Source organism: Meles meles, chromosome 5, assembly GCF_922984935.1.
Source record: "Meles meles chromosome 5, mMelMel3.1 paternal haplotype, whole genome shotgun sequence".
Taxonomy (NCBI): Eukaryota; Metazoa; Chordata; class Mammalia; order Carnivora; family Mustelidae; genus Meles; species Meles meles.
The window spans coordinates 14,508,801-14,580,889 of NC_060070.1; the positions used below are offsets into that span (position 1 = coordinate 14,508,801).

At 36.7% G+C, this 72,089-nt stretch overlaps 1 protein-coding gene across 1 annotated transcript; it reads right to left on the bottom strand.

The window, feature by feature from the left end:
- Positions 1–32,674: 32,674 nt before the first annotated feature.
- MYCT1 (MYC target 1) lies at positions 32,675–54,789 on the bottom strand. The gene is made up of 2 exons (XM_046004181.1): positions 54,647–54,789; positions 32,675–33,941 (listed from the first exon to the last, which is right to left on the bottom strand). Exons 1-2 carry the CDS (start codon positions 54,696–54,698, stop codon positions 33,430–33,432), a joined length of 564 nt encoding a protein of 187 aa, XP_045860137.1. The 5' UTR covers positions 54,699–54,789; the 3' UTR covers positions 32,675–33,429.
- Positions 54,790–72,089: the final 17,300 nt, after the last annotated feature.

Consider the following 72,089-nt stretch of genomic DNA (forward strand, 5'->3'; position numbering starts at 1 on the left):
TTTTGTTTGTCCTGGAACATTTTTATCTCTCCTTCTATTTTCAATGATAGCCTAGCTGGATATAGTATTCTTGGCTGCATGTTTTTTCTCGTTAAGTGCTCTGACTATATCATGCCAGTTTTTTCTGGCCTGCCAAGTCTCCATGGATAAGTCTGCTTCCAATCTAATGTTTTTACCATTGTATGTTACAGACTTCTTGTCCTGGGCTACTTTCAGGATTTTCTCTTTGTCATTAAGACTTGTAAGCTTTACTATTAGATAACAGGGTGTGGACCTATTTTTATCGATTTTGAGGGTGGTTCTCTGTGCCTCCTGGATTTTGATGTTTGTTCCCTTTGCCATATTAGGGAAATTCTCTACTAATAATTTGCTCCAATATACCTTCTGCCCCCCTCTTTCTTCTTCTGGAATCAATATTATCAATGATAACTATCATTGATAATATTCATATCATATTGATAATCATATTGATAATTATGATAATTGATAATGATTATCAATGATAATCAATATTATCAACAATATTATTCTGATATTATTTTGTCTTATGGTATCACTTATCTCTCAACTTCTCCCCTCTTGGTCCAGTAGTTTTTTTGTCTCTCTTTTGCTCAGCTTCTTTATTCTCCATCATTTGATCTTTATATCACAAATTCCCTCTTCTGCCTCATTTATCCTAGCACTAAGAACCTCCATTTTTTATTGTACCTCATTAATAGCTTTTTTGATGTCAGCTTGGTTAGATTTTAGTGTTTTATTTCTCCAGAAAGGGCTTTTATTTCTCCAGACAAGGTTTCTCTAATATCTTTCATGCCTTTTTCAAGCCCAGCTTGAGAATCATCATTCTGAACACTAGATCTGACATATTACCAACATCCACATTGATTAGGTTCCTAGCCTTCAAACTGCCTCTTGTTCTTTTTTTTGTGGTGAGTTTTTCCACTTTATCATTTTATCCAGATAAGAATATATGAATGAGAGAATAAAATACATACTAAAAGGGTGGCAAAGACCCCAGAGAAATGTATGCTAATCAAATCAGAAGAGACCCCAAATCGGGGGGAGAAGAAGGTGGGTAAAAAGAAGTTTCATATATATGTGTATATATATATGTATATATCTCAGACTGGTGAATAGAACAGCACCATCCACTTGATTTTGGGTGTATTTTGGTCTCTTAGAAGAAACTACCTCCCAAAATTTTAAAGAAAGAGAACTATATATATACAAAATAAGGGTAAACACGAAGGGATGGGTAAACATGAAGGGATGGAATATGACTGTAAAGATGAAAATTTTTAAAAAATTCTAAAATTCTAAAAAAGGAATTGATAAGATAAGTTGGTTGGAAAAATAAAAAAAGAAAAAGAAAGTTGGAATTTGCTCAGGTTGGAGACTAGAACAAAGCCCTGTGCTAGATTTAGGGTATATTTTGATCTATTAGAAGAAATTGTATCCCAAAATCTTTTAGAAGAAAAAATCCTATATGTATACAAAAATAAAGTTAGGTACAATGAAGGATAAAATATGACTATGATAATGAAGGTTTACAAAGTTTTTTTTAAAAAAAGTATTGTTAAGATAAACTAGTTTAAAAACGTTAAAAGAGGAAAAAAGGAAAAGTTTAAAAAAATAGAATAAGAAAAAAATAAAATTAAAAAATTTTAATTAACTTTGCAATTAATTAACTAAAGACTCATGGGGAGAAAGCCATGAATTCCATGCTTTGTTTTCCCCTCCTCTGGATTTCCTCTGTTCTCCTTGATCAGTGAGCTTGGTCTTGGCTGGATGTTCTTGCTGATCTTCTGGGGGAGGGGTCTGTTGCAGTGACTCCAAGTGTCTTTGCCTAGGCGGAATTGCACTGCCCTTGCCAGGGGCCAACCTAAGTAATCTGCTCGGGTTTGGGGTTTACTCTCAGGAGCTTTTGTTCCCTGAACGCTTTCCATTGAGCTCTGGAGGATACAAATGAAAATGGTGGCCTCCCCTATTTCTGGCCTGGAGGAGTGGAGAGCTCAGGGCCCCACTCCTCAGTGTACCCTCGGAGAAAAGTGCTTAATCACTCCCATCTCCCTGGTCTCTGACTGCACTCCAAGCTCACCCGGCCTGTGACTGAGCATTTGTCTCTGGCACATAGCCCCGTTTGGAGTCTCTAAACCCATAGATGCCTGCCACTTTGCTCTTCCAGCGGATGAAGGTGAGTCTCTCCACATCTGCCACTTGTGGGGTCCTTGCTCGAAAAGCAGTGGCCTGACAGTGCCATGGATCACAGTTTAAGTTAGCCCCAAGTTGAGAGCTCACTTCTCAGGTCCATCTCTGTAGCTGGCTTCCCTGCTCTGATACCTGCAAGCTCTGCTACACTCAGACACCCCAATCCTTCTGTGACCCCGCAGGAGCTGAGACCACACTTTCCCTGCAAGGGCTCCACCCCGGCTTAGCCTTTGGAGCAATGTCCCTCAGTGGAGCAAACTTTTATAAGTTAAAATTTTGTGCTCCATTGCTCCACAGCTTGCTGGGAGCCAGTCCCTCCCCACGAAGTCTATCTTCTCATGGCTTCAGATTCACTTCTCCACATGTCCAACCTTCCAGAAAGTGGTCAATTTTCTGTTTCTAGAATTGATGCTCTTCTCTTTGATCTCCTGTCGGATTTGTAGGTGTTCAGAATGGTTTGATAACTATCTAGCTGAACTCCTGCAACCTGATGTCATCTCAGTGTGCTACTCCTCTACCATCTTGACTGCCATCCCCAAAGCAGATATTTAAAAGGCAGTAGCTATGAGGGCCTAAAGTCCAGTGTAATAATCTCAGCTAGAGATACTGATTTGAGAATCACCAGCATCAATATTATAGTTGAAATCAGGTGAGTAGCTGAGCCTGCTCTGTTAGAGAGAGTTAGGGATGCCTGGGTGGCTCAGTAGGTTTAAGCATCTACCTTCAGCTCAGATCATGATCCCAGGGTTCTGGAATAGAGTCCTGCAGAGGATGCCTTGCTCAGTGGGGAGACTGCTTCTCCTTCTTCCTCTGCCTTAGTCTGCTTGTACACACTCTCTCTCTCTCTCTGACAAATAATAAATAAAATCTTTTAAAAAAAAAAAAAGGAGAATTAGAATTAGAAAACCCTAGAACAGACTTGAGCGGAATGCCAATATTTGAGGCATGGACAGAAGGAAAGTACTTAAATAGGACTTGGAAAACATAGTATAAAAGTAGAAGAACTGCATAATGGTCCTGAGGACACAGAGAGATAAATTAAGGGTGGGAAGAATGGCCAGTCGGATCCCCAAGACATGAGAAAGGTCATCACTGAAGAGTTCCTCTGGATTTGACGACATGAAGTATCTTCAGCAAGAGGGATTTCAGTGGGGCCGTAGAAGAAGAGTCAGATCACAGTAGCTTCTGAGGGAAATTGAAAAGAAAGTTTTTAAGGAGTTTGATTTTGTCATGAAGGAGAAACATGACAGTACTTCAAGAGAAATGAGAATAAAGAGGTATTGGGGGGATTTTTAGTTAGTTTGTTTTTTAAAGAGGAGAAAACCTGAGCATTTTTTAGTGTGTATTTTATTTTTTTTACTTTAAAGATTTATTTATTTATTTTAGATAGAGAGCACAGTCAGGGGGATGGTCAGAGAGGGAGGGAGATACATCCTTAAGCAGCTTCTCTGGTGAGAATGGGGCCTGCTGTGGGACTCGATCCCAGGACCCTGAGACCATGACCCGAGCCAAAATCAAGAGTGAGACACTTACCCGACTGAGCCACCCAGGTACTCCTTTGGCAACTATTTTAAACATATACTCCCAGACTCAGGTGGGAAGGAATGTCATTTTATTTCATAAAATTTCAGTTAATTCTAGGAGAAGATCTCATTCTGCTGCTAACATAGTCTAAATTTGCTGATGCAAGTTCACAAAACTTCTCAGATGAATAAAAACATTTTAGATCAATATTTAGTGACCTTCAGAGTTCAGACCTTTCCACTACTGGCTCTCCTCTTTCTTTCTGGGGCTGGTTTAAACTTCTGGGTTTACTGGGAAGGTGAGGAATTGTATGTCAGCTGTCCTCTGTCAACTGAGAGCAGCTAGCGCACCTCCCTTAGCAAGCTTGGAAGCTTCCTAGACTAAGTAGGAATCCTGGCCTAATCTGGTTAATGCAACAGAATCAAGCCCCAAAAGAAACATTTATCCATTATGACATTTATTGTGGCCACTGAGGGACAGAACGCCATGTGACTTCAGGAATAAAGTTCCTAGGGGTCCCTGAGTAGATCAGTCATTAAGCATTTGCCTTCAGCTCAGGTCATGATCCCAGGTTGTTGGGATCAAGTCCCATATCAGGCTCCTTGCTCAGCAGGGAGTCTGCTTCTCCCTCTCCTTCTGCCCCTCCCCTTGCCCATGATTGCTCTCTCGCTCTCTCTCTCTCGCTCTCTCTCTATCAAATAAATAAAAGAAATCTTAAAAAAAGAAAGAAAGAAAGAAAGGAATAGAGTTTCTAGGAATTAAATAAAAAAGCCAACTTCAAGAGAACCTGTGACAAATTTGCCATAAAGAATCACAATTAGCAATGAAAACAACTTCCTACGTGATGATAATTCTGCCAAAATATTATAAGGAATAAATTGTGTTTTTTATTACTTATTTCTACTCAACACAAGTTAGTGAAAAGTATCAACGAATAAACAGTCTAATTTTGGATAAGATATAAATGGCTCATCATCTTAAAAACTTTTTATCCTCTAGGGATGCCTGCATGGCTCAGTCAGTCAAATATCCCACTGATGATTTCAGCTCAGCTCATGATCCAGGGACATGAGGTGGAGCCCCTCGATGGGTTCCGTGCTCAGTGGGGAGTCTACAGGGGATCCTCTCCCTCCCTCTCCCTCTTCTTCTCCATCCTCTCCTAAATAATAGATACATAAATCTTTTTTTAAAAAAATTAATGCTCTAGACCACTGAGAAGTACTACTTAAAGAATTTTGATTTCTGGTATAGCTGCTCATTAATAAAAATGTTAAATTGTGGAAGATGGGGGAAGAATAGAAGAAAACTATACTACAAATATAGAAACTAAACAAACAAACAAACAAAAAACCCAAATCTAAATTAAAATGAAGCAAGAACAGGAAAAAAAAATCACAAAAACAGAAAATTGAGTGAAAATAATATTAAATAAGACTATGGAAGACGTCGAAATTTCTATGAAATTGGCACATATGCCAGATATGTCTTTGCCTTTCCTGACAAGTGAACCTCAGCCAGCTCTACTGTCCCAGGATTTACAGACTGCTCAATCTACCAAAATTGGATCTCACAGGGATCAAGGGGTCTCCTTACAGCAGGGGAGATGCAACAATGGCACATAACTATGGAACCCACTTGCATTACACATTACTCCTCCCAGATGTTACTTGCCAATAGATATAATACTTGAACTCAGAAATGAAAGATTGGGAGTAATAATAACCCTGTTTATTACTGTCATTCTCAGTGACCCACTTAAAGAATTTGTGGTTCCCATTTCCGCAAATCTGGGTCTATAAGTTTATAGGGTATTGAGTACCTAGAGGGAGCAAGCTTCCACCTGAGAGCACAGCAAGAGTCCTACTCACTTTTAAGGTATGCTGTCTTGTAGAGCTCTTTTCCATTCTGTATATTACATGGACAAATATAGCAGTCACATCCTGAGGACAGAATGGTAGCTGAAACTTGGTTATTTCACAGATGAGAGTCTATTTAACACAACCTCGTAGGTTTGCTATTAAATCCATCAGGTGTGCGAGTCAAGAGTGAGCGGAATCTAGAATGGGTAGTAGAATAGTCCTCCATTATACATGGTTTTGCTTTCCATGGTTTCAGTGACCTGCAATCAACAGTGGTCTAGAAGATTCTTTCTGTGATGTAGCATCAGAAGGTCAGTGGTAGCCTAACACTATGTCACAGTGCCTACATCATTCACTTCACTTCATGTCATCATGCAGGCATTGTATTATTTCATATCATCTCAGGAAGAGGGGTGAAAACAGTACAATGAGATATTTTGAGGAATAGAGACCGCATTCAGAGTTTTTATTATAATATGTCATTATAATTGTTTTATTTTATTATTATTTTTGTTGTTAATCACTTACTGTGACTAATTTGTAAATTAAACTTTATTATTACTATAAATGTATAAGAATAAACATACTATCAATAGGGTTTTACTACCCATGTTTCAGACATCAACTTGGGGTCTTGGAATATATTCCCCTTGGATAAGGAGAGGACTACTATAGTGGAGAATATGAATTTCAGTCTAAATTATGAGTTACAGACCAGGTGCAACAGCAGAGCTATATTTTATTTCCCTACCTTTTTCTAAGTTTCTTGAGAAGAAAGAATTATCAAGAATATGCACACACAGACCTGTGTGTGGGAGCATGTTCCTGGTAATTCTTTCTTCTCAATTCACTTTCTAAATTTTAATGTAGCTGCATTTAATATGTACTATTTTTAGAGAGTACGTGAAATTATAAAGAGGTATCCAAGAACAATTGAGAGGTACAAATACATTCCAAAGATAAGTCTTTTGAGTAATATTTCTATTCTTGCCTAAGATCGAAGGGAAAAAAACTGTTCTTGGGAAGTAGTAAGAAAAGATGCTCTTTCAATGATTTTGACAGATGGAAAGTTAGAAATTAGATCAATTGTAACTTCTTCAATTGTAGCTTCTTCTAAGAAACAGCAGGTTTCAAATGTATTAGGATTATTGTGTTCTTACAAAAATCCCCAAAGAGTCAATTCACCCATAAATTGTTACAAAAATCCCCTAAAAGTCAATTCATCCATAAATTGTGATTTAAAATGTGGTGAATCAAGTTAATTCTAGGATTTTTAAATCTTCCAAATTGGGGTTTATTTAAGCTGATGGTTTTCATTAGTATAAGAAGATATATTAGATGTCAAAATTTCTTAGTCATTTTAACCTAGACCAGAAACTCTACCAATGTTGGGATTTTTTTTCCTTGTCCTCTGAGACAGCTTGAAGTTAATGTACTAAACTAGGGAAAAAAATACTTAACTTGAGCTCCAGATTTGGGATACTTACTACACATTTTTCCATTTCTATCCTTGTAAATTTTCATGGCAAATAGAAAATGGCCAAGATCCTTCTAAAGCTTTCCTCTTGGCTTTATTAACCTAAGTGTCATCAGGTAATAGCTGGCTTCTGAAGTTACTAAATTAGTGCAGACATTGGAGAAGCCATATGCTTCATGAAGCCAAATTGAGGAAGAGATCTTACCTCTTCCTAATTAGTTTTAATTTTGAATATATTCTCTCATCCTTAGAAACTATTTGAAGGGAGCAGTGGGTTAAAGCCTCTGCCTTCTGCTCATGTCATGATCTCAGGGTCCTGGGATCAAACCCCACATTGGGCTCTCTGCTCAACAGGAAGCCTGCTTCCCTTCCTCTCTCTGTGCCTGCCTCTCTGCCTGCTTGTGATCTCTGTCAAATAAATAAATAAAAATCTTAAAAAAAAAACTTGAAGGACCTAGAAATGGCTCAAAAAATAGTAAGTGTATAACAGGATATAATTATAATAAATTAAGATAGTCACTAAATATGGAGCATCATAAACCAGAGTAGTCACAAATATAATCACAAAACCTACACCAATGGAGGTCACATTAAGTAGTCTAAAACTAATGTCTCAGAATTGTGAGATGATTGTCTGCTCACTTTGTCCTTCTGGGAAAGGTGGGGTGAAAGTGAAGGTGGACAGGTGGCTAATCTAAATGGAAAGATATAGAAAGGAGAAGATATTTTTTGAAGTGTCCTTACAACTTTAACCTTTAAAGACCTTTCAAATTTAACTTTGCATCCCTAAGACTATTCTTTTTATGAATATGCTTATAGTTAAAGGAAAAAATATATATAAATCAGATATGATGAAATATACTTTAATTTTTACACAAAACATTAGCTTTTCAAACACAAATGATATTTATCCTTTGGTTTCTACTTCCTGGTAAGATACCTCAGTTAAAAAACTATTTCCTCTGAGAGAAGACCATTTGTTTAAAATGACTAAACTTTAGATTCTTTCTGAGAAACATAATTTACTAAAATAAAATCAACTAACTATGCATTTACTACAAATTTGTACTTATTTATAAGATTTAAATCATTTTATAAAAGTTAGAACCATTTTTTTCCTTTTTGCTAACTTTTTAAGTTTAGTTTTCTATTTATGTATTATGTCTATTTTTTTTATATTTTAGGGTCTTTTTTCATATTGCCTAGATTCTATCTGATTAAACAATAAGAAAAGAGGCAAATTTCTAAGCACTTACCAGAAAATATAGGCTTTCTGGAATTTTCTTCCAGTTACTCAAATGGACATTATTATAGTTATTGTTTTGGTTTTTGGTTTTGTTTTTTTGATAAGGGAAATACTAATTAAAACATTTCAGATTGAATCATTAATTCTTCCATTTTATTCTTCTATCTCTAAGGGAGTCAAGAAGTCTAAAAGGAAAAGAACTTGAAAGATGTAAGATTTGAAAGGAAATAAAAATTATAAAGGAAGTCAAAACCTCATTCAAATACATACTCATTTAAAAGTTTTGTCTGTTTAAAAATATCAAATTTAGGGCCACCTGGGTGGCTTAGTGGTTTAAGCCTCTGCCTTCAGCTCAGGTCATTGTCTTAGGGTCATGGGATCAAGCCCAGCATCGCTCAGCAGGGAGCCTGCTTCCGCCTCTCTCTCTCTGCCTGCCTCTCTACCCACTTGTGATCTCTCTTTGTCAAATAAATAAATAAAATCTTTAAAAAATAGTAAATAAATAAATAAATAAATATATCAAATTTAAAATGGAAAGACACTAGAAAAATACTTGAAAATATGGTAAAAAGTTAATATTTACCTAACAAAACATTCATACAAAATGGAAATGAAATACAAATTTCCTTTTTAAAAGCAAGCAAACAATATGAATAGACAATTCATACATAGAAAAGCTAAAATGGTTAATAAATACAGTAAAAATATTCCACCATATCTTATGAAAGAGCAGAGAGACTTAAATTGAAATAATAGAAACTCATCTTTTGAAGAGTCTAAGTTTTGGTTTTGTGTTTTGTCTTATTCTTTATTCTCCATTCACTCTTTGCCAGCAATATGATATATCAATCTACACCAAAATTATTTTAAAAATTCATAACTTAAATCAATATTCTACCCTAGAAAAATATTCTGAGATGCATGAAATAATCTTAAAAGCAAAAATGATTATTGCAAAAAAAAAAAATTTAAAAAAATTTAAAAATTAAAAAATGATTATTGCACAAATGTATAGGTTTTTACATTTTTTTAATTTTTATTTATTTATTATTTTCTTCTTGTGTTCAGTTAGCCACTCTATGGTACATAATTAGTTTTTGATGTCATGTTCAATGATTCATTAGTTAAGTATAACACTCAGTGCTCATCATTTTTCATTTTTTAAAAATATTTTATTTATTCATTTGAGAGAGGGAGAGAGAGAAGGTTTTTTTGCACAGCTTTAGAAGATGAGAATGAAAATTGTGGTCTCCCAATCTCCAGCCCCAGAGCCAAAAGCTCAGGACCCCTCTCTTCAGTGTGTCCTCAGGGAAAAAGCAGTCAATCACTCCTATCTCCCTGGTTTCTGTCCCCACTCCAGGGCTCACCCAGACTGTAACCGACCATTTTTATCTCAGATACATGACCTCGTTTCAAGTCTCTAAACCCACCAGACCCATGCAGTACATATCCATGCTGTTCCTCCAGGGAAGGAAGAGGGAGTCTCAAGGAGGATGAGCCACTTGGTAGGCCCTTGCTTGGAAACCAATCACCCAACTGAGCCACAGTTCATGGTTTATGGCAAACCCAAGCTGAGAGACCACTCCTAGGCTCACTGATTGCAGTCAGCTTCCCAGCTCAGACGCCTGGAAGCTCCGCTATGCTCAGGCACCCCGTTCTTCCTGTGATGGCGGGGATCCTGAGACCACACCATCCCAGCTAGGATTCCACCCCAATTAGCCACCTGAGTGTCCTCAAGGAAGGGACATCCCTCACCTGAGCAGACTTCTAAAAGTTCCGATTTTGCCTTCCACCGCTGTATCACTTTCTGGTAGCCCGCTTATGGAAGCTCCCTCCCATTACGGAGGCTCCCTCCCCTTATGGTTTATCTTCCAATATATTGCCTTGGATTCATTTCTCCACACCTCTTAACTTCCAGGAAGTGGTCACTTTTCTATTTGTAGAGTTGCAGTTATTGTTTTCTTAGATCTCCTGTTGCGTTCACAGGTGTTCAGAATGATTTAATAGCTATAGCTGAATTCTTGGGACCAGACAAAACTGAGGTCTCCTACTCCTCTGCCATCTTGGACTAGCTCTTGGACAGAGAGAGACTCCTAAGTAGATTCTCTACTGTGCTCAGAGGATTTGTTTTGGTTTTTGGTTTTTTGGGTTTTTTTGTTTTTGTTTTTGATTTTGACAGAAAGCATAAGTAGGCAGAGCGGCAAACGGAGTGGCAGGATGAGGTAGAGGGAGAAATGGGCTCCCCACTGAGCAGGAAGTCCAATCCCAGGACCTCAGGATCATGACCTGAGCCAAAGGCAGACGCTTAACTGACTGAGCTACCGCAGCTCCCCAGGAGCTAGTGAAACTTCAAAGACGTCTAATGAAAACCTAGAAACTTGTCAAGGAACTTTCAAATGTTAATTGGAAAGGAAAAATCACGGTCTTATGGAAAGAATAAAAAAGATGTATAGTTCGATTACACATGACTCCAGTTTTCACATTTCCTTTTACCAGTTTATATTTTTTATTGTTAAAATTATAATAGATGTCAAATGCATTTTTATAAATTAGTATTTGCTTTCTTTTCTCAACACTTAGCCAGACATTTTCTGTAATTTTATGAAATGTTTATAATTATTTATAATATTTTTAATAATATTCCATTGTGTCAATGTGGCTGCCTTTATCCCCCTTAATATGAGGCCTCTGGGGTTCCTCCCCAATGTTTTCTTATATTTGATTATAAATAAAGATAGACTGGATATCTCCATGAATATAGTTTTTGGCTTTCCCTAAATAATTTTGTTGGGATAAATTCCTTGTCGTTTTATTGTTGTGTGAACTTGTGTAAACAGTCATGAAACTGGCTGGAGAAATTCAAGAGTAAGAAGAATAAACCATTTAAGTGGACTCTTTTAATTATGTACAAATGAAGCAATACTTCCTATGCTTAGCTAGTAGCTGACTGAAAGAAGACATCCAGCTGTTACGTTAGCTGTTTTAGGCTTCTCTCAATTGTGAGCCCTTAAACAAAATGTTCACAGTACAAATGGTCTTGACAGAGCAGTTAATTATCTCCAGGAGAAAATAATAGCAATATTTTTTAATGTTTACTTCCTCCTTAATGACTGAATAGTATTTTGAGTGAAATGGATGCATTGTTCCTCGATTAAATCCATTTACAGACAGTGGAAGGCAACATTCTGTGATTATCAAGTAATATGATCATATTATTCACATGGAGGGAGCCTAGTTCAGTGACTAAGGCATACATTCTGGAGTTATACTGCCTTGGTTTGAATGCAAGCTCCACCATTTTCATACATTGTAAATTTACATGCATACATATATACAGTTAATATATTTTTCTTAATCTATAATATATAGGTATGAAATCTTACTTCCCATGTAAATACATGCACACACAAATACACACACACACAAGAGGTATAATAAATTTTATGCTTTCCATCTACCTAAGGCCCTAAGAAACCTTTGGTCTGACTCCTATTGCCACAAGGAAAGCTTTTAACTCATTTATAGCTAACAACCATATTCAGCAGTATCTTATCCAGTTACAGAGGAGTACCCTTTGCAAGCAATTTATATTAGCATGTTGTTCCAGGAAATTGCTTTGCTTAAAGCCAGACAACTTTGGGTGATTTATCCAACTTCTCTTTTCTAATATTCAAGATAAGCTTTTGGCTACACCTGCTTTTAAAATGCTCGTGTTAAGCTTTTTAACATACTACGTGAAGTTACTTTTTAAATTTTATTTGAAACACACCCCAAATTATTTTCCGTAAAAATTTTTATCTTACTTAAAGAATATACCCTGGGCTCATCTCTCAACATATATGAAGTAGGTTTCTCACCAATTAGTTCTAAATCAGTACCTCAACTTTAATGAGAGGAAGTCAGGTCTCCCATGGTGAGCTGACCCAGGGCATACATTTTCTTTCTTTAGTGAACATACAGAATGTTTTCCTGCAGTGAAGTGGGTAGAGAGCCTAACCCCCAAACCCATTATCATATATATTTTCAGAAAGCTCATTAAGAAAAAGATATTCATAATGGTTGAGCAGTCTCTTCATTTCTATGAATCAGCGGTTCTCAATTTTTTCTGAAGCAAATATCCTTCTGATAGAAAAATACAAATCCCGTCCTCAGAAAAATGCATCCATGTTCATAAATGTCTGTTAATCTATACAATTTTCAACATCCCTAGAACTCCTCCTTCAAAGTTTTTCTGTCAAACCCCTTTGGGTTCTTGAAACTGGTTAACAAGGACTGTTCAAAATACATCAAAAATCTACTCCTAGGCCCCTGGAAATGCTGTTTACCTTGAAGATACTGTGGCATTTGCCCCAGTATGTTTTTTTCCATTAATTTTCTTTTGTCTGATGACAACTGCCTGAATTAAAACACATCCTCATTAAACCCCTTGCTTTAGCTATCCCAAGGCAATTACTTCAAGTTTTGTTTACTATATCATACAGGATCCTCTTCAGGTTAAACTTCAAATGACTGATTATTAGGAGTTAAAACCAGAAATTGCTTTGCTTCACCTGGATGACTGATTTGCCTTTATCTTAGGAGCACTCTGAATAATACACCCATTCATGTTCCTTTTTAAACAGTTATGGCTTGAAAGATGAGAGTCAGATCTGTGACCCCTAGCTCATCTGTGTGTGGACTGTAAGACTATGTTTTTGAGCACTAATGTAATTACTGGATTCACTTTATTTCTTCTTAGTTTTATCATCTATTTCTTATTTTCATTTTCTTATTTAGAAGTCCTTTAATGAGTATTAGATAACAATGCAAAGAGGGAGAACATAAAAGATAGGAAAAGGAAGGGAAAAAAGTTTTTTAACTGTATATTTCTGTATATTCAAGTTCTTCCAAAGCAAGCAATTAATTCACTCTGATTTATAGTTTAACATTTTATAAGACTTTAGAAAATTTAGAATAAAACAGAAGCAAGTAAAAATACTTTTGTTAATCCACGTGTTCCCCTGGTGGTTGCTAAAGCTGAATGTCCAAAACTTTATTTTCTTTTTTTAGCTCCAAAACATTTTCAACATCTTTGTTATTAAAACTGCCAAACGGGCCCTTGGGGTGGCTCAGTTGGTTAAACATTCAACACTTGGTTTCAGTTCAGGTCATGATCTCTTGGTTGTGGGATCGAGTCCAACATCAGGCTCTGTACTGGTCACAGAATCTACCTCAGATTCTCCTTGCCTCTTCCTGCTGCTCTCTTTCTCTTTCTCTCTCTCAAATAAATAAATAAACAAAATCTTTTTAAAAAGAAAAAACAAAAGCAAAAAAAACCCACAAAACCAAAAACTTGCAAACATGCAGACAGAGGTTGAGAAAGTCACATCATGACCATTCATATGCCTATCATCTAGATTTTAAAGTTGTTAATATTGTGCTGTATTTGCTTCTTTAACTTTTTTTCTGCTAAAGTATTTTAGAGTAAATAACAATTAACAATATCTCATCTCTATAGATTTTAGCATGTGTCTCTGAAAAGTAAGGACATATTTCTACATAATCACACAGCATTTTCACATCTGACAGAAGTAATAATCTCCCAATGTCACATAATACCTTGTCTAGATTCAAATTCCCCAGTTGTTGGGGCGCCTGGGTGGCTCAGTGGGTTAAAGCCTCTGCCTTCAGCTCAGGTCATGATCTCAGGGTCCTGGGATCAAGCCCCGCATCGGGCTCTCTGCTCGGCTGGGAGCCTGCTTCCTCCTCTCTCTCTGCCTGCCTCTCTGACTACTTGTGATCTCTCTCTCTCTGTCAAATAAATAAATAAAACATTCAAATTCCCCAGTTGTCCTCTTCCCAAAAACACCTTTTGTAACTGCCAAAACTTCTTGCCCTCAGAAGGTGTGACGGAAACATACTCAAAGCTCCTCTTTCATCTGTGTTTAGCCACTTCCTTTACCTCTAAACACCAACAAGCAAACGGCAAATAAAAAGGAAGTGATGGGATTGATCCCGCTGGGATTCCATTCAGTGCCAAAGATTAACTCTACTCTGTTTAGGTCATTAATAAAAATTACTCTCTAGGAAAATTTCAACTTTTGATCTTACTATAAATTAGGATACCACTTAATATAAAATATTCAAAAGTTCTATTAATTAAAATCAATAGACTAAATTAAAATTAAAAATCAATTGATTTTTAATATAGGCTCACTTTATCACAAAGCTTACTTATTTACAATTTTTATAACTTTGAGGGGAAAAGCTTTTCTTCCAGTTCTTTTCAGTCATGCTAGACATTGTCACTCTTTTAACATTTGATTATGCTCTTGGTCTCCCTTAAAAAACAAACAAAAAAACCAAATACCACACTGGATCTTATCCTAATAATTTACACTATTCCTTGAATATTCCACTATTGAAGGTAGTGTACTCCTTTTATGTGCTTTAGAAATATTGATATAAATTTCTTTTTAAAAAATTTTCTTTTGGGAGTGCTTGCTTCAGCAGCACATATGCTAAAAATTTTCTTTTGGGAGTATTACCTCATCATAGACATTGCCTAATTTTATAAAGCCTCTGTAGATCAGGGATCTGGCATATGTTGTTGTATTTTTAAAAACAAATTTCCAGTAAATGTAGTTTTCAGTTTACACTTATGAAGTCAAAATGTCAAGATGACTCAAAACAATACATTAAATTACAAGTGAACTTTACAGATTTGATTTGGTAAAGATAGCACAAGATTCAATGAGACCGTGTGTCTCTGATATGCCTGAGTGAGCAATCAGAGATCATTCAGGAAGATAACGTCAAAGGCCAGACCCACACCACTTATGTAAATACCTTAGGGTGAAATTAATCTAATAGGATGAAACATTTTCCTCCAAAGAAAAAAATGTCAAAGCATGTGGGAAATGTTACTGAAGTATCTCCTCTAATGAAAATTTTAGTGAGGAACAAATTGTGGTAATGAATGCACTTAGGGGTAAGGCAGAGGCAAGTCAGTAAGTACACACAGGTCCCATTGTTTATTTCTACTGGGTTTCTTCCTGGCCAGGTGAATAGAAATTTCTAAACACAAAGATTGAAATTACCTCAAGCAATATATTTTCTCTTAATATTTACCACACATGAGTATCTCCTCATTCCAAGACCTTTCCAGAAGGGATTGGATCAATAAATTCTAAACTGACGAGAAGGCATCAATTTAATAAAGGTGGAGATTTATTCTGGAGATTTCTGGAGGATGGAAAGCCTTGGAATGTGTGGTGCAGATTTTGAAATTGAGATATGATGTGGCAGTCTTTTGGCCATCAGTAGGCATCCCACATTTTGTTCCCCTTTACAAGAGATTCATGGTCGAAGGAAGGTATGCCATTAAAATCTATCAACTCCTTACAAAGGCTGGTCTTCATTCCCACCTGCTATTTCATTTCATAAGAAAAGCAGATCCTGGAGAAATAACTGCAGTACTCTGGTGAAGGACTGGTGGGATCTGTTTCTCATTGTTAAGACCTAAGCACTTGATGCCAGTAGACTTTTATAACAAGATGGTCTAAATACCAAGACGTTGATAAGCAGATGCCCTTCTGGAGTGCTAAGGGCCTCTGAAAATTTCCTCCTTTATAAAAACAGTGATAAAACAGGCAAAAAAATATAAATACATAAAACTTTTTCAGTCCTCTGGAAATTAAGCAAAAACTTGGGACAACTCAGGGAGCACTTATTCAAGATAAGCTGAATCTCGGTAAGAACCTGTGTGGGCTGTGTGGCATTTTAACTTGCTTCTTCCCAGCTTGTTCTTTCCAGCTCCATGGCAGTCTTGAGAATCAGCAGCCTTGCAACCACGGTTTCTGTGAAAACCAAGAGCCTAACTGTCACTAGAGAAGTCAAAACAGGTTTTGTCTAAGAAAAAATAGAGTGGGACAGCAGAGTGGTAAATCCACACACAGGCAGCCCGTGAGTTTGATTTGTGAAAGAAGGAAAACAAATGGGGGAGTCCTATAATCAAATTTTGGGGGAGGACACATTCCAGAGCAGAAGGAGGGGTCCCAAGTAGAGCATACTCTTGGTAGGGAGCTGAGCAGAGTTCAGAGCTCAGAGTTCAGGGGATGTAACTGATGTAACTACCCATTGCCATAGTTATAACACAGCAGGAACCAACCAGTTTCAAACCTTTCTGACTTTGAGGTGAATTAAAATCAGAAAACATTACATGTTGATAAAACTGATTTCATAAAAATTAAGAACTTGTGTTCTTCAAAATACACGCTAAGAAGTGAAAAGGCAAGCCAAAGTTGGGAGAAAGCGTTTTCCAATATATGCATCTGATGAATGACTGTTGTCTAATTACGTGAAGAACTCCTAAATACTTATAATGGGAAGACAACCCAGCTTTTTTTAAAGTGGCAAAATATTTGAGAAGATATGTCACAAAAAAAAAATAATGTGAGTGGCTAATAAGCACAATGAAAGTTGCTCAGAGTCTTTAGCCTCAGAAAAATGTAAATTAAAACTATAATGAGATGCACCGTACACCTACTAGAATCAACAAAATGTTAAAAATCATAGAAAATAACAAATACTGGTAAAGATATAGAATAAGGGATAGTCTCATCCGTCGGTAATGGAAATTTTTCTTTTTTACATTATAAAAAGAAAAAGATAGGCATAACATCTAGAACAAAGCAAACATAAGAGAGAGAGAAAAGAGACTTGGCATTGGAATCCATGATTGCCGTTCATTTCATTTGCTTTTAAAGCCTGGCTTTTTTCCTATTGGAGTTTCCTTGAGACAGTCCTATAATCAACTCCTACAATCATATTGGAGAGCTGGCTCAAATGGATTACTGTTGAGAACTAATAGAGGGAACGCTCTATCCAAATCTGCTATGTGCCCAGTTACCCTGTGGTAGGATCTCATGTGTCCCTTACTCCTCTACGTGGGGCCCCTTGACCTTTGCTGAGCACCTGAGACAGAGAACAGAACTGGCCGGTTTGAATACTCAGTATGCCAAGTGGATAAAACAGCCAGAGTGTGCAATCTTGAGTTTTGACTCTTCCGTTTCTTCCGGAAATTTGTGAAATTTCCGTCTATGGGGACCACTTCTATCATCTTGGAAGAGTCTCCTGCATTCTGAAGTAGACACACCTTGAATTTCAACTTTGTTCACTGCCTAATGTTTAGCCAAATACTTAGTGACAAGACATTCATATTACAGGAAGATCCCTTAATTTCTGAAACTTTTCATATATGCGCGTGTGTGTATGTGTGTGTTTGCTTTTTTGCTGTAAGACTATGTACACATCCCCCCCCCCCCCCCAAAAGCCTGGATTCTACAAAATCAAGCACTACAGATAATACTGCTTATAAATTAGGTAAGATTGGGGACAAATCACTGAAAATTCCAAATGATCTTGTAGGACTTTCTACCAATATCATTCCACCTACCAATCATGTATGAGGTAATCACATCAAAGTAGTAGAACAAATTTTATATATATTTCTCTGAGGTTACAAAGAGTTTGTCTTTAGACTTCGAGAGTCCCTGATGGAAAGCCTGCTTAGAAAAAAAACAAAACCCATTCTGTCAGTTGTCTTTTGGTTTTGTTAACTGTTTCCTTTGCTGTGCAAAAGCTTTTGATCTTGATGAAATCCCAATAGTTCATTTTTGCCCTTGCTTCCCTTGCCTTTGCCGATGTTCCTAGGAAGATGTTGCTACGGCTGAGGTCGAAGAGGTTGCTGCCTGCATTCTCCTCAAGGATTTTGATGGATTCCTTTCTCACATTGAGGTCCTTCATCCATTTGGAGTCTATTTTCGTGTGTGGTGTAAGGAAGTGGTCCAATTTCATTTTTCTGCATGTGGCTGTCCAATTTTCCCAGCACCATTTATTGAAGAGGCTGTCTTTTTTCCATTGGACATTCTTTCCTGCTTTGTCGAAGATTAGTTGACCATAGAGTTGAGGGTCGATTTCTGGGCTCTCTATTCTGTTCCACTGATCTATGTGTCTGTTTTTGTGCCAGTACCATGCTGTCTTGATGATGACAGCTTTGTAATAGAGCTTGAAGTCCGGAATTGTGATGCCACCAACTTTGGCTTTGTTCTTCAATATTCCTTTGGCTATTCGAGGTCTTTTCTGGTTCCATATAAATTTTAGGATTATTTGTTCCATTTCTTTGAAAAAAATGGATGGTATTTTGATAGGGATTGCATTAAATGTGTAGATTGCTTTAGGTAGCATAGACATTTTCACAATATTTATTCTTCCAATCCAGGAGCATGGAACATTTTTCCATTTTTTTGTGTCTTCCTCAATTTCTTTCATGAGTACTTTATAATTTTCTGTGTATAGATTCTTAGTCTCTTTGGTTAGGTTTATTCCTAGGTATCTTATAGTTTTGGGTACAATTGTAAATGGGATTGACTCCTTAATTTCTCTTTCTTCAGTCTTGTTGTTGGTGTACAGAAATGCAACTGATTTCTGTGCATTGATTTTATATCCTGACACTTTACTGAATTCCTGTACAAGTTCTAGCAGTTTTGGAGTGGAGTCTTTTGGGTTTTCCACATATAGTATCATATCATCTGTGAAGAGTGATAGTTTGACTTCTTCTTTACCAATTTGGATGCCTTTAATTTCTTTTTGTTGTCTGATTGCTGAGGCTAGGACTTCTAGTACTATGTTGAATAGCAGTGGTGATAATGGACATCCCTGCCGTGTTCCTGACCTTAACGGAAAAGCTTTCAGTTTTTCTCCATTGAGAATGATATTTGCGGTGGGTTTTTCATAGATTGCTTTGATAATATTGAGGTATGTGCCCTCTATCCCCACACTTTGAAGAGTTTTGATCAGGAAGGGATGCTGTACTTTGTCAAATGCTTTTTCAGCATCTATTGAGAGTATCAAACCAAAAGACAACTGACAGAATGGGAGAAGATATTTGCAAACGACATATCAGATAAAGGGCTAGTATCCAAAATCTATAAGGAACTTAGCAAACTCAACACCCAAAGAACAAACAATCCAATCAAGAAATGGGCAGAGGACATGAACAGACATTTCTGCAAAGAAGACATCCAGATGGCCAACAGACACATGAAAAAGTGCTCCACGTCACTCGGCATCAGGGAAATACAAATCAAAACCACAATGAGATATCACCTCACACCAGTCAGAATGGCTAAAATTAACAAGTCAGGAAATGACAGATGCTGGCGAGGATGTGGAGAAAGGGGAACCCTCCTCCACTGTTGGTGGGAATGCAAGCTGGTGCAACCACTCTGGAAAACAGCATGGAGGTTCCTCAAAATGTTGAAAATAGAACTACCCTATGACCCAGCAATTGCACTACTGGGTATTTACCCTAAAGATACAAACATAGTGATCCAAAGGGGCACGTGTACCCGAATGTTTATAGCAGCAATGTCTACAATAGCCAGACTATGGAAAGAACCTAGATGTCCATCAACAGATGAATGGATAAAGAAGATGTGGTATATATACACAATGGAATACTATGCAGCCATCAAAAGAAATGAAATCATGCCATTTGCGACGACGTGGATGGAACTAGAGCGTATCATGCTTAGTGAAATAAGTCAATCAGAGAAAGACAACTATCATATGATCTCCCTGCTGGGGGGAGGTGGGATTGGGAGAGGGGGAGCGGGCTATGGACATTGGGGAGGGGAGGCGAACCATAAGAGACTATGTACTCTGAAAAACAACCTGAGGGTTTTGAAGGGTCAGGGGTGGGAGGTTGGGGCAACCTGAGGGTTTTGAAGGGTCAGGGGTGGGAGGTTGGGGGAACAGGTGGTGGGTAATGGGGAGGGCACGTTTTGCATGGAGCACTGGGTGTTGTGCAAAAAGAATGAATACTGTTACACTGAAAAAAAATAAATAAAATGAAAATTAAAAAAAAAAAAAAAACTTGGGAAAAAAAAAAAAAAAAGAAAAAAAACAAAACCACAACCAAAACCAAAACAAGTAATTACGTTGAGCTCTGTCCAATCACTTGACTGGCAGCTGTTTGGAGCAAGGTACGGTTAATCTTTCCAACCCCACATTCACATCTCCAGTCATTGTCTGTCCAGACTCGGTAGTCACACCTTCTGTTAGAATTCCCTCCATTTAGCTGATTCTCTATAATATCACATTGTGTCCCCGAACTGGGAAGTGTGTCTTTTTGTTGGTATTCCTTGTCAATCTCAACTGACGTTTATTGTATCTTGTTGCTATTCTTTGCAGGTTCTTTTTTTTTTTTAAGATTTCATTTATTTATTTGACAGAGATCACAAGTAGGCAGAGAGGCAAGCAGAGAGAGAGGAGGAAGCGGTCTCCCTGCTGAGCAGAGAGCCCGATGCGGGGCACGATCCCATGATCCTGGGATCATGACCTGAGCTGAAGGCAGAGGCTTAACATACCGAGCCACCCAGGTGCCCCATTCTTTGCAGATTCTTTATTTTTATTTTTATTTTTTTTATAAAATTTATTTATTTTTTCAGCGTAACAGTATTCATTGTTTTTGTACAACACCCAGTGCTCCATGCAATACGTGCCCTCCCTATTACCCACCACCTGTTCCCCCAACCTCCCACCCCTGACCCTTCAAAACCCTCAGGTTATTTTTCAGAAACTAGTCTCTTATGGTTCGCCTCCCCTTCCAATTTTTTTTTTATAAACATATAATGTGTTTTTATCCCCAGGGGTACAGGTCTGTGAATCGCCAGGTTTACACACTTCACAGCACTCACCATAGCACATACCCTCCCCAATGTCGATAACCCCCTCCCCCTCTCCCAACCCCACCTCCCCCCAGCAACCCTCAGTTTGTTTTGTGAGATTAAGAGTCATTTATGGTTTGTCTCCCTCCCAATCCCATCTTGTTTCATTTATTCTTCTCCTATCCCCCTAACCTCCCATGTTGCAGCTCCATGTCCTCATATCAGGGAGATCATATGATAGTTGTCTTTCTCCGATTGACTTATTTCACTAAGCATGATACCCTCTAGTTCCATCCACGTCGTCGCAAATGGCAAGATTTCATTTCTTTTGATGGCTGCATAGTATTCCATTGTGTATATATACCACTTCTTCTTTATCCATTCATCTGTTGATGGACATGTAGGTTCTTTCCATAGTTTGGCTATTGTAGACATTGCTGCTATAAGCATTTGGGTACACGTGCCCCTTCGGATCACTGCGTTTGTATCTTTAGGGTAAATACCCAGTAGTGCAATTGCTGGGTCATAGGGTAGTTCTATTTTCAACATTTTGAGGAACCTCCATGCTGTTTTCCAGAGTGGTTGCACCAGCTTGCATTCCCACCAACAGTGTAGGAGGGTTCCTCTTTCTCCGCATCCTCACCAGAATCTGTCATTTCCTGACTTATTAATTTTAGCCATTCTGACTGGTGTGAGGTGATATCTCATTGTGGTTTTGATTTGTATTTCCCTGATGCCGAGTGACGTGGAGCACTTTTTCATGAGTGTGTTGGCCATCTGGATGTCTTCTTTGCAGAAATGTCTGTTCATGTCCTCTGCCCATTTCTTGATTGGATTGTTTGTTCTTTGGGTGTTGAGTTTGCTAAGTTCCTTATAGATTTTGGATACTAGCCCTTTATCTGATATGTCGTTTGCAAATATCTTCTCCCATTCTGTCAGTTGTCTTTTGGTTTTGTTAACTGTTTCCTTTGCTGTGCAAAATCTTTTGATCTTGATGAAATCCCAATAGTTCATTTTTGCCCTTGCTTCCCTTGCCTTTGCCGATGTTCCTAGGAAGATGTTGATGCGGCTGAGGTCGAAGAGGTTGCTGCCTGCGTTCTCCTCAAGGATTTTGATGGATTCCTTTCTAAATTGAGGTCCTTCATCCATTTTGAGTCTATTTTCGTGTGTGGCATAAGGAAGTGGTCCTATTTCATTTTTCTGCATGTGGTTGTCCAATTTTCCCAGCACCATTTATTGAAGAGGCTGTCTTTTTTCCATTGGACATTCTTTCCTGCTTTGTCGAAGATTAGTTGACCATAGAGTTGAGGGTCGATTTCTGGGCTCTCTATTCTGTTCCACTGATCTATGTGCCTGTTTTTGTGCCAGTACCATGCTGTCTTGATGATGACAGCTTTGTAATAGAGCTTGAAGTCCGGAATTGTGATGCCACCCACTTTAGCTTTCTTTTTCAATATTCCTTTGGCTATTCGAGGTCTTTTCTGGTTCCATATAAATTTTAGGATTATTGGTTCCATTTCTTTGAAAAAAAAAATGGATGGTATTTTGATAGGGATTGCATTAAATGTGTAGATTGCTTTAGGTAGCATAGACATTTTCACAATATTTATTCTTCCAATCCAGGAGCATGGAACATTTTTCCATTTCTTTGTGTCTTCTTCAATTTCTTTCATGAGTACTTTATAGTTTTCTGCGTATAGATTTTTAGCCTCTTTGGTTAGGTTTATTCCTAGGTATCTTATAGTTTTGGGTGCAATTGTAAATGGGATTGACTCCTTAATTTCTCTTTCTTCTGTCCTGTTGTTGGTGTACAGAAATGCAACTGATTTTTGTGCATTGATTTTATATCCTGACACTTTACTGAATTCCTGTACAAGATCTAGCAGTTTTGGAGTGGAGTCTTTTGGGTTTTCCACATATAGTATCATATCATCTGCGAAGAGTGATAGTTTGACTTCTTCTTTACCAATTTGGATGCCTTTAATTTCTTTTTGTTGTCTGATTGCTGAGGCTAGGACTTCTAGTACTATGTTGAATAGCAGTGGTGATAATGGACATCCCTGCCGTGTTCCTGACCTCAATTCTCAGTTCTCAACCCCATTCTCAATGGAGAAAAGCTGAAAGCTTTTTCAATATCATTGAGAATGATATTTGTGGTGGGTTTTTCATAGATTGCTTTGATAATATTGAGTTATGTGCCCTCTATCTCTACACTTTGAAGAGTTTTGATCAGGAAGGGACGCTGTACTTTGTCAAATGCTTTTTCAGCATTGATTGAGAGTATCATATGGTTCTTGTTCTTTCTTTTATTAATGTGTTCTATCACATTGATTGATTTGCGGATGTTGAACCAACCCTGCAGCCCTGGAATAAATCCCACTTGATCGTGGTGAATTATCCTTTTAACGTACTGTTGAATCCTATTGGCTAGTATTTTGGCGAGAATTTTTGCATCTGTGTTCATCAAGGATATTGGTCTGTAGTTCTCTTTTTTGGTGGGATCCTTGTCTGGTTTTGGGATCAACGTGATGCTGGCCTCATAAAATGAGTTTGGAAGTTTTCCTTCCGTTTCTATTTTTTGGAACAGTTTCAGGAGAATAAGAATTAGTTCTTCTTTAAATGTTTGGTAGAATTCCCCTGGGAAGCCGTCTGGCCCTGGGCTTTTGTTTGTTTGGAGATTTTTGATGACTGTTTCAATCTCCTTACTGGTTATGGGCCTGTTCAGGTTTTCTATTTCTTCCTGGTTCAGTTGTGGTAGTTTATATATCTCTAGGAATGAATCCATTTCTTCCAGATTGTCAAATTTGTTGGCGTAGAGTTGCTCATAGTATGTTTTTATAATTGTCTGTATTTCTTTGATGTTAGTTGTGATCTCTCCTCTTTCATTCATGATTTTATTTATTTGGGTCCTTTCTCTTTTCTTTTGGATGAGTCTGGCCAGGGGTTTATCAATCTTATTGATTCTTTCAAAGTACCAGCTCCTAGTTTCATTGATTTTTTCTATTTTTTTTTGGTTTCTATTTCATTGATTTCTGCTCTGATCTTTATGATTTCTCTTCTCCTGCTGGGTTTAGGGTTTCTTCCTTGTTCTTTCTCCAGCTCCTTTACGTGTAGGGTTAGGTTGTGTACTTGAGACCTTTCTTGTTTCTTGAGAAAGGCTTATACCGCTATATATTTTCCTCTCAGGACTGCCTTTGCTGTGTCCCACAGATTTTGAACCGTTGTGTTTTCATTATCATTTGTTTCCATGAATTTTTTGAATTCTTCTTTAATTTCCTGGTTGACCCATTCATACTTTAGAAGGATGCTGTTTAGTCTCCATGTATTTGGGTTCTTTCCAGCTTTCCTCTTGTGATTGAGTTCTAGCTTCAGAGCATTGTGGTCTGAAAATATGCAGGGAATGATTCTAATCTTTTTTTTTATTTTTTTTAAGATTTCCTATTTATTTATTTGACAGAGAGAGATCACAAGCAGGCAGAGAGGCAGGCAGAAAGAGTGAGAGGGAAGCAGGCTCCCTGCCGAGCCGAGAGCCTGACACGGGACTCGATCCCAGGACCCTGAGACCATGACCTGAGCCGAAGGCAGCGGCCTAAACCACTGAGCTACCCAGGCACCCCGATTCTAATCTTTTGATACAGGTTAAGACCTGATTTGTGACCCAGGATGTGATCTATTCTGGAGAAGGTTCCATGTGCACTAGAGAAGAATGTGTATTCTGTTGCTTTGGGATGAAATGTTCTGAATATATCTGTGATGTCCATCTGGTCCAGTGTGTCATTTAAGGCCTTTATTTCCTTGTTGATCTTTTGCTTGGATGATCTGTCCATTTCAGTGAGGGGAGTGTTAAAGTCCCCTCCTATTATTGTATTATTATTGATGTGTTTCTTTGATTTTGTTATTAATTGGTTGATATAGTTGGCTGCTCCCATGTTAGGGGCATAGATATTTAAAATTGTTAGATCTTCTTGTTGGACAGAGCCTTTGAGTAGGATATAGTGTCCTTCCTCATCTCTTATTATAGTCTTTGGCTTGAAATCTAATTGATCTGATATAAGGATTGCCACCCCAGCTTTCTTCTGATGCCCATTAGCATGGTAAATTGTTTTCCACCCCCTCACTTTAAATCTGGAGGTGGCTTCACGTCTAAAATGAGTTTCTTCTAGGCAACATACTGATGGGTTTTGTTTTTTTATCCATTCTGATACCCTGTGTCTTTTGATTGGGGCATTTAGCCCATTAACATTCAGGGGAACTATTGGGAGATATGAATTTAGTGCCATTATTAGTCTGTAAGGTGACTGTTACTGTATATTGTCTCTGTACCTTTCTGATCTACTACTTTTAGGCTCTCTCTTTGCTTAGAGGACCCCTTTCAATATTTCCTGTAGAGCTGGTTTGGTGTTTGCAAATTCTTTCAGTTTTTGTTTGTCCTGGAAGCTTTTTATCTCTCCTTCTATTTTCAATGATAGCCTAGCTGGATAGAGTATTCTTGGCTGCATGTTTAGTGCTCTGAATATATCATGCCAGCTCTTCCTGGCCTGCCAGGTCTCTGTGGATAAGTCTGCTGCCAATCTAATATTTTTACCATTGTATGTTACAGACTTCTTTTCCCGGGCTGCTTTCAGGATTTTCTCTTTGTCACTAAGACTTGTAAATTTTACTATTAGGTGATGGGGTGTGGACCTATTCTTGTTGACTTTGAGGGGGGTTCTCTCCATCTCCTGGATTTTGATGCTTGTTCCCTTTGCCATATTAGGGAAATTCTCTCCAATAATTTTCTCCAATAGACCTTCTGCTCCCCTCTCTGTTTCTTCTTCTTCTGGAATCCAATTATTCTAATGTTGTTTCATCTTATGGTGTCACTTATCTCTTGAATTCTCCCCTCGTGGTCCAGTAGCTGTTTGTCCCTCTTTTGCTCGGCTTCTTTATTCTCTGTCATTTGGTCTTCTATATCACTAATTCTTTCTTCTGCCTCATTGATCCTAGCAGTGAGAGCCTCCATTTTTTATTGCACCTCATTAATAGCTTTTTTGATTTCTACTTGGTTAGATTTTAGTTCTTTAATTTCTCCAGAAAGGGCTTTTATATCTCCAGAGAGGGTTTCTCTAATGTCTTTCATGCTTTTTTCGAGCCCAGCTAGAATGTTCAGAATCGCCATTCTGAACTCTTGATCTGACATATTACCAATGTCTGTGTTGATTAGGTCCCTAGCCTTCGGTACTGCCTCTTGTTCTTTTGTTTGTGGTGATTTTTTCTGCCTTGTCATTTTGTCCAGATAAGAGGATATGAAGGATCAAATAAAATACTAAAAGGGTGGCAAAGACCCTAGAAAAATGCCCTGTAACCAAATCAGAAGAGACCCCAAATTGTGGGGGGGGGGGGAGAAAGGGGATAAAAAGAGGTTCAGAAAAAAAATTTTTTTAAATAAAACAAATAAAGAAAAAATATAAAAAAGAAAGAAAAATATATATATATTTAGATAAACTAGTCAAAAAACGTTAAAAAAGAAAAGGGTAAAAGTTTTAAAAAATTTAGCAGAAGAAGAAAAAAGAAAGAAAAAAAATTGAAAAAAGAAAAAAGAATTGAATTAACCACAAGACTAAAGAATCATGGGGAGAAAGCCATGAGCTCCGTGCTTTGCTTTCTCCTCCTCTGGATTTCTGCTGCTGTCTTAGGAATTGAACCTACTTTCCTTGATAGATGAACTTCGTCCTGGCTGGATATTTTGTTGATCTTCTGGGGGAGGGGCCTGTTGTAGTGACTCTCAAGTGTCTTTGCCCGAGGCGGGATTGCACCGCCCTTACAGGGGGCCGGACTAAGTAATCCGCTCGGGTTTGCTTTTGGGAGCTTCTGTTCCCTGAACGCTTTCCGTAGAGTTCCGGAGGACGGGAATGAAAATGGCGGCCTTCTAGTCTCTGGCCCAGAGGAGCCGAGAGCCTGGGGCCCCACTCCTCAGTGCGCCCCCAGAGGATAGCACCCAATCACTCCCATATCCCCAGCCTCCAGCCGCACTCCGAGCTCACCGAGCCCTCAACCAGTTCAAGGTAACCCCGAGCTGAGAGTTCAGGCCTCGGCTCTGTCTCTGTAGCCGGCTTCTCCGTTCTAATACCCGCGAGCTCTGCGACACTCCGACACCCCCAATCCATCTGTGACCCTGCGGGACCTGGGGCCACGCTGACCCCATGTGGGCTTCACCCCGGTTTAGCCTCTGGAGCAATGTCCCTCAGTGGAACAGACTTTTAAAAGTCCTGATTTTGTGCTCCGTTGCTCCGCCACTTGCCAGGAGTCGGCCTCTCCCCCGCGGTCTATCTTCCCATCGTTTTAGTTCACTTCTCCGCCAGTCCTACCTTTCAGAAAGTGGTCAATTTTCTGTTTCTAGAATTGCTGTTCTTCTTCTCTTCGATCTCCGGTTGGATTTGTAGGTGTTTGCAATGTTTAGATAAGCTATCGAGCTGATCTCCTGCTACCTGATGTAGTCTCAGCCTGCTACTTCTCCGCCATCTTGCTATTGTTCTTCTTTGCAGATTCTTAATAGGAATTTTTAGTTTCCCTTACTAGGGATGGAGGTTTTTTTTGTTTCGTTTTTAATATTTTATTTATTTATTTTGTCAGAGGGAGAGAGAGAGAACAAGCAGGGGGAGTGGCAGGCAGAGCAGGCAGAAGGAGAAGCAGGAGCCCCACTGAGCAGGAAGACCAATACAGGAATTTATCACAAGAGCCAGGGATCCTGACCTGAGCTGAAGGCAAACACTTAACCCACTGAGCCACCCGGATGCCTCTGGAGTTTTGTTTTCTATTTAGAATTTTTTATTTTCATTTTCACCCATGAATTTTCTAATTTTATCTCTTGTAAAGAGTTTTCCCATTGATCATATGAGTGCTTTATGTAAAGATCATTAACTCATTGTTATGCATTTTGTCAATATTGTCTCTCAATTTGCTCTCTATTTTTGAACAAACATGTGCCCTGGACACCTTCACTCTGGGATTCCCATCACCATTTGGTTATTTGGCTTCTGCTGCTTACTAGCTGCCAGCCCTAATTCCTCCTATTCTAATTGTAGCCAATAACACAATTTAAGTTCACCCTTTCCACTGCCTGCCTTTAGCTAAGCCAGGGCATACCTATACACCTGACTTTTTTTTAGTAAAAACCCTCTTTAATCATAGAGTCTCCGGCATTCTGAAATTCCCACAATTCATAAACAGATCCATCTCTGCAGCTAGATCTCAGTAGTCTCAAACTGAAGGCTGCGGGCAGCAGGGACTTTTGGCTGCTGTGATTCCAAGCATCTCTGGAGTTCTCTCTCCTCCTGGTCAATCACTTTGGAATGAGAATCTACATTTTTCCACAACATAGCTTGCAAGGGCCACCATGTATTCTAGTGAACTTAAATGGTTACTTTCTATTTTACCTAGACCATAAGACCATCAGAGATCCGTTTTTCCTGCCTGACTTTACCCCCTTGGAATCACTCTAAAGCTAAAAGACTCAAAGCCCTTTAATAACTCTAATGTCTGAACCATAAGAGTCAGAAATGGTAACAATATATCACCTGAAAGCTTGAACTGTTTACTTTCCAAATCAGGTTAGGCAAATGTCTTATGTCAGCCTACATCATCTCAGCACAGGGACACATCTAGGGTATATGAGGCTCTGGTTAATATTTTTTGTGGGGTCCTACCCTATTTTAAAAATTGATTTAGGTGCGCCTAGGTGGCTCAGTGGGTTAAAGCCTCTGCCTTCAGCTCAGGTCATGATCTCAGGGTCCTGGGATCAAGTCCCTCATCGGGCTCTCTGCTCAGCGGGGAGCCTGCTTCCCTTCCTCTCCATCTGCCTGCCTCTCTGCCTACTTGTGATCTCTGTCAAATGAATAAATAAAATCTTAAAAAACTTGATTTAAAATGATGGCAGGAGCTCCCCTCTACTTGCTAGAGAGAATGCCACCTCATTCATGAAGTGCTTAATAAATCCAATTAGAAAAATAGAAGAAGTGAAATGTTTTAAAAAATTCATGGCCACATGTGAGGTATAGTGATCTTCCTATAAATATTTTAAATGTGTGTAGAAATTGCACTTAAATAGTAGTTTATTGTCCCATCAGTGCCCATAGAAATTTTTCATTCTGAGTGAGTTACCCCAAATTAGCATGTTAGCACCATTCAGGTTATCTAGTTTGAGATTCTACTAAAGAAACATGCCCCATTCAGCAAAAGTGATCTGGTTGCCAGGCTGCCTCCTGGAACTGGCAACCAACCATAGGGACCCCTGAAGCCCCATAAATAAAAGCTGAGGAGCATGGAGCATGTTTCTTTTATGTACTTATATATTTTTATATAAATAGTTGAGGGGCTGCTGGGACATCTAGTCAACCCCACAACAGGTCAGAGGGTTAAAGAACTCTCCCAAAAAGAAGAAACGAGGACCAAGAGCCACATGGGTTCTAATGGAGGGCATCTTATCGAGGATAACATTGCTAGTAGGGGCCAGTCCTACGTGTGACTTAGAAAATTTCAAGAGGAGTAAGCCAAAGTTCAGGGTCTTCTAAGACACATGGTCCAGAGCAGTGATCTACCTGCCTGGGCCAAGGCAGGATTATCTCAGTAAAGACACACTAAGGGTCTATTTCTCCTTGAACTGGTTTAGAGGTTAATATCTTTCAAGTTTGGGAATCATAAAAATATATAAGTAACTTTAAGTAACAGGAGTTTATCAAAGGATGCTGCTGTGTTTTTGCCCCAGGTTTTTGCTATTCTAGTATCTCCTTCCCTTTTGAGGTGTTGCTGTTAGCAATTCTCCCACGCTCTCCCTTTATCCCAACCTTCTCAGCCCAAAGCAGGAAAGATCTAATTTGTTCAGTTACTCACCATCTGCTACAAGATGTTCTGGTTGAGTCACACGTGTCCAGAATGGCAAGACTGGTCTCCCTACAAGACCACTGCCACCTTTCTCAAAGGAAACTGTGTACCTAGTGGACACTCTGAGACTTCAGGATCTGTCCAGTGCAAGGTTTTAGATACATTTTACCAGACTGTCTTTTAAGAGTCTCATGCTCTACCGACTGAGCTAGCCCCAGACTGTCTTTTAAAAGAGTGTTCCAAATCTTCCATGCCATCAGAAATGTGTGAGACCGCTTCTCTCAGAATATCTGTCAACAGCGAGGAGATCCACTTTTATAAATGATGAGCTAAGATGGTAGACAAAAGGCTAGAATATCATTTAAATATACAAAAGCAATTTCTTAGTAGTAATATTGGATATTTCACCATATACTTGTTAATCAACTATATTTTCTTGATGAATAATCTCTTTGTTCCTTTACTCCTTTATCAATTTAGAACTGAATGTTTTCCATATCCATTTGTATGAGTTAATCATAACTTAAAGGTATTGACCATTTGTTTGCTATATGTAAGATGAGTCTATCTTCCTCCTCTTCTATTTCTTATCCTTCTTCTTTTCCTCCTCCTCCTCCTTCTCCTCTTCCTCCTTCTTGCTTTTAAACTTTGGATAAATTTATCTTTTGATGGACATAATTACAGAATTTTTCAGATAATCAAAGCTATTAATTTTTTTCTTTGTAATTCATTCCATCCCTTTTGCGCATAAAAAGTGTTCCTTTTCTGTTTCATGGATTTGCTAAACATTTAAAATTCCTCTCATTTTAATATTCTCTGTATTTAAAATGTTTATGTAGACTCATAGATACAGGGAGCATATTGGTGATTGCCAGAAGTAAGGGGATGGTGAAATGGGTGGTGGTCAAAAGATACAAACTTTCAGTTATAAAACCATAAGTTCTGGGGATGTAGTGTACAGCATGGTGACTATGGTTGAGAATACTGAATTTTATATTTGAAAATATACAATCTAAATTAATGTTTTCAACAAAAGCACACTCATCATCTATCTGCATTATTAACTAAAACATCTTATTCTGTTTATTTATGGTGTTACTTGTTTTTAGTTACACATTTTTATATAAAAGAAAATTTGTGTCTCAAGAGTAGATAAACAATGGTCTAGATTAAGCTAAAATACCAAAGTAAATATGAGATATTCACAGGTCACTCAATAGACTACGAATCAAAACTAACATCAGTTTAATTTTATTTCATAATCAATGAAACATTTCAAATTAAATAGATACAACTTGAAAAGTCTCTAGTTTTTGCTTTAATTTCACATTTCATAAATTGCACAATATTTATAAGATATTCATTTTGACTGTTCCATAACTGGGGGAGAGGGGTAGCAACAATTCTGCTAGATGGTTAAATTCACCAGAAGATTTTTACTCCCATTTTCCTAATTTGAGAGATAGAAAGCAATTTTTATTCCCGATATAAATTCTAGAAAAAAAACATACATTTGGCTTACTTCTCATATTAAACATTAAGGATGACATGCAAGCAAAAGATAGCCTTGTTACTAAGTTAATGCTCTCCTGAAATCTTACATGGCTATATGACAATTGCTGAACTTGTTAAAAACCAACTTACAACAAATTGGTTATCTTGTAAACTATTCTTTCTTTCTTTTCTTCCTTCTTTTTTGCCTTCTTCCTACCTTCCATTCTTCCTTCCTTCCTCTTTTTCCTTTCTTTCTTTCGTTCTTTATGTTACATTAGAGAGCATCAATCTATAGGCGTCATTAAGAATACTTGTCCTTGAGGAACAACGGAAAATATATGCTAAATACAAATATTAAAGAAAATGCTATACACAATCTCTCACTGCATAGAAATTATTACATTCTTGAGCCATATATAGACGCAATATCTGTAAGCACTGCATTACAGGAACCAAAATGAGAGTACATTTTTCTTCACTAGAAATCCCAATGTTCAGAGAAATAAACAAACAGCAAAATAAGCTAGCTAGTCACAATATCAGCTATGAACCACAGGCCTTTTGAATAATACTCCAGTGAATGCGTGTCCTTAAGTGAAAAGGGGTAGCCACAGGCATTTGCCACTGAAGCCCGCTGGTACCCATATTTGGAAATGTACCTTTCTTTATGAGGGTGGCTTTCTGTGGAAGCAGACTCGTTAAGTAACCGTCTGCACCAAGGACCATATGACATGGTGTAATCATTGTACAAAGACTGTTCATAGGATCTGAGGTTGAAATTCATAGGAAAGCACACAAGAGATGATGCCTGATGAGTCGATCCAGGAAGGAGAATTCTTCATGGCTATAACACGAATTTCATGACAGACTCCCTACGGACCATTACTTGTTTGCTTGTAAAGTTCCAGCAGAAAGTCCCTAGATAAAGTGCTTTCCCAATTGCTAGATTTAGATCTAAGAAATACAATTTATCCCTTAGGAAAAATGTAAGCTCAGTGTTGAAGTTTGTTTTTAGGTCAATGAATTGGATTTGCTGTTGTTTTCCTAACAACATAACTGCAACAGTGAAGAAAAGTTAACACCTTTCAGTAAACCCATGGATTTTGCCTCAGTGATGTAGGTAACAATTCTTAAGAAAGGCACAAAGAGTTGGGGGGGGGGGGAGGGGGATAAATGTCAAAACTGAAGTGTTCTGGGGTGCCTGAGTGGCTCAGCAGGTTAAGCCTCTGCCTTTAGCTCAGGTCATTATCTCAGGGTCCTGGCATCGAGCCCCACTCTGCTCGGCAGAGAGGCTGCTTCCCCCATTCCCCCGCCTGCCTCTCTGCCTACTTGTGATCTCTCTCTCTCTGTCAAATTAAAAAACAAAACAAACAAACAAAAAAACCAAAACGAACAAACAAAAACCTGAAGTGTTCTGAAACAGCCACAGAGATTCCCTACCTTTGCTTGGTCCCTACACCTCTCAAAAATGAATGCCATGAAGGAACTTTAAAATCTCTGTTTTGTCATTTTTATGCTCATATAATCCATTAAAAATCCAGGTTTGTCAGATGATTCGTGTCATTCTAAAGACAGTAAAATTAGAATTCCTTAGGATAGGTTTATTTTTTTAAAAAGTGACATAGTGATTTTTTTCCCCTTTATAGTCACATCGGACAGTGAATGAGGATTGTAAACCACGAATATCTGAAGTTTTAATTATTTTAGTCTAAAATATATATGTGTGTGTGTGTATACACACACATATATATGCTGTATCACAGCTGAGTCTTAGATAAGAATCGCTGCTTTAATAACCTTCACGTTGAGTACAAAATACATAAATAGATAACTAGTTGGAAAATATTACTATTTTGTGAATCACAAGGAAGGAAAACACGTATTCAAAGAAACTATGATTTACATTGTAACATCCAACTGATCCAACATTAAGTCAGCTTGGAAACTCATTAGCTGTTTGGGCCACGCCCTCAAAATTCCATTTAGCCTAGTTGTAATTTTGTGTCAGTAAAAGACAAGTAAAGGAAGAAACAAAAAACAAAAGCACGGTCCTCAGGAATCTGGGAATGCCTTTATAATGGACTCATAGGCAGGTGGAGGAGGTGTGGAAAAGCCCATTCGAAGACTGTGACTGGACCAGTGGAAATCAGGGCGGCCCAGACTGTGCGAAGTGCTGATGGCGGGAACCGTGCTGCGGCAGGGCAGAGTCATCAGCTGACTGTCCGTTTCCACTGGAAGTGGGGGACTTTGCAGAAAGGGATGGAAAGTGGAAGCCCGGAAGCTTGATTTTCTTGGAAAGGAATTTGCTTGTTCCAGGGACGCTTGTCGCTGGAAGGTGAGACTGGCCAGGCTGAGGTTACTCCGCCGTTCACAGCCACTGTGGCGGTAAAATCCAGTTCTGCTGAGGCCGTGGTGGTACGAAGACCTTGATCGCCGACTGGAGCTCCACTGGGAGATTGGGGCGCTGGCTCTTCTTCGAGACAAACAAACAAACAGAGCCCAGATAAATCCTGCGATGACGAGCACAATTGCAATGGACACTGTGAAGGACGTTATGACATCCTCTGAAATGAACAAGCCAAAAAAAAAAAAAAAAATCAAATAGGTAATTTAATTTGTAAATAGGCTTTCAATGCAAAACACAAGGCAAAACACAAATAGTAACTTTGGAACATGTCATGAATTGAAACATTCTGAATTAGGGAAATAAAAGACAGTACTAGATGATTATGAATATCAGCTGATATGATTTCTTTTTAAAGCAAAATGATATAAAATGACATGTTTAGCTGTAGCATTCCCGTTGCTTATGCTATTTTCTCACCTGAAGAAATAAATAATAAAAATAGTCTTTTCTTTAAAGGCTATCCTTTAGTTCATAAATTTTTATAAGGCTGCAAATACAGTCCAAAGATTATTTCCTTTTGAGTTACAGCGGTAACAATGCGCCAGAAATTGATAAAGGATTTTGTAGTCAAATTGGACTTTGCTTTTTCCTGTCTGCTTTCATCGACCCCAGTGATGTCTTCCACCTGTGGGCTTCATGATGTCTCACTTCCTGTCCTTCTGAGAAGGAAGTGATGAGCTAGAACCATCTGGTTGGCTGACTGATTTATGCTTGATTTCCTGAGCTCCTGGACTGTACCCTGTCTCTCTGACTCATTGATGACATGACCTACGCAGACCACCAGTTCCAGGTCATGCTGCTATCATGCCCTCATTGTGCTAACGAAATTTTTATCTCCTGAATCCATAGAATCTCTGCTATAATCAGTATCCTTCAATTCACAGAACTTGTACTTGTCCAGATTTCCTGTTCAGGGACAGGGGAGTTGTTTTCCCAAAATGGAAATTCTACCTTACTGCTTTTTGTGAACTGAAAGCATATGTTTGAGTAAAGCTTCATAGCAGAGCCCCTGCTCTGAATGTAAAGAAACTCTGGATGTTAGAAAACCCGTTCCGCCTTATCACTCCCTACATTTCCCTACCCTCCACTCCGTGATCTAACCCACCAGTCATGTTGACCTTCTCCCTATTCCAAAGCCTGCCTTTTTCTCTGAAGCTCTGTCCTTTTCCACCTATTTTTCATTCTGCCTAGACACGACTTTTAAATTTCTTTCTGAAAAACCTGTTCTTCAAGATTCATTTCAAGTACTGCTTTTTTGATAAAGACTCAAGTTTCTGTCTTCTGTCTTCTGGTTACTGTTAAGAGGGAAGCTGTCTTATCTAATTGCTGATCTAGGGATTCTGTACTGAGATGACCATGGGCTGGAAATTAGCTAAGCCGGGTTTTGAGAGTGTGAAAACAAGAGAAGGGATACAAGTGCTTCGAAGTTCCTCTCATCAGGAGGTAGAGTCTATTTCCCACCCCTCAAAGCTGGGCCAGCTTCACCCCTTGCTTTGGCCAGTAGGATGGGATGGACATGAAACTGCAAAATGAAGCCTAAGCTTCAAGGGGTCTTTCAGCTTCTGCCCTTGATGCTTTTGGAAGCCCTGTAACTGCCAGGCATCTGAACAAGCCCAGCCTACTGATGATGAGAGACACATTGGACCACTCTTGCCCTGGCCAAGACCCTGCTACATCCAAACACATGAAGGGGTCATCCTAGATAATTCCGTTGTTAGTTAACCAAAAAACTGACTGTGACCCGTGAGGGAAAACCAGCAGAAAACCCATTAAGCTGATCCCAGTCCAAACTCCTGACCCACAGAATTGTGAACTAAATAAATGATATTTTTAAGTTACTATGTTTTGGGGTACATGGTTACACAGAAAAAGCAAACCAATTCAGAGTTCTCAAGTCAGCTTTATCACTAACATATAGTGTGATTTTTAGGAAATTTGTTTGGACTCATTAGTTTTTAAATGAGAAAGTCAGATTTTATGAGTACCAAGGGGTTTTTTTTTTTCAGTTTATTGTTGTAATCTAGGGTAATATATAGAAAATCTGTAATACAGAAATAGCAAAACCAACTAATGTTAATAAATACATATCTTAGGGGAGGAAAAGTGAGCCATAATTTTACTTCATATAATTACAGTATAATGCAATTTATGAGGCCAAACAATCACACATAAGGAATATCATTGCTCCTTAATTTTAGTATATATTTGGTGTTCTTACACTTTATATTGTCACACTTATCTCCCGTGTCCAGACTATGTATGTTTTGTTCTACTTCCACAAATACTTATATCAAATTCCTCTGAAACAGTTGATTATATCAAATCTAAACAATAAATATATTACAATAGGGAGATGACTTCCTAATTGCAAGATGATTTAGAACAGCTCTGCTAAACCAAGTACTGTCCTTCCAAAATGTGTCTCATAAAAATAATATTGACTCAGCCTTCAAATGCAACCTCTTGCAACAGGCTTTATCTGGAAAGAGGAAATAAATAATAAATACAGTCAGAAACTTAAATCGGACTTATTGGTTATATAGTAACATTCAAATTTAACTTGTAACTATCAGTGCTCCAAATATTTGGAACCTAAAAAGGAAGTTGTAGGAATTTTGGATTGCCAAGACAATGTCAGCCATGTCAATCAGGATTTCCCAATATTTCTTCTGAAAACAAGATGCACAAACAGAACTGTACAAAACCCAGGCCTTCAGCATAATTAGGAGGCAAAGAACATCCAAATTTCAAGTTACCTAGAAAGGAAACTGATAAAACAGGTACCAGTACATTCTCCCCTATGCTGCTTTTTTTAAAATTTCTTTTATTTCTTTTCAGCGTAACAGTGTTCATTGTTTTTGCACCACACCCAGGGCTCCATGCAACACGTGCCCTCACTAATACCCACCACCTGGTTCCCCAACCTCCCACCCCCCGCCCCTTCTAGACCCTCAGGTTGTTTTTCAGAGTCCATAGTCTCTCATGGTTCACCTCCCCTTACAATTTCCCTCAACTCCCTTCTCCTCTCCATCTCCCCATGTCCTCCACGTTCTTTGTTATGCTCCACAAATAAGTGAAACCATATGATAATTGACTCTCTCTGTTTGACTTATTTCACTCAGCATAATCTCTTCCAGTCCCGTCCATGTTGCTACAAAAGTTGGGTATTCATCCTTTCTGATGGAGGCATAATACTCCATCGTGTATATGGACCACATCTTCCTTATCCATTCGTCCATCGAAGGGCATCTTTTTTTCCCCACAGTTTGGCGACCGTGGCCATTGCTGCTATAAATATTGGGGTAAAGATGGCCCTTCTTTTCACTACATCTGTATCTTTGGGGTAAATACCCAGTAGTGCAATTGCAGGGTCATAGGGAAGCTCTATTTTTAATTTCTTGAGGAATCTCCACACTGTTCTCCAAAGCGGCTGCACCAACTTGCATTCCCACCAACAGTGTAAGAGGGTTCCCCTTTCTCCACATCCTCTCCAACACATGTTGCTTCCCTATGCTTCTCCCTCAAGTCTTCACTGAGAGGAATGACAATTTCAGAAAAATTGTGAATATAATGAAAACATACTCTGTTCTCTGAAGGCAACAACTATAGTAAAGTGACTTATAGATGTACGCAGGAACGTGAGGAAGCAGGCTTGGAAAGTAATCTTTCCCTGAGGAAGAAGAGGATAAAGTGTGCAGTCAAAAGATTACATCATGTAGGATTCCATTTACAGGAAATGTCCAGAATGAGGAAAACTATGGAAAAAGCAGATTAGTGATTGCCTAGGGCAGGTGGGTGGGGTGGAAGGGAATGGGAGGGGTTGCTAATGGCCAGAGGTTTCTTTTTGATGGAAAGAATGTTCTCAAATTAGATGGGTGTGATGGTCACATAACTCTGTGACTATAAAAATACATTTAATCATACCCTTTAAATGGGTGATTTATATAAGATGCGAATTATGTCTCAATAAAAGTGAATTATGTCTCGATAAAAATAAATTATGTTTTTCTGTTAAAAACAGAAAAAGAAAAGGAGAGGTGCTTTTTGGAAACCACACAATGAAGAGAAGAGGCAATAATGAAGGGAAAATTTAGGATCGTTCAAGATTAAAAAAAAAAATTGGGAAAAAAGGACACATAATTCCTCCCCACCTCCATCCTTTAAAAATAAAGGTCCACCAATAAAAGCATACTCTGCTGCACTGAGGAAAGAAGGAACCCGAATGACTCCTGGGACTTTGACATGGGCAGGCGAGAGTGGATACTAGTATCATTCATCCAAACCGGGAAGAAATGTCAGGTTATGGAACAAGGCAAAGTTGGTATTGGAAGATGCTAAACTTGAAATGCCCTTGAGATACTCATTTGGAATTAGGGTTACATAAATATGGAGCTTAAAGAGAAGCAGAATTGGGACTCTCCGTGCTACAGTAGACTTGCTGCCATCCATGGAAAGCACTTTGGCTAAAAGTAAGAGTGCATTTATAGAAGTGAGTTGAGAATAGACTTCCAGGAAAATCATAGTTTAACAGGTGGCAGAAGTAAAAAAGGAAACAAAGAAGGACAAATTCGGGAGGTTTGAGGACACAAAAAAAATATGCTAGCACTGAATCAAAGAAGAGAATTTTAGGTCTACGTAATTACTGGCTACGTGCTCCCGAGACATTTATCTATTCGTTTGTTTAACATGTAAAGCACCCACTAGGTACCAAGTAATGCGAAGTTTATAGGCAAGTCTTAGCTTTGGTGCAGTTTTCTACATTCTATAAGACTTCCGTATAGTCCTATATAGACTTATATAGATTAATCTATAAGATAAGAAAAATGTCCTTGAAGCCTGAAGTGAGGGCGCTATGGGCCACAATGCCCAGAGCAGATTGAGGTCAGATGATGGAAAGTCATGAGTACCTCTTCAGAAAGTTCAGTCTCTCCACTCAGGCAAGACAAGCAAAAAAGAGGGTTAAATAAAGTGACCCATTAGGAAGGACAGAATATAGAGCTAGTAGCAATAAATGAGATAGACCCAGGTGAAGAGCAGGGTGGATAGTAAAATAAGTCTGGATATGCCTGCCATGGTTCAGATATGCAATAGTAGTAAAGACGTAGTCTGGGAAGTGACAGTAAGAATAGGAAAGGGAAAACTTGGTCATGAGAAACCCAAAGTCAAAAGAATCTAAAGTATTATTCCAAAGTATTATACCTTCTAACGCACTAGAAATAAGACATGGTCGGGGGGATACCTAAACTGAGGTATAGAGGATTTTGCTCCTTAGATCTCAATTATGATGTTATATTCTAGCAGTAACTTGATAATAAGGTTAAATCATAACATTTTAGGAAGGGTTAAGTATCTGCTCACTTTATGATATTTATATGCATTTACTACATTATGTAAGTTCATGAGAGAATAGATTTGCTCAAATTTTTATGTGTATTGTGATCATTAACATTAAATTTTCATTAAGATTTGGTCACTTGTAATGGCTACATAAATTCTATGCTTCACTTAAAAATGTTTTAATTGCTCTAGAAAATAAAAATCATGAACTACTCAAATATTTCATAGAACTAAGTCCTTCATCTTCTTTTCAAAGAGTCCAGGCAATTTATAAAATTTGGCATTTTGGTTTAAGAAAAGAAACTAATTTTACCTTACTTCGGTGAGTTTTTGGCAATCTTTGTTTCTGTGAGATATACTGCATATAATTTGAATAATTCCTTACTGTGTGTTTTTAAGTGATCAGTCATTCTCAGAAAAATTTATTTATAACTTATACCGCAGAGAAACCATGAGTGAATTATGATGAGAAACACTTGAATCAAAGAGTCTGAACAAAATCACTCAGAAATGTTATCTTCCTATTTAGAATAATGAATGAATGACAAACTCTGGTTGATCTAGATGTTGTACTTTTGAATAGGAAAATAAGGCATTAGGTAGAGACCTAGTAGGTAAACTTTAAGTTCCTTCTAAATTTGGACCAAATTTAAAACCCCAGAAAGTTTGAATCAAAGCTTTAGGAAAATTTTGGTATTTGGAAGAATAAAATCTATTTTAAAAAATGCAACCCTGTTTTTATTTCATTATTTTGTAAAACACTATAGTATGTTTGGAGCACTTGGGTGGCTCAGTGGGTTAGAACCTCTGCCCTCATCTCAGGTCATGATCTCAGGGTCCTGGGATCCAGCCCCACATTGGGCTCTCTGCTCAGCAGGGAGCCTGCTTCTTCCTCTCTCTCTGCCTGTCTCTCTACCTACTTGTGATCTCTGTCTGTCAAATAAATAAATAAATAATCTTAAGAAAAAATTTAAAAAACACTATAGTATGTTTCTAATTTAATTAATTTATAGGTCACAGGCACTATTTTTCATGTATTATATCACATAATTCCCACACAACCCCATAATGAAAATACTTTATTTCTTAAGTTCATTGTCAGAAAAAGTAATCTAAAATGAAAGTGAAGAATTTAAAATGCATTAAAAAATATCAATTTATACTAGGGTTTTTTTTAAAGATTTTTATTTATTTATTTATTTATTTGCGAGAGAGAGTGTGTGTGAGCAGGGGGAGGGACAGAGGGACAAGCAGGTCCCTGCTGAGAGGGGACCCCAACACAGGGCTTAATCCCAGGATCCTGAGATCATGACCTGAGCCAGAAGTCTGATGCTTAACTGATAGAGCTACTCAGGCACCCCAATTCAATACTAGATTTGATAACCGATTACAAACAGAAATACATGGGGAAATTGTGCTAAAGCAGTATTGTGCATTCTATACATATATCCTCCAGGATCAACAGCCTCTACTGGAGAATCTTAAATATAAACTTCAGATACAGAATTACAGATAAAGGTTTGCAGTAAAAACTCTTAGAAATGTCTTCACTCTGAATCCCAATTTTATTGATATTGAAATAGTGTCTAAGGTTTATATGGTAGAACTAAGTTAGTATATCTTAATAATTGAATACTGACAACTAGCACTGATCGGGGGACTATTATTGCTTTTACTTATGCATGACATAAAATGAGAAGACAAATACTCGTTTGCAAAGTATATGCCCCTGCTTTTAGGTATAAAGCAATGTAAACACTAGAGTCTGACTGAGGTTTCTAAATATCTCAGGATATAAGCAGACATGACATATGATATTAAAGAGATACATTCACTTCATTTCACCTAAATGGAGATAAAACTAGAATCTTGAAAGAGAAAATAGATTCAGTTATCCAGTAAAGAAGCATTTAAGGGTTCCAGGAGTTTCTATGCACGGTCTCAGTGTTTGTACCCTTTGAGATTCTCTATCACTGTCTCTCCTAACAAATAAAATGTTCCTAATGGTTTCTCTTTATTGAAAAATAGCATAAGGCTCTGTTCCAAGAAAAAAAAATAGAAACTTTTAAAATGTAGAATCAAAGTAAAATAATGTCTTCTCTATTAAATTGAGAAAATTAGCAAAGGCAACCAAAAGACATGGAGTAAGAAATAGATTTCTGTGCCAGATGATTGTTTGATTTCCAAAACACATTATTCTGACATAAGAAAACAAGAGTAACATTTAAACTCCAGTAGACCAGTGGTTAAAGAATATGTTCAACCATCAAAATCTTCTTAAGTGAAAAATTTCAGTTTTGTGGATAAAAAGATTATTTTGGGGACACCAGAACTAGAACAGTATTTCTAGGAGAGCAATTTGACAAGAAATCTACTTTAAATGATGATTATTTACGGCTTCATAATATTTATATATAGTATTATAAAATTTATGATAATATTAAATATAATATTTAACATGATAGAGCTATCATTTGTACCATCATATAGAGTATCACTAAATATATTTACCATAATATTAAATATAGTATTTAACATGGTAGAGCTATATTATCTATAACATTTGAGATATTAAAATATTAAATATAAGAAAACAATCTGAATTTGGGGAAATGGTAGGCAGGATAGGTAATAATGACTCAAAATACCATATTACTACTGTAAGTAGACTATCTAGGGTTATACAGATATCTGAAAAAGATTAAATAATAAATTTCAAATATACATGACAATCATGAGAACACTATATATACCTTAACCGTAAATGAGTTACATTTTCAGTGAATATAAAATAAGATGAAACTTACAGAACTTATAAAAATAACATTTAAAAAAACATACTTCTTTTGATATGGATTTGCTTAATTTTCATCATTCAGTTGAGTGCATGTACCATGAAAATGACTTCCTAAAACATAAAGCCAGTCAAATATCTGTTTAGAAATTATCGTATTTGGGGCGCCGGGTGGCTCAGTGGGTTAAAGCCTCTGCCTTCGGCTCAGGTCATGATCCCAGGGTCCTGGAATCGAGCCCCGCATTGAGCCCCGCATTGGGTTTTCTGCGCCACGGGGAGCCTGCTTCCTCCTCTCTCTCTCTCTCTGCCTGCTTGTGATCGCTGTCTGTCAAATAAATAAATAAATAAAATCTTAAAAAAAAAAAAAGAAAGAAATTATCATACTAATTCTTATGCCATTGCCCTATTTGTAGAATTTTTTTAATAGTTATGAATGTTAATAATGACATGAGTCTCTAAGACTGGCTGAACTATTGGTAAAAAGCTTATCTTGTTAAGCTCCTTTAAATATCAAAACTTCAAAACAAGTGTAGAAATGCAGAAAAGCAATCAGAAAGAAATGCCAAGTCATTTTTTAAATTTTTTTATTAAGTTTAATTAACATACAGTGTTATATTAGTTTCAGATATACAGTATAATGATTGAACAATTCTATACATTTCTCAGTCCTCATCAAGGTAAGTGTCTTCTTAATACTCTTTATCTATTCAAACCTTAATTTTGGTATAGCCTGTTTCAGAAAGGTCTTCCGTAGGAATTTTTTAAAATTTAACTGGAGTTAATAATTTTTCTGAATCAAACTAGAATCCAGAAAATATATAATGAAAACAGAATCTATTGACCCTACAGCTTTAAATTTTCATATATATAATTCCATTCTGGCAGATTTTTGGTAATAAATTTTGGAAGCCTTTTTTAAAAAATGTACTATTGAAAAAATGTACCTGAAATATACAATGGCTCAGATATTTTTCTTAAAGCACAGTTTACCTTCTTATTTATCAATAATCTTAGGAGAGGAAAAGTGAGCCATATTTTTACTTCATATAATTACAATGTAATGCAATTTACAAGACCAAACAATTATGTTTAAAAATGCAGGTCTTCCTTTGAAGGCAAAAGGAACAAATTTTAACATCAGTAAGGTAAGTCATATAAATTAGGTATCCTTATCCTGATTTGTAACGTGTGTCTATACAAATAACAAAGGGCTGGTACATAAATCCTCAATGAATAATAACTCTTTCTACTAATAGTTGTATAACTTACTCCAGTCATTTGACCCTTCCTGACCTAATAATAATGGCCACTATAGCGTCTTTCAATTCCAAGATTCTAATATTGAATCTGGCTTTCAGGACATCAAATCAATTCTTCAGAGGCTGTTCATAGTATTAAAGTTTAGTAGAGGCCACCATCTAGTGGTCTTTTATTGAACTGTTCCAATATCTGAAAAGTGATTTTATCAATGTCAACAGAATGGAACATTGATCAACTCATAAAACCTTTTGCAATTGTAAGAATTAGAAGCTCTGTTAATACTAAAGCAAGCTCTCCTGTTCTTGGTACTGTGGAGTAATAGAAGGATGGTTCCTGCAATAATAAGAATTTTACAAAAATATTTTTAAAGAGAATAACAATTTGACAATAATATTTTAGAGAATAACATGATAGAAAACTCAACTAATTATAATAAAGTAAACAAAGACTAAGTATTTTCTACGTGTAGCTTATCTGCCAGTAAATCCCATTTGGTTTTTTCCTACAATATATCCAATATTCGACTCCTCTTATCTACTCTGTTATCTCCCTAGTTCAAGTGCCCACCACCTCTGAGCTGAAATATTCAGACCTTCTATCTGGTCTTCCTGCTTTTATCATCGCCTTCAGCCCCCAGCAACACTCTATTCTTAATACAGTAGCCAGACTGAATCTTTGAAAATGTAAGTCAAATCACATCAGTTTTTTTCTCCACTTCTCCCAGGGCAAAAGCAAACTTCCAAAAATGTTCTTTAAGTTCCAATTGGACCTTTTCTCAATTATCTGTGCTCATTTTTTTATTCTTCCTCTGTCTTCGCTCCATCCACACCATTCCTTAAACAACTGGATGTGCTCCTGACCTAAGGCTTTGACCGGTTGTAATCTATTCCTGAAATTCCCCGGCTATCTCCATGGCTAACTTCAAGTTTTCACTCTGAAGTGGCTTTCTTATTTAGGCCTACCCTGATCACCCTATTTAAAATTTCATCTTGTCCCACCTCTGATGCCTAACCTGCACTCTTGGTTTTCTTTTTCCTTCAAGATTAATAGAAACTAGACTCATATACTCTTTTTTAGAAGTCAATAAGATAAGTAAGTGTCATGGGCTATAAAAGTGTCATTACAGATGAAAGATAACATAACTTACATCTAGAATGATTAGAAAAAGCTTGATGAAAGAAATGAGATTTGAGTTGTCTTTTATGCATGACTGTGGGTCAAATAAACAAAAGCCTGGGAGATTTGTAAGTGCTTTGACTAAGGGCATAGAGCATAAACCATATTTGGAATATAATTAGTCAACACTGTAAGTGGCCGGTTAGCTCAGTTGGTTAGAGCGTGGTGCTGATAATTAGTCAACACTGTTACCAGAGTACAAAATAAATTCAAAAGGAAGACTGTAGCATACCTTTTTTTATATATGATTAATTAGCCTATAGAAAAACACCGAGAATAATTCAAAGATAAATATTAAAAATATATTTTTAAATCTGTTTGAAGCCATCAGAAACCTGCCAAAAATGCTGACTCAAAAGAACAAATTCCAGAAGAAAAAAAAAAATCTTATGTGACAATAATCTATAAAGAGAGGCAAAAAATCTGAGTAGAATTCTATGCAATTTAAGTAGATTTGGAAAACAAAAATTGGAGTTAAGAACTGCCAAGGAAGATGGACTCTGGGAACATTCCAGACACTGAATAGGGCCCCTGAAAAGCTACTCCCTAAGAGTGATAGCAAATAAGAGAAAGAGCAGACCTCACCAACGTAGAAATGCAAGTATATATCAGATAAGATTAGAATAAAATGAAATGACCCCCAACTAACTCCAGAAGAAAAATTAATTCCTTCTAGAAAAAGATAGTCTTATTCAGGGCCTTAAATTGTTTCCACAATGCCCAACACAATATTGAGCATAAATAACAAATTACAAGCATTCCAAGAGACAAGATCAAATGAGCAAAAACTAAGAGAACAAATAACTATAAATTATCAAGATATTACAGTTATCAGACACAAATATTAAGATAACTGTGAGTTAATATGTTAAAGAAAATATATAACAAGTTGAAAAATTTCAACAAATAATGGGAACTTATAAAAAAATAATCAAATAAAAATATCTGATGAAAGTCAGAAGATATTTTAACTGAATTATATTAAAAATATGAAATATCAAAACATGTGAAATACACCAAAAGCTATGTGTAGAGGAAAATGTGTAGCTTTAGAGGCATACGCTTAAAAAGAAGAAACACTGAAAAATCAATGATATAAGCTTCTATATCAAGAAGCTAACAAAAAACAGCTAAATCAAACACAAGTAAAATGGAATACAGTAAATAATTAAAAGAAAGCATAATGTAATGACATAGAACAAAGAAAAAGGAGACAAAGAGGCAGAATTATCAAAACTAAATGTGGTTTCCATGAAAAAGAAAAATCTAATAAAAAATTGATTAACTACTGGTAGGAATGATCAAGATAGGAAGCTGGGAGAAGGAGGGAGGAAGAGTGAATTACCAATATCAGAAATTAAGAAGATGGTATTAGAGAAGATTATGTAGGCAGTGAAAACACATGAAGAGAGGATTCCAAGTTAGCTTTTTATGGACTGACTTTTCCAGGTACAAGGACTAGGCACTGGAAACAACAATGCCTTCCTCCCTCTCAAAAAATCCTACCTAAAGGCAATGAATAAATGACCAAATGTAAGCATCTTATAGAGAGAAGTTGACACTTGGAAGACAAGAAAACCAAGCAGTAGGCGAATTTCCCAGTTTTCAAAACTTCTAACCTAAGGACAGTTTCCAGTCCTAATTATGTCAGCAGGTAAAATACCAATTGAAAACCTACAGTATTTCCAGTTTGGAGAAACAGAAGACAGAGATTGTGACAACCAGAGCTGCTTAAATACGTGAAAAATCTTACAAAAGAGAATGCCAAGCAGAGGATCTCAAAAGTTTATTGATAAACATTTCCCATATCTACAACTGACTCCAGAACCACATCGCATGTTTTAAATAGCACAGCTAGAGAAAATAAAAAAATTAACTGTCCTAAACTAATACCTGAATGGCCTTCTAAGAGACAGGCTTTATAGTTTTTTGTAGTTTGAGTTCTCAACAAAGTTATTTGCCTGCGAGAACAAACTGGGAGGAAAAAAAAAAAACTCTTCAAGGTAATACAGCAGAATCCAAAGGCCCATTCAAAATGCCCATGATACAGTATAAAAGTACTTAACCTATGGGGAAACAAGAAAATGAATGAAAAGTGGGAAACCATTAGCAGAAAATACAAACTCTAAAAAAGAACCAATTGGAGGTATTTGGGTGGCTCGGTTGGTTAGGTGTCTGCCTTTGGCTTGGGTCACGATCCCAGGGTTCTGGTATGGAGACCCTCATCAGGCTCCCTCTGCAATAGGGAGCCTGTTTCTCCCTCTCTATCTGCCTGCTGCTCCCCTTGCTTGGCGCTCTCTCTCTCTCTCTCTCTCTCTCTGAAATCAATAATAAAATCTTAAAAAAAAAAAAAAAAGAACCAAATGGAACTAAGAATATCAAAACTAAAAAAATTCACTCAGTGAATCTAACATTGAATTTAAGATGACAGTGAGAAGAGGAGTGCCTGGGTGGCTCAGTCAATCAAACGTCCAGCTCTTGATTTCAGCTTGGATCATGTTCTCGGGATCATGACATAGAACCCCAATCTCAGCAGGGAATATGCTTGAGATTCTCTCTCTCCCTCTCCTTCTGTCCCTCCCTCAATCACATGTGCATGCATGCTTGCGCCCACTCTTTCTCTCTCTCAAAATAAATAAATAACATCTTTAAAAAAAGATAACAGTGAAATGAGTCAGTAAACTTAAAGATAAAATAATAAAGATTATACAATTTGAAAAATAGAGAAAAAATAATTGGTGGGGGGAACAACCTGGAAGAATTATGAAACAATATAAAAATAGTTAATATATGTGTAATTATAGTACCAAAAGCAAAGAAAAGAGAGAATGAAGGTAAAAACTATTTGAAGAAATAAGGCTGAAGTTTTTCAAAATTAGTGAAAGAAATTAATTTACAGATTGAAGAGCCTCAGAATTACCAAGCAGGGAAAAAAAAAAAATATATATATATATATGCATATATATATATATAGAGAGAGAGAGAGAAAGAGAACCATGCATAGGCATGTCATAATCAAATAGCCGAAGATCAAAGATAAACTGAATGCAGCCAAATTAAAAATAACAATGTAGTAATGAAATATTACACTCATAAAATCTAATTATTGGACTAACTACTAATCTCCAGTAAGAAACAATCATATTTCAAAATAATTAAAAACTAATCGACCCAGAATTTTGTATTATGGAAATTATCCTTTAAGAATACGGGTGAAATAAAGAATCTTTCAGGTGTAGGGGAAAATTCATCCTTAGCAGCTCTACATTAAAAGTTTTGTTCAAGGAAATCTTTAGCTTGAAGGGAAATAATATCAGATTAAAGACTTAGATCTTCAAGAAGAAATAAAGAACATCAGAAACAGTATCAGTGTAAATAGAAACAAGACTATTTTCTTTAAAATAAACACACACACACAAAAACAAACAGTAGATAGGTGATATCTAGGTAGATAGATTAGACTTGAAAAATTTTAAATGTGTTCAGCAAAAGACACATAAGAAAATAAATAAGCAAGGCATAGACAGGTAGAAAACATTTAAAAATATATATCTGACAACTGACTCATAACCAGAATACGTAAAAGACTTTCACAGTCAGTAATTAAAAAAAAAACAACAGCAAAAAAACAAAGAAAAGGTAAAGAAAGTAAAAATGGGCCAAAGAAATGAACAGACACTTCTTTAAAATAGATATTCAAAGACGAATAAGCACAAGAGAAGATGTTAAATGTCAAGAATCAACATTTTTTTTTTCTGTGAAGACCCAAGTAGCAAATATTTTAGGCTTTTCAGGTCATACATTATTGAAACTACTCAACTCTGTTGTAGCACAAAACAGCATAAACACATAAACAGATGTTCCAATAAAACTTTATTTATAAAATCAGGCCATACATCATATTTGCCTGTAAGTCACACCTTGCCAACCCCTGCTCATCATCATTAGCCATCAGGGAAATACAAACTGAAACCACAGTAAGGTAAAACTAAATACTGACCAGAAAAGCTAAAACCTAAAGGATTAAGAATAAAGAAGAGCTATTGGAAAAGATATGAAGCAACTGGAATCCTCATTCATTGTTGTAAAAAGTAAATTGCATAACCACTTTGGAAAAAGGCTTGACAATTTCTTGTAAAATCAAACATACAGCAATGCTATGACCAGCATTTCCACTTACAGGAAGTTATCTAGAATAATGAAAACACATATCAACAAGCGACTCTTACAGGATTATCTCTGTTACAGCTTTATTCTTAGTCGCCACAAGAGTAAATACTGTATGATTTCATTTATATGAAGTTCTAGAACAGGCAAAGCTAATCCGTTCTAGAAAAAAATCAAAATAATGGTTTCCTCTGGAGATGGTATAGACAGGACTTGACCAGGATGTGAAATTAGGGAACTTTTGAGGTTGGTAATAATATTTACTATGATTGGGGTTTGAGTTACTCAGGTGTGTACCTGTTTGTCAAAATTCAGCAAATGTTCATTTATGATCTGTGCACTTCATTATTTATTTTACACATTTCATTGTAGGTAAATTTGACCTTAAAAAAAAGTCTTGAATTCTGATTAATGATACACGTTCTGCTGTAATTAAGAGGAAATATATGGATATCTCCAATCTGCTTTGAAATATAAACTAATAGATTGGTAAATAAAAAAAGTATTGTAAAAATGCCAATGATAGAAACTACATGGTAGACTTATGGGTATTCACTGTAAAAATCCCTTACATGTTTCTGTATATTTTAACATTTTTATAATGAAATATTGGAAAAACATGTAAGAGAATATCCTGAACAACTTTAAGGCAATATATTTGGAAATTTAAGTGGGAAAATTTTTAGAAAATACAAATTTCCATACCTAATAGAAGAATCAATAGAAAATCTGGGTAGTCCACTATTGTTAAAGACAGTGACTCCATCATTTAAAATTTTCCTATTAAAAATGCTATGGATAATCACAATGGTGACTTTTCTAAAGCATTTAAACAAAAAACAATGCCAATCTTGCACAACCTATTCCAGATAATAGAAATATAAGAAACACTTCTAACTTTTTTTTTGAGACCTGCATAACACTGATACCAAAATGTAACAAAGCTACCACAAGAAAAGACTATTACAGACAAATTTCTCTCATGAATGTAGATGCAGGAACTCCAAGGTCAGTGTCCTGTTAAAGGGTGCAGGCTTCTAGGCTCATACTTACTGAATCATTATCTCTGGGCATGAAGCCCAGTGAGAGATGCATTTTCAAGTTTTTCTACATAACTCAGAGGCACCAGTTTTATAGAGAAGCATTTATAAACACTTGTTTTTCAAGCTTTCTAGGTAACTGAGTTAAGGGAAATAATTGGTAGGCTGTTAATATGCAATGATGCATACACGTCCAAGAGTTTTAAAAACACAAATTAAAGGCATACATATGAAATATAATAGTATTTGTTTGCTAATTAGGAGGAAGGAATATAGAGGACATCATTGGGGTGTGTATGTCCAGTTCATAAGCTCACTCTGTCCTCAGTTTCTCTGGAAACATCCTGCTCCCATCTGTTGGGGGTAGACTCTTAAAAGCCAGATTTTTATAGGCTAAGGAATAGAATTTTCAGCTACTAACCAAGGTTTTCCTCCCCCTTGACACTTGATTCCCCAAGAAATCAATTCACAACATTTCATCCCTTTGATTACCTTGGAGAGGATTAGTACTGTTAGCAAGCATACATAGAAAAAGAGAAAAACTAATGCTTAGAATTTCTAACTGGATTATTAAATATATAGACTAGAGGAAAGCAAATAGGTAAAAACCTTGAAAACCAGATGTTTTACTGTAATTCACTAGATATTTTGAGAGAGATTAAGAGTGTTTTGTTTTGTTGGTTGGTTGGAGCTTGAAAATGCTTAGTCTAAAGGACTAAAAAATATATCTTTTTACCACAAAATACAGTATTGGGAAAAATGAACCACAGTCTACGAGTCATGTCTTTGTCAGTACGGGCTGCCATACAAAATACCATAGTCTACTAGCTCAAGCAACAGACACTTGTTTCTCATAGTCCTGGAGACTTGGAAGTCCAAGATCAAGGTGCCAGCATGGTCTGGAAGCTGGTGAGAGCTTCCTAGCTTGCAGCTGACCCTCTTCTCACTGTGTCCTCACTTACGTTTTCCTCAGTGAACACTCGCAGAGATCGGGAGAGAGAGCAATCTCTCTTCCTTTTTTTCCTCAGGCCACTAAACGTATCAGGCAGCCCCCATGCTCATGACCTAATCTAAACCTAATTACCTCCCATCTCCAAATACCATCTGTTGCACCGGCAGGACTTCAAGGTATGGATTTGAAGGGGAATGACACAAACATTCGGTGCATAACAAGTCAATTATCAGAAGCAGTGCAAAAACTTCTGGAGAGACAAGGAGAAGGGCTATAAAGTATGTGACTAGGAAGGGTTTTGGAGAAGCCATCATCACTCTGTCTCTGCCTGTGAAGAGTTACAGATTGATTTAGAGAATCCCAGAGAAGCTGGTATCCATTCTTAGCTTTCTGGGGTCCAAATGGAGAAGATGACAGGCTCCTCTGAGAAACCCTGGGTATCTGATGGGCAAAGTAGAAGTGGGGATGGTGAACATCGGTACATCTGAGTCTAGGGCGCCTGATAGACAGCCCAACCTCAAGAGCATTTTACAACTTGAGGATTATGGGAGAGCATTCAATATTGTTCTGTACCATTGAGACAGATGGAAAATTACCTGAATGAAAGGCAGTAGACCAGAGGGGACATAAAGAAAGGAAAAACCATTCCATTAACAAATGTTGCATGGACCACATGAGCCAGATTTTTATGGTAAGAGCCCTCAGCAGTGGAGACAAGGAGGGGAAGGGGAATGTCCTAAGAACAGATGAGAACTATGCATCAGCAGATGTCAGCAAAGACCAGAACTTGATCAAGAATCAGAGGCCCTCTTCTTCCGATAATCCTCCTTATATATAACCCCCATCCCCACCCTATGCCCTTTCCAACCTTAGAGAAAAAGCCTAAGGAAAAGGAAAACAGGGAGATCTGAAGTCACAAAATTTAAAATTATTTTGTTAAACCAGGTTAAACTTTTACACTGACATTCAAAACTTTACACAAATCTGCCTCAAGTCATCACCACCAGGAACATGGTGTGTTTTTGCTTCTGCATATTGGCTGATAATATTTCTTCCAAAATCCCTGAAATTGTCCAACTATGCCTTACTTGTATCACTAACACCTAACCCACTGACAAATATATAGTGGGTGGCCAGTCAGTGCTTCTGAGTAAACTAATGAACTGGATCCGTAGATAAGTGAATGAGTTAGTAAGTTAATGTAGGGAACATGAATGACTAAAATGCCCTTCCAAGGATGATCTCTCTCTTTCAACCTTATCTGACTTATAGGAACAGGTAAAGTCTCATTTTTTCTTCTAAGAAAGATGTTGGGACCATCTCGGCCATTTTTTTAAAAACTCATAACAACTGTTGCCATTTTTGCATATATTGTCTTGTGTTACTCCATAATAAAATAGGCATATATTTGTATACAGATGGAGATAGAACCTCTAAGAGTGTGATATTCTTGAAGACAGACATAGTTTTGGTACGGATTAAACTAGGTTAAAGAAGGCAAGCCCCTGAACCAATAATTCCCCCAATTTTTCACAGTGCAAGCCAAGAGAAAAAAAAAAAAAAAAAACGCATGGTGAGGCAGGAAATTCAACCAAAACTATGTTTTCTTTAGGACTTTAAGTATCAAAGATAACCAAGGTTAAGGATACATGTGTATCCTTATTATCCTGTTTCATGAAGGCAAGATGCAGTAAACTTTTATAGGTTTTGGTTCCTGCTACTTCAGTGGCGAATGTTTATAGAGAAGGGAAATGCATTACAGAAAGCAAAAGTGGGAAACACATGGTGGTCTTCAGCTGGGTGGTCAGTCTCAAACCATTTTTTTGCTCCCTCTTGCACTGATTACTCTGATGCTTGCACACCGTTAAGTAAGTTTTAGTGGGTGATTACCATGAAAATGCAAGCTATTATTGTTGGTAATAACCTGGTATCATTATCTTATTTTTCAGCATTTATTAAAGTAAACAAACAAACAAAAATCTTATCTGGAAAACTTTTTATACATCTTAAGTGTGTTAAGTTAGAGAAATTTATATGGTTCAATGCACAAGTTTTATTTTTCTCAACTATTCTATCTTTTTTCTCTAAATTTGAAATGTCAAGCAGACAATGACTTGGGGTGCAATAGACAGCACATTGTACTCTATAAGGTTTTCAAAACAATGTATTTGTGGAGTCAATGATCACAACAGATATCTATTTAGATACAAAAAATAAAAATATGAAAGGTCAGCATTTATAGCTTAGGAAATTTTTACATGTGGTATGTTTACATTTAGATTTTTACGTTTTACACTTAATATTTTTTACCCCAGAAGAAATAATTAAATCTTCCATTTTTTCCCCTAAATCATCCCCAATATGTATACATATTTGTACTGGTTTTGTTAATGCTTATCAATGTAACATTCCCCTTCCTGGTTTTCAGTATTTCCATCTATTTTCCATTGTATTCACTTACTAAGCCAAAGAAACACTAACAACTGTCTTTGGAACAATGAGTTTTAATTCCTTCTCCAGCACAAATTTTTATATTTAAAAAGAACCCGTTTTTTAGGATTGGCAAATAAACTTCAATTAAACATTCTCTGATTAACTCAGGTTCATTTTGTAATTATTACCCATGTTTCAGTCAGTGGTTAATAATTCCTTTTACTCAAGTAAACTTGAAATTTAACTTCAAATGGTCTGGAAAAACCATATCTGGCTTTTACAGATTAATTTTTACAGTAAGAACTACTTTACTTCTGACTAATTTATACAGTAAAATTTGTAATGATGAAATTAGTGTAAACACACTCTAGCTATGTTCAGTGTGTGTCTGATACATTCACTTTCTCTACAAATGAAGACATATATAAGGAAGATATATATATATATATATAACATATATATAAGGAAGGACTTCCATAATTCTAAGGCGTATTGTGTATTGGTGTCTACCTGGAATTACTTATCACCAAAGCTATTCTTTACAATGTGCAAACATCACTTACTTTCTTCTTTTTTTTTTTAATAATTAGATTAGGATATTCAGTAATATCCCTCCTTTCCAGGCCTGAAGCAAACACAAAGAGTTGATGGTTAAAAAAAAAAAATGAATTCATTCCCTTCATGCACAATTTATACGATGGCGGACAGCTAGGTGAAGTTGTTAGGGACAGTCAACACTGCTGTTCACTTTCACTGATAGTTTCCAAAGCTTCCTCACAAATCACAAAAGAAAGTATGAAATAGTTCTCTGAGGGAACTAAAAACTTGTTCGGGACTAATAAATAGAACTATTGATCTCTTCAGAAACTCCACTGTCTCCTTTAAAAAAATTTTTTTTCTGAATTTAACTGAAATTGCTCCCTTTATTTTTAAAATTTCCCTGAATCCAAGAATAGTTGCCAATTTTGCATCTCAGCCTTTCTCCCCTAGCCCTTCCCTTCTCCAGCCTTGAAAAACTAGTTATTTCAACCTCAGCTTTACCTTGCTGTTGATGCCTAACTAACTAGTGTCCGAACTCAGCCAAAAAATACTTTTATATTGCTTCTTTTCCCCCCATGATAGCTTTCCTTTTACTATTATATGTGATGTTGTTTCCAGTGAACTTTTTGTACTAAACTTTTTTCTTCCTCTAAATTTATAAGATTCCTTATTTCAACTGTGTCATCACACTCCTGAAGTATAGATTTTGCTATTTTGATTCACTTTGGAAATTAAAGAGTATAACATTGACAGTGTATGCTAAAGTAACCTCTATTCTTGATTTCATTAATATAATATATATATAATTTATAACCTTAAGACAAATAAAACTTAATTTTCCAACAAAACCCACATTATCATATTCTAAACAACAATTACTTCCATCTTTTATTTTTTCTCATTTTTATTCTCAGTATTTCCTAATTATATTTTTAACACCAGCCAAAATCTGTACTTGTTGCCCAGATTCTTCTTGAGTGTCTTCATAACCCACTTTAAAGATATTTTACATGAATATACTTATTATAATAAACCTATGAAAACTTAAATAACAGTTTACAGTAAACAAAATGTCTCAGAGATTTTCAATGTTTTAATAAATTATGCAGTATATTTTCTGCATCCTAATTTTAAATTAAAAACAGTTAAAGAAAATATCTTACCCCAAAAGTTTTCTGGCCAGGGACTCCCTAAACTTGTTGTGTTATTAGCCATAATATCCACAAGAAATAGAGGAGACAGAAGAAAAAAAGAAAGAAAGAAAAGCCAATATGTCCAAAAGAAGCACTTTGATTCTATGTCTTTGTGGTTCAGCAAGAGAAAAATAATTTTCACACAACCCCTCATATACTTGTGTTTGCATAAAAGGAAACAAGTGTATCGTGTTTCCTGCTTTTATACTCAAATTAGCAACTGTTTTTCTTATCTTGGAATTCCACATGGTTCCTGAGACACGAAACAATTTCCTTCTCGTCATTTCCTCAGCTAAATTACTGAGTTTCTTCCTCTGGGCCACCTCCAAACTGCCTTTGGGGTAAGAGGCTCCTTTTATTGTTCCTTTTCTAACTCCTACTGACATACATAGGAAGATTCCAAACTCTTAGTAGCAGCACTCTGGGCTAAATTTATATAGGATAGAGAAAGAGACCACTTCCAACACTTGACAAGTAGATTTGTACAGTAAGTTGAGAAGGGTGGGGTGGGAAATTCTGGAAATCCATATTCTATTCAAGTGTAATTAATTAATTTTACCTAATTATAAATCTCAGTTATTTATTAAAATTCTTAACATGCCTCTTTTTTCCATTTGGCATGTTCATTTTGAAAAGTTATTCATGTCGTTTCTTAATTATTTATCTAAAATGCAATTTATGTTTAATTTTTTAATTTTTATGTTCAATTTTTACTAAAAATTAAATATGACAAAATACTCTTTCGTTGGTATGTAAGTGTGAAAAGGATGATTTCCACACTGACAGAGCCTGTTTAAAACCAAGCAAGGGAAGCATGAATACCACCATTGATTGCAACAGAATGTTCAGTGCTGTAGGGAGAAGTACAGTGATCACAGTAATGGTTTTTCATGGAGGTATCTAAGAAAAGCGATGACTTTTGTCCTCCGTGGAAAATTATGAAAATAATTTTACCAAGGGGAGAGGGAAAAAAGGTAGGACAGTCAATACGAATGAACATTGAATCAATAAGTCAATATGAATGAATCATTGCAATTCACACGGGGAATATTGTGGGCGTGACTATAGGAAAGAATGACATGAGACTTTCCAGGAGATGCAGATAAGTGAAAATTTCATGAGTCTTTCTTAGTTTTAGCTTTCTTAGTTTACACCAGATCCTCTGAGCACTGGGAACCCTTTGGAAGTACACGTAGCAATGGCAGGCTGTGCTTAACTGCACTAACCTACATTCAGACCTGATTTACTTTTCAACATTTGTTGAAAAATTTATAAAAATAGAAAATTAAAAGACCATCTTATTTCAAAAAATATGGTCTCATGAAAGTATATTGAAATACTTCTAAAATCTTACAAAAACAGAGTGGGATCCTTCAATTATTAGCTCTATTTTTCAGTACACATTATGTGTTAATATAGGCTGTCGGACTCAATAAATACTAATTTTAAAAAGGCATGCACTTTTATAAAGAGTTCTATAGAGCACATTTGCCCGAAAACAAGCCCTGTGAGTGGAACAGAGGAGTCTGGGTTTGTTGAAACTGCCTTGGGGGCCTTGTGTCCATTTCAGGGCCAGGAGACAGGCTGAGACTTCCTTTCATTGTTTTGTGCTTAATCACCTAGATTTTCTTCTAGAAGTTTTCACATTTGCAGATGGTCAGAAGCCGGTCAAAACCCTGAAGAAAATTTGATCTCTAGCAATTTATGACCTAGGCATATTTTTCTTCTCTGTTAACAGCTTGTTGGGAGCATGAGTTTTTATCTGTGTGTCTAACATGCTTGGTAAGGATTTGTACCTTGGCAGAGGTCCATATAAATGAGTGTTTACGTCTACAGGATTTTGGAGTCCCATGACTTGTAATGCCAAAACAGGAAGTTGATTTTTATCTCTACAAAACTATTAGGTCTGCTTTTCTACTGTTCATTATTTAACAAGTTGAGTCTTTCGTTCTGGATTCTCCAGTAGTCATAAAATATATTGGAGGTTTGCTCTTGGGTCAGATAATCACAGGACTTCTATCCCCCATTCAGGTGTCTGCTCAGGTCACCTCTTCACAGGCATTCATTAGTCACCTTGCTTTAAACGTCCCAACTCCAATCACTGTCCCCTGAGCCTGCATTATCATTTTCTTCAGAACACTTATCTCTCCCTGATATTATACTATACCTTCTTTAGCTTTTCTTTTCTTTTTGTCACCAGAAGTTGAATCCCATGGGATATTGATTTGCTCCTATCTGTTTCTCCTATGGCTAATAGAGTGTTCTTAATAACATGTATGAACATAATTAATAAACAATAAAATAACACAACAGGCTCTTAATAACAGGCTTTTAATAAATATTTATTAAATAAAGCAAAGAAATAATTCCAAAGGATCTGAAGATGAAAGTATTCTGGACATTCCAAGTCTGGTTAATAAAAATGTCACCTACACTTAAAAGCAAAAGTTTAAAAACCTCCATTAATAGGCATTTCAACAGTTTAAAAATTTGATAGATAACTTGAGACAGTCAAATAACACAAAAGAACATTGTCACACTTAAGGGAAGATGCATATTTGACTTTAAACCTCTTTTTTTAGCTTTCTCTTTTAAAATTGTCACAGGTTGTGTCTTCCCCATGTGAAATTAAGCCAAGCAATTTAGTTAAACTGAGAGGATTCTCAGACCAGGTAAGAACTAACCACAAAAAAAAAAAAAAAAAAAGAAAGAAAGAAAGAAAATTTAAATCTATTTGAAAAAAAATCAAGTTTTTAAAAAGTCACTTGGAGGATAAATTTAAGTGTAAACATATTATCTTAACATATTTATGCCCCTTTTTTTCTTCTTGTTTACATGACATGAAAGTTGGTCTTCTTTTTCCTTTCTCCTTAAACGCATTCTCAGGGTGCCTGGGTGGCTCAGTGGGTTAAAACCTCTGCCTTCGGCTCAGGTCATGATCTCAGGGTCCTGGGGTCAAGCCCCACATCAGGCTCTCTGCTCAGCGGGGAGTCTGCTTCCTCCTCTCTCTCTGCCTACTCGTGATCTCTGTCAAAGAAATAAATAAAATCTTTAAAAAAAAATGCATTCCCTTTGGGAGGGGGATGACAATACAGAGAAAGACAAAAGCAGAGGTCAGGTTATGTGTCTGAAAATCTCACTGCTGGGTTAAGGTTTTACAAATTACAGTATAAACAAAGATAATTTTCTGGGACTGGGGTAGGTGGGTATTTTTTCCTACATAAATATGTCTTCCTGAATGTCCGAGTGAAGTTACAGTAAGTGATGGTAGGAGAGAGGCAGGAGCTGATCCAGATGAACAGTGAGCAGCAGAGCTAGAGCCACAGGGTGGGACCCGGGGCTGCTGTCAGGCTGGAGGAAGCTGTCAGCCCCTGCTGGCCAATGTAATGCAAATCAGAGAGGAAAAAAGAATTGTCCTGTCAAAAGATGCCCTCACCTTGCCTTGACTCGGGGAAATGGGAGGAGAAAATAAGGCTCCTCTGAAAATTCCTAATGAAAATCCTGTGCTTATAGGTGTTCAGGCCTGAATTCATAGTATGGGAAGACATCACATTGGAAATTTAAATTGTTTAGCTGTATTAGCAGTAACCTGGATGCTTTGAGAAGCACATTTTCTAAGGAAACACAGTTTAAACCAAAGTCTCAAAGGATGCCCAGAGATAAAGTTGTAAGAAGCAAGGGCTTATCATTTAAAAAATACACATCAGAAAGCCCATCTGGAAGGCAGAACCCACTTTCCTCCAAGATATCCATACCCCAATCCCTGGTACAAGTGTCATATCACATGGTAAAAGGACTTTGCCCACATAAAAAAGGGAGATTATCTTGGATTAATTTAGTGGACCCAGTGTAATCACATAAGATCTTAAAAAAAGAACTTTCTCTGCTTGGAGTCAGAGAGACATAGTAGAAGAGACACATGAGGGACACAGCTAAGAAGTCAGAGAGACCCCAGTTGAAGCAGGATTAACATGCCTTTGCTGGCTCTGAGATATGGGGTCCATGTTCAAGGAGCAGTGGGAGGCTTCCAAGAGCCAACGACAGCCCTCAGCTGGTTAATAGCCAGCAATAAAATGGGGATTCAGTCCTACAACTGCAAAGAACTGAATTTAGTCAACAGCTTGAACAAACTTGAAGCAGATTCTCCCTTACAGCCTCAAGCATTAAGGGATCCAGTTCTGCTAATGTCTTGATTCCAGTTGTAGGAGACCTGGAACAGAGAAATCAGCTAAACTGCACTCTGGCCCACAGAAATAGATTATTTCCAAAGGAACTGAATTCCTCTAAATGATGACTTGTAATGGTAACAATGGGAACCAGGAGAAAATGGAATAGTATCTTCAAAGTGCTGAGAAAAAAAAAAATCGCCTAGGTAACTGAGTATTCAGTGAATTCTACTTTTTAAAGATAAAAGTGAAATACACTTTTGGGAAAACAAAAATTGAGTTTGTTATCCTAAGTTAATTACTAGAGAATTTGGTTAAGAAAGAAGGAAAATTATTCTAGAGAGAAAAATGCAGTGTAAAAAAACCCTGATAAATATGCAAATAAATCCAACTGTTTATATTATGAAAATGGTAACAATAAATTCTAAGTTAGAATAAAAAAAAAATCAAAACACAGCCAAAAGCCTATAGGAGAATATGGATTATAAGTGAAAGGCACAAAAGACCTAAGGCATTCAGGGGCCTTCATTCTTTGGTGAGACAATAAAGATGCTGAAGATTAATTATAGTCTGAAGAAAAGAATGGAACTTGCTTAATCTGAAATAAATTATGCATTAAAAGCACTCAACAAGGGGCACCTGGGTGGCTCAGTGGGTTAAAGCCTCTGCCTTCAGCTTAGGTAGTATCCCAGGGTCCTGGGATTGAGCCCCATACTGGGCTCTCTGCTTAGCAGGGAGCCTGCTTCCTCCTCTCTCTCTCTGCCTGCCTTTCTGCCTACTTGTGATTTCTTTCTGTCAAATAAATAAATAAGATCTTTTAAAAAAAATACTCAACAAATATCGTAATCACCAAAGAAATACTAAAATATTCCCTTGAAAGTTATTTTCAAATATTTCCTTTAGAAACAAGACAAATTTGACCACTATCACTATTTCTACTCAACATCAGACCAAACTATCTTGCTAGTACAATAAGAAAAATAAATAAATATAAAATATAAAAGGATAGGAAAGATAGAAATAAAATGATAATTTATTGTGTATTACATGATTATCTCCATTACAACAAAACCAAAAGTATAAAAAGAAAGAAATCATTAATAGTAACAAATAAACAAACAAGAAAAATACAGTAAAAATTTATAAGATTTATATGGAAAATGATTATATGTTATTGAAGGACATGAAAGGAACCCTTTATTTTATTTTTTTAAAAGATTTTATTTATTTATTTGACACAGAGAAAGAGAGAAAGAGATCACAAGTAGGCAGAGAGGCAGGCAGAGAGAGAAGAGGAAGCAGGCTCCCTGCTGAGCAGAGAGCCTGATGCAGGGCTCTACCCCAGGACCCTGAGACCATGACCTGAGCTGAAGGCAGAGGCTTAACCCACTGAGCCACCCAGGCACCTTGAAAGGAAACTTTTAAAATGTAATGGTGTAATATGTTCACAGATGGGAACACTTGGTACAGAAAAGATGTCAATACTCAACATACAAATTTCCTTTAATTCCTTAAAAAAAAAAATCTACAAGCTTTCTTCAAGAAATCTGGCAAGCTGATGCTAAAATATATATGGAGGATCAAAGGGCCAAAAATAGCTAAGACACTTAAGAAAGAAAACTTAAAGGGACTTACAAATATTATGACTTATTATACTGCTATAGTATTCAGTACAGTGTAGTTTTAATTCAGGGGTAGATAAGCAGATCAGTGATGCAGAACAAAGAATCCAGAAATGGATCCAGAATAAATGGAAACTTGATATACAACAGAGTAACAGGCTAATCTTTGTAGAAAGATGATTTGTTCAGAAAACCACACTGTTGTACAGCTGATTATCCAAGTGGGACAAAAATGGGTTCCTAATTTGTACCATACAAAAATAAGAGTTCCAGATAGATACTTTTAGAAAGCAAAGTAGGGAAGGACCTTATAAACAAACACACCAAAAACATAGACCTTAAAGAAAAGAGTGATTAAGGTAAATATATTAGAATAAAGAACTGATATCCCTCAAAAAACTTCAGAAACAAAAGAAAGTTAAAATACAAGCTGCAAACTGGTATAGAAATTTAATTGGCTTTGTATATTTATTTTACCTCCAGCAAACTTTTGTTAAGTCCCTTCTTATTTCTAATAATTAGCCAATAGATTCTTTGGAATTTGCATATAGACAATTATTCCATCTGCAAATAACTGTAGTTCATTTTTAGATTTCCAAAGACATTGTAGTATACGATGAAATGTCATAGGTCAGGCACAAAATGCAGTAACTTCTCCTTTCCCTTGGAAGTCATAGGTCACTATGTGTGAAAATTAATGAAATTCCTACTATGTACAGCTACTATGGAATTACACATTACAATCCTCAAGGGGACCTGGACTCTGCTTTATTTGATAGACTCAGGAACTAAGACTAGGTCAAGTGTGGAAACCAGAGGAGGGATAATGATTTTTCAGTGGTTGATATCATCCAAGAGGTTTTAATGTTAAACTGTGAGTGGTTGGTAATTTTACAAATAAAACACCAAAATCCTAAAAATCAGCAGTTTTCTTATATATCATAAATAACAAATAAAAAATGTAATAGAATATAGTCATCTTAATGAAAAAACAATATAAAAGAACATACTAGGATATACTAACAAGAATTCTACAATATCTTATGGAAATTCTAAAATTGAAATTATTGATTAAAGAAAGAACAAATCTTAGAAAGAAATATCACACTCCTAGAATAGGAAGACCATATAATATTAAAGATATCAGTTTCTCTTGATATATTCTATGCAATGCCAAAGATCAATGTATAATATCTATTTTAAAAGATCTTATTAACAAGACTGATTTTGTTGGAGCTAATCAGCTGGTCGTAAAATTTTCAAAGAAGAACAAATGTGCAAAAATGTATAAATGAGTATATATTTAGACACATAAGCTTCTCCTTAAGGATTCATTTCATAGAAATATATCCATATTTCACTGCAGCATAGGTCATGATCACAAAATACAGTATTTTTGTGGAAAAACTGTTTGAATTAGCAAAAAAGTTGGGAACAGCCTAAATATCCTTAATAAGATCAATTAAAAATGTTCATACTATGAAATACTACGCATTGACTATTAGATTTGGATAAATGTATGTGAAATGAAATAAAACAATGTCTAAGAGATAGCTGGATGAAAAAAATCAAACTGCAAAAAAGGGTGGTAATATTTCAGTTTGGTTAACAAAAGAGAGCTAGATATAAATATGTATAGTATATATTTAATTTACCTGATAACGCATAGGAGAAACAATCAAATGTTGGCAGTGATTAAGTTTGTGGAGGGAAAGGGATATAGAGAAGAATGTTGACGGACTTTTACTTTGCTCTATACTCAAGATTTTTATAAATAGACTTTAATGTGTGGGTTGTATAATTATCTTCAAAGGGAAAATGGAATGCACTAGTTAGAATTGCTTGCAGTCTCTCCAGTAAATACTCTCTTTTTCCTCAGAAAATGAATTTTTAACTCTCACATAGTGACCTAGCTAAATCCTAAAAGCCCCAGTATCCTACTAACCGGTGTCCACAGGCAATCAAGTCCTGATCAATTAGATGTGAACAGAAGCAGAAGTGCCATTTCCTGACCCTGCCTTGGACTCAGGTCGAATTGTCCTCTCTCCCCATTTCCCTGTCTTCTCGATGGCAAGCAGACTATGTGGAAGTTACTAGAGCAGCCACCTAGGATCAGGAGATAAAGGCTCCAGTCAAGAGTGGTAGAACCTAAAAAGAATAAAATCTCGCCATTTGCAACGTGCATGCACCGTGAGGGCATTATGCTAAGTGAATAAGTCAAACAAAGGAAGACATGATCTCACTTGTATGTGGAAACAAATAAATGAAACCAAGATTATAAGTACAAAGAACTTTGTACTTATCTTTGTCATTGAATGGGGAGTAGGAGAAATGAGTGGAGGTTAAAATGTATAAACTTCCAGTTCCAAAATAGGTCATAAGGATGTATTTGGTGAGTATAGTTAGTAATACTGTATTGCTTATTTGAAGGTTGCTAAGACAGAAGATTTTAAAAGTTATTATCATACACACAAAATTTCGTTACTATGTATGGTGAAGGATGTTAGCTAGACTTATTGTGGTGATCATCTTGAAATGCGTACAAATATTGAATCCTTATGTTGTACACTTGATACTTACTTGAAGTTATGTGTCAAGTATATCTCAATTTAAAAGAAAAAAGGAAGAATGGTAGGACCCCATAAAAGGGCTTGAGTCCCTGATGATTGTAGCTACCATAAAGCTTGGATTGCCTACCAGCATTTTCACATAAGCAACACATTAATTCTATTTATGCCTTCACATTCAGAACCAACCCAAAGGGGCCTGAATGATTCAGTCAGTACTCCTGAGAAGTTGGTGATGTTTCACTGATTTTATGTCACCCATGAGAATAATTCACTGAGGTTGATATAACTTTTGTTTATAGTAAATGTCCTAAGGCCTCAACATTTTAATAAGAAAATTAATTTAGCATGGCATGACTGTTACTGTTGCAATAATCCAGGATCCTAACATGATCACTGTTCAGCACCTGTCCCTCAGCCCCCAACCACCACGCATCAAGTCATTCATTCAAAAGCTCATTCTAACATCTATTAGGGTTTTTTGGCAAATACTTATAATACATTTTAGGAACCAGTTTTGTTCCTTTTAAAGATAAAAACCTTTCCAATTCTCTATGGTTCTCTAAACTTATGTTTGATAAAGTGATACTCAAACTCCCACTACGCCAGAATCCAAATTGCCCAGACCAGGAGATTTATTCTTTTAGAACTACATATTAATATATTAATATACAATCTCCTTCATGACCCGTGCCTTCAGCTCTTTCTTTTCCTTTTTTTAATTTTTCAAAAAGATTTTATTTATTTATTTGACAGAGAGAGAGACAGTGAGAAAGGGAACACAAGCAGGGGGAGTAGGAGAGGGAGAAGCAGTCTTCCGGCTGAGCAGGGAGCCCCATGTGGGGCTGGATCCCAGGACCCTGGGATCGTGACCTGAGCTGAAGGCAGATGCTTAATGACTGAGCCACCCAGGCACCCCAGCTCTTTCTTTTCAATCTTTGGTTCCTTCTTTCAGTCTAAAGATCTTTATCCCTATTTCTTTGGTGTTAGTTGTGATCTCTCCCTTTTCATTCATAATTTTATTAATTTGGGCTTTCTCTCTTTTCTTTTGGATTAGTGTGGCCAATGGTTTATCGATCTTATTGATTCTTTCAAAAAACCAGCTTCTAGTTTCATTGATACGTTCTACTGTATCTCTGGTTTCTACCTCATTGATCTCTGCTCTAATCTTGATTATTTCCCTTCTTGCATGTGGAGTTGGTTTGATTTGCTGTTGATTCTCCAGTTCTTTAAGGTGTAGAGACAGCTGGTGTATTCTGGATTTTCCAGTATTTTTGAGGGAGGCTTGGATGGCTATGTATTTCCTCCTTAGAACCGCCTTTGCTGTATCCCATAGGTTTTGGACCGAAGTGTCTTCATTCTCATTGGTTTCCATGAATTGTTTAAGTTCATCTTTGATCTCCTGGTTGATCCAAGCATTCTTAAGCAAGGTGGTCTTTAGCTTCCAGGTGTTTGAGTTCCTTCTGAACTTTTCCTTGTGATTGAGTTCCAGTTTCAGAGCACTGTGATCTGAGAATATGCAGGGAATAATGTCAGTCTTTTGGTATCGGTTGAGTCCTGCTTTGTGACCCAGTATGTGGTCTATTCTGGAGAAGGTTCCATGTGCACTTGAGAAGAATGAGTATTCTGTTGTTTTAGGGTGGAATGTTCTGTATATGTCTATGAGGTCCATCTGGCCCAATGTTTCATTCAATGCTCTTATTTCTTTATTAATTTTCTGCTTCAATGATCTGTCTATTTCTGAGAGAGGCGTATTAAGATCTCCTACTATTATTGTACTCATATCAATATGACTCTTTATCTTGATTAATAGTTTTCTTATGTAATTGGGTGCTCCCATATTGGGGGCATAGATATTCACAATTGTTAGATCATCTTGGCGGATAGTCCCTTTAAGAATTATGTAGTGTCCTTCTGTATCTCTGACTACAGTCTTTAGTTTAAAATCTAATTTATCTGATATTAGAATCGCTACCCCAGCCTTCTTTTGAGGCCCATTGGCATGAAAGATGCTTCTCCATCCCTTCACTTTCAGTCTGGGTGTATCCTTAGGTTCAAAATGGGTCTCTTGTAGACAACATATGGATGGGTCCTGTCGTTTTATCCAATCTGCAACCCTGTGTCATTTTATGGGAGCATTTAGGCCATTCACATTGAGAGTGAATATTGAGAGATAGGTTTTTATTGACATCGTGTTGCCTTTGAAGTCTTTCTGTCTGTAGATTGTTTCTATATTTCTGTTCAATGATATTCTTAGGATTTTTTCTCTTTTATAGGACTCCCCTTAATATTTCCTGCAGTGTCGGCTTGGTGGTTGCATAGTCTTTTAAGCCTTGCCGGTCTTGGAAACTCTTTATCTCTCCATCCATTTTAAATGTCAGTCTTGCTGGATAGAGTATTCTTGCTTGCATGTTCTTCTCATTTAGTACTCTGAATATATTTTGCCAGCCCTTCCTGGCTTGCCAGGTCTCTGTGGAAAGGTCTGATGTTATTCTAATGGGCTTTCCTCTGTATGTAAGGAGCTTCTTTGTCCTAGCTGCTTTTAAGAGGGTCATCAGAAATTATTACCAACAGTTATATGCCAATAAGCTAAGCAACCTAGATGAAATGGATGCATTCCTGGAAAACTACAAACTCCCAAAATTGAACCAGGAAGAAATTGACAACCTGAATAGACCGATATCTAGTAATGAGATTGAAGCAGTGATCAAAAACCTCCCAAAAAACAAGAGCCCAGGACCTGACGGATTCCCTGGGGAATTCTACCAAACTTTCAAAGAAGAAATAACACCAATTCTCCTGAAGCTGTTCCAAAAAAATTGAAGCAGAAGGAAAACTTTCAGACTCTTTTTATGAAGCCAGCATTACCCTGATCCCCAAACCAGGCAAAGACCCTACCAAAAAGGAGAATTTCAGACCAATATCACTGATGAATATGGATGCAAAGATTCTCAACAAGATCCTAGCAAACAGGATCCAGCAGCACATTAAAAAGATTATCCACCATGACCAGGTGGGATTCATCCCTGGGTTGCAAGGTTGGTTCAACATTCGCAAATCAATCAATGTGAGAGAACAAATCAATAAGAGAAGAGAGAAGAACCACATGGTCCTCTCAATTGATGCAGAAAAAGCATTTGACAAAATCCAGCATCCATTCCTGATGAAAACGCTTCAAAGTATAGGGATGGAGGGAACATTCCTGAACTTCATAAAATCTATCTATGAAAGACCCACAGCAAATATCATCCTCAATGGGAAAAAGCTTGCAGCCTTCCTGTTGAGATCAGGAACACAAAAAGGATGCCCACTCTCACCACTCTTGTTCAACATAGTATTAGAAGTTCTAGCAACGGCAATCAGACAACAAAGAGAAATAAAAGGTATCCAAATTGGCAAGGAAGAAGTCAAACTCTCTCTCTTCACAGATGACATGATTCTTTATATGGAAAACCCCAAAGACTCCACCCCCAAACTACTAGAACTCCTACAGCAATTCAGTAACGTGGCAGGATACAAAGTCAATGTACAGAAATCAGTGGCTTTCTTATACACTAACAATGAAAATACAGAAAGGGAAATTAGAGAATCGATTCCATTTACTATAGCACCAAGAACCATAAGATACCTGGGAATAAACCTAACCAAAGAGGTAAAGGACCTGTACTCGAGGAACTACAGAACACTCATGAAAGAAATTGAAGAAGACACAAAAAGATGGAAGACCATTCCATGCTCTTGGATTGGAAGAATAAACATTGTTAAAATGTCTATACTGCCTAGAGCAATCTATACTTTTAATGACATTCCGATCAAAATTCCACCGGTATTTTTCAAAGAGCTAGAGCAAATAATCCTAAAATTTTTCAAATTTTGAAAAACAAAAAACAAAACTGGCGGCATCACGTTACCCGATTTCAAGCTTTACTACAAAGCTGTGATCACCAAGACAGCGTGGTACTGGCATAAAAACAGACACATAGACCAGTGGAACAGAGTGGAGAGTCCAGATATGGACCCTCAACTCTATGGTGAAATAATCTTCGACTAAGCAGGAAAAAATATTCAATGGAAAAAAGACAGTCTCTTCAATAAATGGTGCTGGGAAAACTGGACAGCGATATGTAGAAGAATGAAACTCGACCATTCTCTTACACCATACACAAAGATAAACTCGAAATGGATAAAAGACCTCAACGTGAGACAGGAATCCATCAGAATCCTAGAGGAGAACATAGGCAATAACCTCTTCGAGATCAGCCACAGCAACTTCTTTCAAGATATGTCTCCAAAGGCCAAGGAAACAAAAGCGAAAATGAACTTTTGGGACTTCATCAAGATCAAAAGCTTCTGCACAGCAAAGGAAACAGTCAACAAAACAAAAAGGCAACCCACGGAATGGGAGAAGATATTTGCAAATGACAGTACAGACAAAAGGTTGATATCCAGGATCTATAAAGAACTTCTCAAACTCAACACACACAAAACAGATAATCATATCAAAAAATGGGCAGAAGATATGAACAGGCACTTCTCCAACGAAGACGTACAAATGGCTATCAGACACATGAAAAAATGTTCATCATCACTAGCCATCAGGGAGATTCAAATTAAAACAACATTGAGATACCACCTGACACCAGTTAGAATGGCCAAAATTAGCAAGACAGGAAACAACGTGTGTTGGAGAGGATGTGGAGAAAGGGGAACCCTCTTCCACTGTTGGTGGGAATGCAAGTTAGTGCAGCCACTTTGGAGAACAGCGTGGAGATTCCTGAAGAAATTAAGAATAGAGCTTCCCTATGACCCTGCAATTGAACTGCTGGGTATTTACCCCAAAGATACAGATGTAGTGAAAAGAAGGGCCATCTGTACCCCAATGTTTATTGCAGCAATGGCTACGGTCGCCAAACTGTGGAAAGAACCAAGATGCCCTTCAACGGATGAATGGATAAGGAAGATGTGGTCCATATACACAATGGAGTATTATGCCTCTATCAGAAAGGATGAATACCCAGCTTTTGTAGCAACATGGACGGGACTGGAAGAAATTATGCTGAGCGAAATAAGTCAAGCAGAGAGAGTCAAGTATCATATGGTCTCACTTATTTGTGGAGCATAACAAATAACATGGAGGACATGGGGAGATGGAGAGGAGAGGGAGTTGAGGGAAACGAAGGGGAGATGAACCATGAGAGACTATGGACTCTGAAAAACAACCAGAGGGTTTTGAAGGGGCGGAAGGGGGCTGGGAGGTTGAGGAACCAGGTGGTGGGTAAGAGGGAGGGCAGGTACTGCATGGAGCACTGGGTGTGATGCCAAAACAATGAACACTGTTATGCTGTAAATAAACAACAACAACAAAAAAGATCTTTATCCCTAACTAGAAAGAAAGAAGTGAAAGAAGAGTCGAGAGTTCTATTTCTTCACCATGTCATTGACCATTATTTCATTTTGATCATCTGGTTCTAATCATAATTTTAAAACCCCTCTATGTTGTTAATGGTAATAAATTTGCAAATCTCATTTTGTGTTTTTTATATTATTACAAATGTATATTCTATTCCCATATATTCTTTTTGTTTTGCACATTTCTCTTAAAATATACATCTCTGATCCACCTATAATACAAATGATTTTTCCTACCACTTTTCCACATATTTCCTTTTTCATGACTTAGCTTTAGTTCCATAAACAGATTTCTCATCTATTTCTGAGTTCTACTGCAATTTTTGTCAAGGGTTAAATTCTGTAATTGATTATTCCCTAAATGCCTCCTGATAGTGAGGTTTTTTTCCTATCACAATGCATGGTGTTTATCTCCTTCATTTTTTAAAATCTTATGCTATCTTTTTGGGTGTAATATAGTTACTTAATAACTGTTACATTTTCATAGAGTATTCAATGATCAATATGATGTATGACTTATTAATTAACTATTTTAATATTAGATATTAGTTAACCTAATAAAATCCAGTTTCTATTTTAAAATAACACTAGTATTTTGCTATTATGAATTATCATAAATGTAACAAAATATTTCATGCATATTTAATAATGCACGATAAATGATGATTCTTAGGTATATTGATTTTATCCTTATTGATCATTTGAAGGCTTTTGAGTGAGATATTAGGGCAAACTTTGAAAATGTCTTGAACTTACGAACAAAAAATTTGTTAAAAATCATTTTCTTTCACAATTTATTATATATACTCCATACTTCCATAAATGGAATCCATCAGCTAAGAATTGTTTCTCTAGGTAATCTCACACCTGTCAGAGAGTGAGAACCAATAAAACAGTAGGTAGGTCTGATCATTCTAGGGATGTTGTATTTTACTGCTTGGTGGGAAGGGTAGGGCTTGGGGGCAAAAGACTGTGTTGGCCATAGTCATCCATTCATGATACTCTTTCATTATTGGTCTATGCTTCCTAACTTCATGTTACCCTGCCATCGTTTATTTGGATGGATCACAGTAAAACATATATTGTTTAAATATAAACATTTTTAATAAGAAGCATTGTGGTCTAGACCTCATTCTGTTTCTTATATTTTCATATATAACACTTTTTTTTTAAGTCCTATCCATCTTGCTGTGTGGACATCTGGTCTGTTGTAAGTAGTCTGTGCATTTTCACGCTCTGTGGGGAGCACCGTTTTATACTTATTCATAAGAAACACATTTTAAAAATCTCCTTCATAGACACCCACTGGGTCATGTTTACAGTCATTTTTTCTTTCATTACTTAATATTTTGAACTGAATTGTATTCAGTCCAAGTTCTTAGGATGCAAATGTGTTTTTTTTTTCTTGTCTTAACTGGGGAGCAGTCATAGCTGTTTGTTCACGTATTTGTTAATTTTTTTTATTGTGAGTTTAAATTTATCAGAAGATAATCTATGGGAATCTTAAGAGGTGAGATTAAGACTGCTTTCTTCCAGAATATATTTGGGGGTTTTGGTTTTTGGGGTGTTTAGTTTGTTTGTTTGTTGCTGGTCACTGGAGATACGTCTAACCTAGGACTACATAAATTAGCGCTGTATGCGTTTCCCTTCAGGTACTGTAAATTTCAAACCCATACATACAGGAAGGTAGTCAGTGGTTACAAATTCTCAGAAGAAACAATTCTCTCTCTTGAAATGTGGGAGCTTTGGCAAGGCAGAAATTTTTTCTTCTTAATTCTCTTTGCCCATAGGCAGATTTCTTTTTTAACTAATGTTTTCATTAAAATACAATCCTTTTTTACAGTGGCAGCTTTATGCAAAGGTTTCAGGCTTATCTCCTCCTGTTAAATGGGCCTTAGGCATAGTTTTCTTTTCTTTACTTAGATCCCAAATTGGGAATTCCTGTTCAACCCTAACTTTATAGTTTTGGCCTCCTTTCCCACTCACAATTCCATGGCGTTTATTTATTATGTTTGTGATTGCTACTTGTTTTTGTTTTTGCCTCTAGACATGTCTCTTACTTTCCAGTGAGCTCAGAAATTCATTTAAAAGTATTGATCTGTTTTTATCTGAAGAGAAACATCTATTGATTTGAAGAAGTAAGGGAGTGAAAACAGTATGTGTGAGGAGAGAGGAAATAATTTCAGAAGAAAGAAAACCAGAAGGATATACTGTTATAAAAGCTAAGGAGAAAGTGTGTTTTCAAAAGAAACGGAAACTCAATATAGTAAGAATGTCATTTCTCTCTAAAGTGAGCTATTAAGTTTCATAAAATTCTTATCAAAATCCCACAAGGTTTTTGATAAACATAGTCAAGCTTATTTTACAAATTTAGAAAGTCAGACTATAGAAGAGCTCAAACAATCTTGAAAAAGAATAGAGTGGAAAGAAAGACTCCACTCATTTTTAAGATTTACTGTACAGCTATAGGAATCAAACTAATGTGGTATCAGTGAGGGATAGATTGAACACAGATCAATAGAACATAGATCAATAGAAAAGAAGTGAAAACCCAGAAACAGAAGAACAGAAATAAGCCCAACTAATTTTTCACAAAGATGCAAAAGCAATTCAGTAGAGGAAATACAGCTTTTTGAACAAAAGATACAGGAGCAATTCAAGACTATAAACAAAATGAAACAAAAGAAGAAAGGAACTCAAATGAAATCCACACTTTATATGAAAAGAAACTGAAACTTAATTACAGACTTTAATGTAAAATTATAAAAAGGTAAAATTGATTGCTATAAAATGTAAAATTTTTGAAAAAAACATAGGAATAAACCTTGGGAATCTAGATGAGATGAGGAATTCTTAAATTAGACAACAAAAGCACAATACATAAAAGGAAAAGTTTGGGGGTGCTTTGGTGGCTCAATCAGTTAAGTGTCTGCCTTTGGCTCAGGTCATGATCTTAGGGTCCTGGGATCGAGTCCCTGATAATCAGGGAGACTGCTTCTCCCTCTGTCACTGCCCCTTCTCACACACTGTCTCTTTCTCTCTCTCTCTAATAAATAAATGGGTGAGCCTGGTGGTGGGTATTAAGGAGGGCACGTATTGCATGGAGCACTGGGTGTGGTGCATAAACAGTGACTCTTGGAACACTGAAAATAAAATAAAATAATACATTAAAAAATGAAAATAGTGATAGCACCAAGTGAATGTGAAAAAAAAAAACTGGATTGCTGATATATGACAAGAAGAGATGTTTAATAGTACAGCTCTCTGGAACACAATTTGGCAATTTCTTACAAACTAAACATGTACTACTATATAACCCCACTCTTGTGTCTTTATCCCAGGTTATTAAAATGTATGTCCACACCAAAAAAACCCTATATTAGAGTGTTTATAGCAGCTTTATCTATAATAGCCCCAAATGGAAACAACTCAAATGTTCTTCAACAGATAAATGATCAAACTGCAGTATCTCTATACTGTGGAATAGTATCCAGGAAAAAAAGAAGAAGAAGAAGAAATCATTGTTACATGCAACAACTTAGATGAATCTCAAAGGAATTATAGTGAGTGAAAAATCCAAGCCTAAAAGGTCGCAGACTGTATGATTCCATTTGTAAAACCATTTTGAGATGACAAAATTCTAAATAGA

Bases quoted from the DNA above. Each gene is read 5' to 3' on its own strand.
- MYCT1 (XM_046004181.1), bottom strand. From the start codon at position 54,698: ATGGCTAATAACACAACAAGTTTAGGGAGTCCCTGGCCAGAAAACTTT. The intron at 33,942-54,646 runs GTAAGATATTTT...TGTTCATTTCAG, and splicing joins CTGGCCAGAAAACTTTTGGG to AGGATGTCATAACGTCCTTC.